This window comes from Dermacentor variabilis, chromosome 2, assembly GCF_050947875.1.
Source record: "Dermacentor variabilis isolate Ectoservices chromosome 2, ASM5094787v1, whole genome shotgun sequence".
In the NCBI taxonomy this organism is placed as follows: domain Eukaryota; kingdom Metazoa; phylum Arthropoda; class Arachnida; order Ixodida; family Ixodidae; genus Dermacentor; species Dermacentor variabilis.
In genome coordinates this window covers 39256036-39328124 of record NC_134569.1, presented here as the reverse complement: position 1 = coordinate 39328124, position 72089 = coordinate 39256036, and the positions used below count along the sequence as shown (strand labels likewise).

Genomic DNA, 72089 nt, shown 5'->3' with positions numbered 1-72089 from the left:
GGATCAGATAATGTCTGCTATGCTATACTTCGAAATATTCAGTCTTGAGTTCAGAATTAGAACTGCCCTGTCCGGTGTCCAGAATGTTCTTTCATATTATGACTCACTTGGTAAGATCAACCACTGCTTTTGTTTTTGTTTTTATTTCTCCTCTACTTGCATTTTAATTCATGCACATCCATCACTTAAACTTCATTTTTACTGACAACATCCCCGAATCGACACTTTCTTCCGCCTCGAGCTTTGTTTAATTGCACGATTTCATCATGTCTAATATCAATTTCCTAAATCCTTCAGTGAAACGCTGTGTGCCATAACTTCGCTGTTGTGACACACAAACGCGTGCAAACGCACACACGCACAAACACGCGCACAAAGTCGCGGGCACAAACACGCGCGCGCGCATACACACGCACACACGCACACACACGAGCGCGCACAGACACACACACAAAGGTGCACACAGACACACACGCGCACGCGCACACACGCACGTACACATACACACACGGCACACACACACGCTACATCTAAACTGCACAGAAATTGATCACGCCTGTGCTGGGCATTACGGGCTAAACTGCATTTTTTTCACTCTATTTTTCATCATAAACTTTCCCAAAGCATCATAGAATTCCTGCGACAGGCAACGGCAGGCATCAAAACTAGGTGAGCGAACGGATAACCTCCTCAACTAACAAATTTTCTCGAACAGTCACTTCCGTCATAACCGTAGAAGGCTTTGACTTTCTCATAGATTTGCCGTGCCACCGGATATATGCCTCATCTTTTTGTTTTATCTTTCACGGCATTTCGTTGCTGCTGGTATGCCGCCAAAACTATTCTTTTGCCAGTATTCCCAACACGATTCAAATCAGCAGCTCATGATTGGGAGTTATGTCTGACGCGATTCTTTGTATACTATTTCGAGCATATACGTGGCGTCTATGTTTTATGATTCAGTCTGCGCATACGCGCTAGGGCGAAATGGGAGCGAACGACCTGCATACAAATCATGCCGCGGTGTGAAGCAAAGACGTGCGTTTTGTTCGCCCTCCTCCCGCAACGACGCGGGTCGATGAGACGCCACCCCAGATTTGTTTGTGCCGCGCATAACTTTATAGCGACGCATTGCATGGGTGGCTACCCACTCCCTTCGAGAACACAATAGGAAAAGAGAGAGCGGGAGGAAAAGGAATGCAGGGAAGTTTGTGGGAAAGGGATGTAAGAGTGAAAGAGCGAGAGAGAAGACAGGAATTTAACAGTATTCGCAAGCGCTAAACATGTAGAGGAATGTTTCGCTTTGGTCTCCACGTAGGAAGAATTTATTTATTGATTGATTGATTGATTGATTGATTGATTGATTGATTGATTGATTGATTGATTGATTGATTGATTTAAGCTTCCAGAAAAAAACCTATATATTACAAGAGATGCCGTGGTAGGAGGACGCAGATTAATTTCGACCGCCTGCCCTGTGGTTCCTTGGCGTGCCCTTAAATATAACAGCAGTGGAGTTTTTGCATTCCCTCCGCATCGGCATGCGGTGACTGAATCCAGGACTCGAAGCCGCGACCTCGTGGTCAACAGTGTAGCGTCATAGCTGCTGAGCAGCGCCCCCCCCCTCCCCTTTACCTCTGGGGTTGGAGTGGAACATACTAAAGCCTCGATTTGCCGTAAAACGTTGGCGCATTTGTTTGAAAGCACAAAAAAGAAAGCGGGATCGAGTTGAAAAAAAAAAGAAAGATAGCGATAGCAGACTGCAAATAAATTAAAGAAGGATGAAAGAAAACGAGGGAAAAGAAGGAAAGAATGAAATTCAGAGCAAAAAGAAATAATAAAAGGGAAAAAGGACAGAAAGAAGCACGTACAAAACGAGAGAAAATAAGCTTTATAAAGAATTAACAGGAGCCAGCCTACACAAGCGCTTCTGTCACATTTCTCTATCGTTGAGAGGTTGAAAGGTGAAGCGGATCAGTTGCGTACGCACGCGCTCACACACGGCCTGCTTGGAGCAAGCGCGCAAGTGGTGTGAGAAAATGTGATTGGTCTGCTCGCGTTTCTTTGGAGACGAAGAAAAGTGACAAGCGCCGGTGCCTTGCACAGTATCGCCAGGTTCTGTTCAATTCTCAAGATGGAAAGCTATCGCCAACTCAACGTTGCTGACCCTGCTAGCGGGATCAGTGCCGGCTTTCTTTTTCTTGATCCAACGCTCACGGGGATCACCTTTAGTGCACCTTTAGTATAGCAACGCTGGGTAGCAATCGCTGCCAGCCTCTCCCAGGTTTACATAACAGTATCGCATTGAAGAAAGTGGCAAACATGGGGCATTTGTATAGAAACTACTTTGCGATAAAACTTGCCCAACTCTTCTGCACTTTGCTCGGTGACAAAGGCACCTCATTCTCTCCCAAGCGAGAGTACGCAAGTACCTTGAGAGCTTTTTTTTTTTTTACAGCGAAACTGTTTATGGCTAGGCTTCGGTGCATTTTTTGTTCTGCGCTTACAAAAAACTATCATCAGCATAAGCATCAGTAATGGCTCATACCCGCCTATGCAAGCAAAAATTGCAATGGCGCATCCCTCTCCTAATGTAGAGGATATATATATATATATATATATATATATATATATATATATATATATATATATATATATATATCATAACAAGCCATCAAAGACACCAAGGACAACACAGGGGAAATTACTTGTATTTACTAAATGAATGTACGAAATAACACAGTAATGGAAATGAAATTGGTAGAGCATCGCACGCGTAATCCGAAGACGTGGGATCGTCCTCCACTTGCGGCAAGTTGTCTTTTCATCCACTTTCATTTTGATTAATTTATCATTCCTTTAATTCATTTAGTAAGTATAGGTAATTTTCCCTGTGTTGTCCATGGTGTCGTTGCTTGTAGGCTTCTTAAGATATGATTAATAAAAATCGGGCCCCTAGGTTAACCTCCTTTCTTCTCGTGTACACACACATATATATATATATATATATATATATATATATATATATATATATATATATATATATATATATATATATATATATATATATATATATATATATATATATATATATATATATATATATATATATATATATATATATATGGTCGTCCACAGTCGCCCACGCAGATGTATATAAAGATATAGATAAATGTGTTTGCACCTTTGTTCAAAATTCTGTGTCACCTCTGTGCCGTGTGTTAAACAGCTTCACTGGTCATCCACCTTCCCATAGTGGATTGGCTTCTTTCTTTCTTATTTTAGAGCAATCTTGTGGAAACTTAAAGCCACAATCAAATCGTCTACGCTCCTCTTTCTCCTCTTTCCCTACCTTCAACATGATTTTCTTTCTTGTCTTTTTTTGTTTTTGTTTTTTTACTTATATCTTTCGGTTGCGGTGAAATGTCGTTGACATCGGTGCGAACTTCGGGGCCATTCTCTTACACGAAGCGGAAAGTGTAGGCCTGACAGATCGGTAAAGTTTAGCGAGAATGCGGCTTGTAGCGCACAAGCAATCGTACATACGAATGATCTTACAGGGCCTTCCTTTTCCTTCTGCATATCCTTTCCCTTCTCGTCGCCTTGTTTCTTTTCTTTCCATCTTCGCATGTACGTTGCTTCAAAACCCCGGAGCAGTCGGCCACGCAGATGTATATAAACGTATAAATAAATGTGTTTGCACCTTTGTTGAAAATTCTGTGTCACCTCTGTGCCGTGTGTTAACAACTTCGCTGGTCATCAACCTTTCCAGAGTAGAATGGCTTCTTTCATTCTTTTTTTTTTTAGAGCAATCTTGTGGAAACACGTTTATTTATATGTTTATATATATATATCTGCGTGGCCGACTGCTCCCGGGTTTTGAAGCAACGTACATGCGGAGATGGAAAGAAAAGTTTGTGGAGCTGTGATCCTCCACAAAGCAATTTTCGCGTGACTGCGGGCGGAGTGGCACGTTATGCGGGGCGCACGAATCTAAGTCGCCGCTAAGGAAATGGGAGGATTACGTTTCTTCTTCACCGCGCCATTGAAACCTCGCATTTGCATTGCTGAACATCCTAGCATACACAAATGAATCAACGATTAGGGCTTCAGATAGGGGGACTGGCAATTGAGAAACTTGTCATTCGCACGCGCCTCCTTGCACAAATGGAAGTCAGGCAGCTCTAGATGAGCTCGGAAGAGTAATGTGGTTCTTGCAGTGGCATCGAAGTAAGCCGATATTGAGCTTAGTTTCTTGTTTTCTTTTTTTTTTTTTTCACTATGAAGCGCAAGCGCGTCTTCAGGGGTTTGAGGGCTCTTGAAGAAACTTTTACTCCGAGATGTTCTTTTCTAAATTGCGGGAGAACAATGACAATGACGAACTTTGTAGTTTCGTAGCACCATGGAAACGAGGTCTACCCGAAACGATGTTAGAATCTCTTTCTCTTCAGTCCTTTATACAGCTTAGGCGTGGTATGAGCTACGCATTTGCAAATGCAAATAAGGGCTATGTGCAAGCGATAAGTCTCGTGGCAACCTTGCTGAAAACAACGGTCACTGAAATTAGTAAACAGAGACATGAAGTACTTCTTTTCGTGTCATGGCTCCACACCGTCAAGTTTGGTCTTGTGCGCTGTGATTTTGAAACAGAAACTGCGGAAAATTGTACGCAGTATTGTTTTGCATGCGAATGCTATGGTAGAAAATCACAAATCTATTCTCTCTGTCCCGACAAATGCCGGTAAATTTGCTTACCGCTTCTTCAAAGTGAACAAACAATAACAATAACAGAAAGCAGATAAGTCGATCTGCAACGTAGGTGGAGACAGGTTTTATAAAATCAACAACTGCCAAGTAAGCTGTTTATTTATTTTGATTTCTTAACAGCAAAATATTAAAAATATTAGCCTGCGCTAACGTTTTTACGCTGGGCATACGCTAGCCTCGTTTGCAGCAGGGAGTCTATATGAAAAGGTGGAAAACACACTCGAATGGCTGATTAAAAAAAACGACGTTTTAAAGGCAGTGTGGCACTTTGTCGCAGTAATCACTGGCGCTAGCGCGATTCAAGTATGCTTGTTCTCATAAATTAGTGACAGAAAGGTTCGGTTTCAAAAGTTTTAAGAAAGAAGGAAAGAAAATAAAGTTTCTTAGCTTCCCGGCAACACATGGGTATTGCGGTGCCATCGGGGTCCGTTAGATGTCTTGGCGCTTCCTAAAACTTCGTTGGAGTCCATGCTGTCGGTCATAGCGCTTGGAAACAACAGCAGCGGCTCATCGAAAGCTAAGAACAGGGTAAGTGGAAGATGCTTTTCTGTGAGGTCCAGAGTAGTCGCGTGAAAGCACATCGTTATAATTCCACCAAAAAGGAATAAGAAATCGGCAATGAACCAGTGGTTCAGTCAAAGAAATGTTACACCCTTTGGGGCTTATCCTGTCTCCAAAGAATAATAATTTATCTTCCGTGCCTTTCTTTTCTTTACTGTTATGTGTGGCCGTTATTTTTAATTCACGAAAGACATACGCCTACCAACGTGATAGCGTTCCTGACAAGAAAGTAGAGAGCGAGTAGAAAGCGCGGAGTGTTAGAGAAAGGAAACGCACGCAAGACAGATGGCCGATAATTGTTTGGGCACAACATAAACGTCAAAGAGCGTAACGGAGTGTTTCTTTTTGTTTAGTGTTGTATAAAGTGTAGCAAACATGTCATACACTGGTCACACGCCGGTCGAATCGAAGGTACGGAGAGAGCGAGGAAAAGCAACACGGCTATAACATTAACTTACTACATCCGCCACCACGCGATCCAGATTATTTATCCCTTTGCGCTTGCTGTCACACCGTTCACTGTGTCCAAAATGCGACGGACATTGTTACGACGAACACATAGATGTATTGTTCCGGCTCCCGGACTAACGGATATAACGGGCACGCTGGGTAGATGGACGAGCGAGAATGCTCGCTGTGCCCGACTTTTCTCGCTAATATTGAGGGACCACGAGAGCCTCGACCACCGCAGCGACGTGCTCGAAATCACCATTGAGATGAGACAGTAATATGAACACTCTGGAAAGCCTTGTCTCTGAGGAACGCGTCTCGACTCACTGTTTCGCTTCCTCGTTTCAGGACAATGGAAGAAACGCCCCGAGGCGCAACGCAAGGGGGCCGGTTTTGCGATATTGGTCGCTGTCGTATCTGCTATACACGCGCCCACCGTCTGCTCAGGGGCGAAAGACGGCCACGGCGACGCCGGACAAGCGTGCGTCCGCTTAACATCGACACATCGCATGCTGTGCGTCTGATAATCAGCAGGAAGTTGGTTTGATTTTCTTTTACTGATGACGACAGGTCGTTGCTGATTCGTCGCGGTCCTCGTTTTTGTTACTCTCGTCGTCATCACCGTCGATGTCGTTTTGAACGCAATATCCACGTAATTTTCTCGCTATTTTCGATGTTGTCATCAAGAGACAAATCGGTGAGACGTTCGTCCTGGCACGTTAGAGTTGAAGTTAAACCAGGAGAGGGTCGAGGATGTGTTCCCGCTAAATTTGGACGCTTCCGGTAGAAGATACGCTGCCAGACTGCGCTACTAATAAGGAAGTAGAATAGCGTTGTGTTGCCCATTCTAGCTCTGCCCGTCCGTCTCTTAAGTAATTATCATCACTAACAGGCTGATCAGGAAGTTACAATCAAAAGAAGGCAATCGGCGGACTATTACACATCAGAAAGCTTATAAAAGGACCGACCCCTCTTTTATCTGTCCACCCTCTGTTCAGGGACCCGCCGAGGTTGCTCAGTGGCTATGGTGTTATAGGCTGCTGAGCATGAGGTCGCGGGATCGAATCCCGGCCACGGCGGCCGCATTTCTATGGGGGCGAAATGCGACAACACCCGTGTACTTAGATTTAGGTGCACGTTAAAGAACCCCAGGTGGTCAAAATTTCCGGAGTCCCCCACTACGGCGTGCCTCATAATCAGAAAGTGGTTTTGGCACGTAAAACCCATTAATTTTTTTTTCAGGGGAGGTGTTCATATCATTATTATCTCAATTTGCATTAGTATCTTTCGGCCATTGAACACGTAACCTATCATTCGGTGTAAGCAAAGGCGAAAGGGACGGCTAGGCGATGCCTCCGTCATCATCCATGCATTATTTTCGAAGCTAAGTGCGTAATGTGTTATCCGGATGGACTTTTTAGAAAATGTTTTTTCCCAGTAAATGACAATGCGAACACTAGGACATGATCACGACAGCAACACTCTGACCGTACAATATTAGTAAATGCGCACTATCCACACGACAAATATTCACGAAAATGTTGTAGTCACACCGCCGTGGTTGCTCAGTGGCTATGGTGTTGGGCTGCTGAGCACGAGGTCGCGGGATCGAATCCCGGCCACGGCGGCCGCATTTCGATGGGGGCGAAAACACCCGTGTGCTTAGATTTAGGTGCACGTTAAAGAACCCCAGGTGGTCAAAATTTCCGGAGTCCTCCACTACGGCGTGCCTCATAATCAGAAAGTGGTTTTGGCACGCAAAATCCCAAATATTATTATTATTAAAGCAACACAAAACACGAACACAGTTCCATATAAACAAATTGCCTCACATACATATAGGACGCTGAATGTACATAAATTGTCCGTGGTATGGCCAAAGTGGACGATGCGTGCTTGAGATAAATCCAATAGGTTCTCGGCTGCTGGTATTCCATATCTGTACGGATGCTGCTTTTACTGCCCAGACATACGTAACAATCTTTTCGGGAACTGTTTTCCTCCTGGAAGAGGCAGGAAACTGCGGCACAGTGTTGCCGCACCCTTGGCGACCTCGCGGAGGCTTCCTCGTCATTTACCACGAGGTTTATTTCTCTCCGGGGAGTATTCACGTATCCAGGAGATAATGCCCGCACAGTTTTTCTTTTCTTAGTACGTTCTTCTTTTCTTTTTCTTCTTTTTTTCTCGTTTTTATCAATCTCCTTCATTTCTTCTAGAACTCCGCTAAGTACACCACATTATTAGCGTTTGTTCATTGCGTAGTTGGAGCTGCATAGTATAAGAGGCGTGAAAAAACAAAAACAAGAGAAAAACATCGTAAGTTGAACAATCTTTGCACAAAGCAGCCTTATTCTTGCGGACGTTTTTACATCGTTCTGAGATGTGCCTCATAAAATTTGAAAAGATAGCAAATGCAGCCATTGCGTACGCCACGTCACAAGGCGACTTACGGCACTCGTGAAGCCAATATAACTCATTTAATCTTTCGGCCGTCACGCAATGCTCACCGTTTATTGTACCTCAGGGGTTCTCTTTCTGTCTTGCGAAGATGAATCATTCTTGCTAGCTTTCTCATTTTTTTTCCTTTCTTTCAGCTCCCGTTTATTACATTTTCTTTTCTTTTCTTTTTTTTTTTTTGCGAAGAAAGAGAGAAAGAGAGCGAGAGGGACGTAGTGGACTAGTCAGTGCAAACTTAGGGGAATTGAGACAATAGCGTAGGCACCTCGCATCTGTTTCCGTGTACACGTTGAAGTGACAGATTCTTCGAAAGCGCCCTAACAAAGTTGGACCTGCTGCGTGATGAGTTGTGTTCTCTCCGTGCAGCTCGCCACTTTTGCTCCCACTGCGTCACGTGAGGTGAGAAATAATTTATTTTAATTAAAAAGAACTGCAGACTTCTCTCTCTCACTCTCTCGCTTCCTGACTCTGCCTTCTTCGTTCCTTTTGTTTTTACATCCCAACCCCAACGCTCCACAGAAGGAACAAAGAACCCTTGAATATGGCTGCTATGATAAAGTTCCCCACCAATGTTCCTTTCATGGCACTGATTATACCTTATCTGAAATTGACTACACCGGCCACGCAGTCTCAGAAATCTCTCTCTCTCTCTCTCTCTCTCTCTCTCTTCAAGGCGAAGTTTTCTTTCCGAACCCTCACGGACTTTTCTGACCGTGGCTGCTGGATCCTGCTAGTTTACACCACACTTTAAAAATTTCAAGGACACTTAAGTATCCCTACGTAGATGCATTTGAAAGCATTGAGACGTGTCTCCGATTAGGCCTCGGTCTCGTTCGCGCATTCGCGTGGACGTCCAAAGGAACCTGGCGCAGCTACTGACTGAGATGTCGAAGTCGAAGGTACGTTCATTAGAGCGCACGACAGAACTTACCGAAATCAGCGCACGACTGGCAGCGCCGCGACGCGCAGCGATATATCTATAAACCGGCCACACGGTTGCCGGTTGCCGGCAACTGCAGCTCATGCAACCATAATCTTTACCTGGAAACGCTTGTGGCGAATGCTATGAGCGAAGACAAGCTTTCTGGATCATTCTTTTACTTACCCCGAACGGCCGGCGCCGCCGCCGCAGCCGCGGATGCGCGGAGGTGTGCGCCATCTGGTGGTGCTTCAAGGAACCCAGTGGTGTACGCGGCGCGCGCCTCCTGTTGGTTATCTGTGACCACGTGACTTCCTCCAGAATCTCCGGCCACGCCGCCGGAATTCTCGCTTCGTGAGCCATATAATGCTCCCGCATTAAAAATTGAACTGCTTGCCCGATAGTGGGATCGAACCTCGGTCACCCATAAAAGCAGCCTGACGCTCTAAGCACGAGGCCACTATCGCACGTGTATTCCTATTGTTAATAATAATATTTGGGGTTTTACGTGCCAAAACCACTTTCTGATTATGAGGCACGCCGTAGTGGAGGACTCCGGAAATTTTGACCACCTGGGGTTCTTTAACGTGCACCTAAATCTAAGCACACGGGTGTTTTCGCATTTCGCCCCCATCGAAATGCGGCCGCCGTGGCCGGGATTCGATCCCGCGATATTCCTATTGTTGCCAACTGGCTTATATACGAGATGATCACCGCGTGCGTCGCATTGCGCATCATGGGTGCGCTAGAGAACACGTGCGCGCATCAGTTTCGATTCACGCTAATGACGCAGGAATCAGAATGGGCACATTTGTAGCATTTCATTAACTGCTCTACGAAAGGATCGCTTAACATAGATTCCAAGGTGTGCGTTTGATCTGCATAATTATTTTGTTTTTCAGTTCTTCAACATTTATCTCGGCTGCTAAGGGACAGTGCTTAGCAGCCGAAATAATTGTTGAGGAACTGAAAAACAAAATAATTATGCCTCGTGTCTTGCCTGCGCCGGCCGCATTCCGACAGGAGGGGATGGCTTAGTCAAACTACGCTGTCTTCCGCGCTCAGGCGCACTTTTCCTTTTCCCAGCTCGATGGGGCGCAGTTTTGCGAAAGCCAAGGCTGACCTCGGCTAATAAGGCACCGAATTATTCAACCTTACCAGGCGTAAAAACATAAGGTTAACATTCTGCGTGAATGTGCGCGTATTGAGTTTGGCATGGGCATTGACCAATCAGAGGCAAAATATAAGCGCTTTTACTAAGACGTTTATCTATTTTTTTTATTTTTTTATTTATTTATTTGTTTGTTTGTTTGTTTATTTGTTTGTTTGTTTTTTTGTTTGTTTGTTTGTTTGTTTGTTTGTTTGTTTGTTTGTTTGTTTGTTTGTTTGTTTGTTTGTTTGTTTGTTTGTTTGTTTGTTTGTTTGTTTGTTTGTTCACGTAGTTGTCAATCTACATATTTAGTACTTCTGTGGAAGAGTTTGAGATAAACCAGTTTGAGCATTTTCTCTTTGGCCAACGGTAAAAACGGCCGTATCGAACGAAATAAGTGCAACGTATACCTTTTACATTGTAGGCACGTGAAGAGTGAAAGTTGACGACATTGAACTACCAATAGTTAGGTACGAAATATTAAGTGATAATGAAATATTTAAGAACGCAAAAGAATATGCGAGGTCACATTTTTAGATCAGGCATCTGAAAGACTAGAAAGACTAAACAGGTCAGTTTTGCCGTGAGTGGAAAATTGTTAGAATCAAGGGCTGACTAAAAAGTGACAGACTATAGTGGCGAAACCATATCGAATTTCTGCTGCAGTTTCTTCGAAGAAACGTCACAAATTCTGCGCTAGCTATTAAGACTTGATAACTACGCTGCAACCCCTGAGTAGCAGCTGAGCCCGGGAACGTGCCGGAACTTTTCCTGTGCAGGGGTAGCTCAAACTACAATGAAAAATTTGACGCCACACTGACGTCTTTGCGGCCTTAGCGTATAATTTAAATATGAAGTTTCGCCCCTATTTACCCCACTAAAATTACCTCTTTTGGGCATAGGAAATCGGAATGGACCATTCCAAGAAGGCTGTGACAATGTTAACGCACTTTCAACCTTTCTTTAGTACAGGGCGTTCTCCACGGCTGCGGTAGGTGGGCATTTCGAAACCCACCGCCGGCGCCCACCGCAAAAAGGGGGAAAAAAAATATGGGTACAGGCGCTCCCGAACTCGGCGCCCGGTAGTGCTCGGGGTGTACCGCCTTTGGATGGGAGGGGGAGGGGGTGCATCCGAGTGCCCTACTTTCGACATGTAACCCAAAGGTTGGTTATGTTCCCTGGCCGCAATGCGGACACGGCTGCATTAATCGATATGATCGCTCTTTAACATTCGTTTTAAAAATGAAGTTGCGCTGCCAAAGTGCCTGCACGTGAACATCTTTGCAAGTTCGCCTCCTTCTCAGCTGAAGCGAAGTTTTTAGTCAGAGACAGCGCTAGAGAAACGGACAAGTGAGCAGACGACACAGGCACCATGTTCTTGTGCCGTTTTCAAATATGGAACCCTAATAAGCAACCCCAAGTGAACGCATTGGCAGCTCCATAGCCTCTATTACAGTGTATGACTGTGTTGTGACGGATTACAACCTGCTTTCCGAGTGCGCGTGAGGCGCGTTGTACGCCTGCCAGAAGTGGCACTTGTTCGCAGACGAAAAAGAAAAAAAAGAAGCCGTTCCATTGAATGTGACGTCGGTCTCTATTGATCTGCTCTATTATAAAATTACGCTCCTGCTGCTTTCTAATGCGCGAAGGAGTCTGAAGGATGAAAATCCTGGCTCTCCATGTAGGCGTCACGTGAGGACGAGTCACCAGCTGCTAATGACTCGCCATAAATGAAATTACAGAGCGCGTGTGCCAAATAAGACCGGAAGAAACGGGCACGTGTTTGACAACAACACTTCGGCGCTGTTCGCGAACAGCAGCTAACTCAATTTACTCCGCGAACGGGCATCTCAGCGCTTCGGAAGCCCTATTAATTGATCGAAGCTCCGCAGCTTCTAGTACTCTTCCTAAATCGCGCGTGCTGACGGTACTGCGTTTTCTCCTGACTTTAGCACGGTGATGTTAAATACTTCCGGGACGTTTTGTTTTGCCAGTGATTCTTAGTAGATCGGAAAGGATATACTAACAGAAATATGTACTACATAATGACGTACCGATGACATATTCCTGGGTATACCAGATGTGTACGGGGTCCTGAAAATTTGGTTGTGCATGTTCAAAAAAAGATTTTCTACTCACCGCTGCACCGTTCTTGCTCAAATTTTGCAGAACGATCGCATTTTGTTGTCGACTTCGTTTAGTATAACACTTCGTGCGATTAGTCGCCCGTTTTTTAAGACAAAAATTAGAAACTGTTATCTCCTATGGGAAAAATGGCGTCTGCTGAAGCCAGCCCTGGCACAGACTTGTGCCACCCCGTGCCGGCAGCAGCAGGAAGGAACTGCTGCTGCGCAAGCGGCCGATTTCAATGTGCCTTTCCGTCTGCGAAGCAGCTCCTTCCTGCTGCCGCCTGCAGGCGGCAACACTAGTCTCGGCCAGGGCCGGCTTTTCAGACGCCATTTTTGCCATAGGCGAGACCAGTTTCTCATTTTTGTCTTTAAAAAAAGGCGACTAATCGTCCCAAGTGTCATACTAAACGAAACCGACCACAAAATTCGATCGTTTTGCAAAATTTGAGCAAGAGCAGTGTAGCGGTAAATGCAAAACCTTTTTTTGAATAGGCGCAGTAATATATTCAGGACCCTGTACAACATAACCATACGAAACAACAGATAATCAAGCCAGATCGAGTTCGTACACACACAGGCAATAAAGTGGACGGTGGGGAGAGGGGCGGTGTAGCCATCGCGGTAACTGAATTGGGAAAGAACCGCATGTGTAATGCGGAATCTGTAGCCTTGAGTCCCGCCTCCGGCAAGTTATCTTTTCGTCCACTTCCGTATCCCCTTTACCTTACTGTTTCAACATTTGCAATTAAATGTAACCACTGGCTTCCCCTTGGTTTCTCTGTCTTTACTGTCTGTTCGCGTGGTTGTGACTAACGAAAAATTGAGCCCTTTGTATCTTCGAACTTCTCGCGCTCGCTCACAACGGGTTATTTGGTGCAGCATTCATGGTACAGTGTAGAGTAGATGTAGATGTAATATATAGAGTGGGTAGAGTAAACTTAATCTCTCATGAGCGCTAACGATGACAAGCTTTTATTGATGACATACTATTTCCCATTGTGTGGGACATAATACATGAGCATTAAAGTTACTTTCGTGCTTCAATGTAAAAGAACGCTGTGTTAAAAAAAAGTAAGTGGAACAAAGGTGCACCTTTTACGGCGAGCTTGATGGCGCGTATATCCGAACTCGTGTCATACTGGAAATTAATTCCAAGTGAATATGCCTTACAAACTCGCCGACTACAATTCGAAAATTGCAATGTGCGCAACAAGGTAATTCATGTAGATGTTAATTGGTAATTTTTAATTAATTGAATAGATCTTGCGATTTGAATAATACAACTCATTTTGAATAGATGTTGCGGCGAATAATCCAACTCAAGGACTAGAATCACGCTATCCGCAACAGGTGATATATTAAAAAACCCGGAAAAATTAAAAATGATCGCCCCGTATGTTAACTGCGTGCAGGCTTTCTTCGTGAGGAAGTTGCCCGTGGAACTTATTGCCGGAGATTAAGATTAACCATCCGTAGTTTGTGGGCTGGTTCTCCGTATCCCGGCACCTCCATGATGGCGAGCATCCGCTGCAGATGCTGGAGCAAATTGATTGATTGAAAACATTATTGTTCCACCGAGCTGGGGTGCCCGCCTCTTAACCTACACGTAGGTAGGGGGGAGGACGAATCAGTCCCCGCGCGTTGAGGACGGTGAGTCTTCACGGCCTCAACGGCCAGGCGGATTGCTCGACGCTGGTCGTCTTCAGCCTCGCTCTGGAGCAAGGCCTCCCAGGCTTCTCTACTGTCAATGTTTTCCTTGGCCCCTGGGGAGCCAGCACACTCCCATATTATATGGTCTAGCGTACCTTTTTGTTTACAAATTTTTCAGAGGGCGTCATTATAGTCCCTCGTCTGTGTTAAGTAGATCCAATGTAGTGATGTATAATTGTTTCCCTGGAGGCGTCGCCAAATGCGAGCGTCCTCCAGAGAGAGAGACCGATGCGGAGGCGGAAAGATTCTTCTTTCGGCTTTGTAGTGATCGACAATATCCCTGTACGTGATCATGCTATCTTTTATCCCTGGAACTGGCTGCTCTAGAGTTGCCCGGTGGTAGAGTGCTCGGGCGAGCTCGTGAGCGGTTTCGTTGCGTGGGACATCTTCCTGGGCCGGTAACCAAATAAAAATTATGTCCCTCTTGGGAGGGTTTTTGAGTAGAATGTGGAGGGCTTCTTCCGAGATTCTCCCTTTGTTAAAATTTCGGATAGCTAATTTGTTATCGCATAATATTACTCCCGCTTTTGTACCCGCACGAGCGAGCGCTACTGCAACCTCCTCGGCTGTACAGGCGTCCCTCGTGCACGTGGAGCACGCTATCCTAACGCACCCGTCGCCATCAACCACCGTCGATACCGCAGCCCCGTCTCTGCCGCAAGCGGCGAACACGTGCGCTACGTTATGCGCCGGTGTGTCTTTAAGTTTATTCACTAGAGCCTTAGCCCTGTGAGCTCTCCTCTCTTTGTTGTAGATAGGATGCATATTTTTAGGTAGGGGGGCGATTCGGAAGCGCTTGCGCACGTCCAACGGACTGTCTTTCTTGTCAGTCGGGGCACCCCTGTCACATTGAAATGCTACCCATTCCATGATTTTTCTCCCTGTTTTAGACTGGCCTAATCTTTCCAACTGAGACACTCGTACTGCCTCAGTGAGTTCAACTAGCGTGTTGTGTACCCCCATTTTGAGGAGGAGGTCTGTCGAGGTCGAGTCTGGGAGCCCTAGGGCTCTCTTAACGCTCTTCCTAATGATCGCATCTATTTTATCGTTTTCTTCTCGTCTAAACACAATATACGGTGTGGCATACGCTATACGGCTCGTAATGAAGGCTTGTATGAGTCTGAGGAGGGTGTTCTCTTTGAGGCCCCTGCCTTTGAGTGAAATTCTCCTAAAGATCCCCGTGACCTGCGCCGCGTATCCTTCTAGCTTTTTGATTGTCGTGAGGTTGCACCCATTTCTCTGGATAGACATGCCCAGAATTCTTATTTCCTCCACCTTGGGAACCTCATTTCCGTTTACGAAAACAGTGATGAGTCTGCTGCTTCCAGCGTGTCTCCTTTGATGTTTTGGCTCAATGATTAACAGCTCCGATTTCTGTGGCGAGCACGCCAAGCCTCTGCTGGCCGCATACTCTTCCACCATATTCGTCGCTATCTGTAGTTTAAGTTCGATGGCTGCGTCACTCCCACTGTTAACCCAGATGTTGATATCATCCGCGTACATGCTATATTTAATCGATTTAATCTTATTGAGTTCCGCTGGGAGACCCCTCATCGCTATGTTGAATAGGAAGGGTGAGAGCACTGACCCTTGCGGGGTTCCCTTGCTCCCAAGTGTGATGGGAGGGGATTTTACATCCAGAAATTTTATATTCGCCTCCCTCTGTGACAGAAAGTCTTTGACGTATGCATATACCCTGTGTCCCACACCTACCTCTTCGAGGCCTACCAAGATAGCCTTATGGCTAACGTTGTCAAATGCCTTGGTGAGGTCGAGACCTAGGATCGCCCTGGTGTCAGTTGAGTCGTATCGGTCTAGGATATCATGCTTAAGTCTGAGCATGACATCTTGTGCACTGAGCTCTGGCCTGAATCCAACCATTTCATGCGGCCAGAGAACATTCTCCTCCATGTACCTGGTCAGTCTCGTTTGAACAACATGCTCCATCAATTTCCCTACACACGAGGTGAGGGAGATTGGTCGCATGTTGTTCAAGCCGGGTACTTTGCCTGGCTTGGGAATAAAGACTACGTCCGCCTGTTTCCATGTTTTTGGGAGTTCTCCTTTCTCCCACACCTGGTTCATGAATTTCGTTAATGCAATCATGGACTCATCGTCTAGATTCCTAAGAGCTGTGTTTGTTATCCCGTCCGGGCCGGGGGCCGATCTCTTTCTCAGGTTATTAATCTCTGCTCTAACCTCTGTCGTGGTGATGGGAGCATCGAGATCTGGATTGGGAGGTCCCTCGTAGTCCCTAAACATCTCGCTCTCTGCTTTTAAAAGATACGTCTCTTGGAGCTCGCTAATGAGCTCGTCATCTGTGCCAACAAAGCCATGCCTCGCTCTTACCTGGTTTGAACTAGCTTGCATTTTTTATTTACTAGGGTCGATTAGATGTCTGAGAAGGCTCCATGTTTTGGAGAGACTCATATTGGCTTCCATCTCATCGCACTTGCTGTACCAATTTCGCTCGTTGAGCTTAATCACATATGTTACTATTTCTTTGTTGAGTCTGGCTAGTTCGCGCCGGATATTCCTGTTCCATCTTTGTGCCTTGAGTCTTTTCTCCAGATTACTCTTTCTGCTCCACATGTTCAGCAGTTTGCTGTCTAGTGCTCGGGGTGTGTCGTCATCCTCTATAGTTGTAGTCGCTTCCCATATATGCGTTTTAAGGAGGTGTGTCCACTCGTCGATATTGTAGATATCGTCCGGCAGTGAGGCCTCCTTTCTTATCTCTCTGAATTTATCCCACTCCGTTAATTGCAGTTGTTTGATGAGACGTGTTATGACGCCTTTTCCTAGCGTGAGCGAAATAATAAAGTGGTCGCGGCCTAGATTTTGTCCTGTGCTTTTCCATGTTACTGTTCCCGCCATATGGCTTATCGTGAGGTTGGGTGCTGTGTGCCTGGTTATACTGTTGCCTGTGCGCGTAGGGACGCATGGGTCAGTATGTAGAGTAAGCCCTAGCGTTTGTATATCTTCCTATATTCGTCTACCTTTGGGGTCCCTGTATGTGTATCCCCATTCCTCGTGAGCCGCGTTGAACTCTCCCATAATGATGAGAGGTCTCCCATCTGCGGCTCTGAGTACTTTGCGGAATAAAGTAATGAATCTAATCTTCTTTTGCTTGGGTGTGCTGTACTCATTTTGCAGGAATATGCTATCTCTATTTTTCTTCCCTGTGATAATCTCAACGAGAACAGCCTCTGCCTCGCTGGGGGAGACATCATGGACAATGGTTGCAATGTTTCGCTTTACGAAGGTGGCGACTCGGCATTTATCCCCCTTGCCGCTGTCAAAGCTTTGGTAACCCGATAGTAACAGCAAAGCACCTTTGGTGACGCTACTGCTGCTTCTTCTTCTTCTTCGGCAGCCGCAGCCGCGTCCGCGTGTTGTTGGGCCTATACTAGACGAGAGCCTCTCCCAGTGATCTCCAATTACCCTCGTCTTGTGCCAGCTGATATCATCTCCTGCATGCAAACTTCCAAATAACTCCTGCTAGTTGTCGCCCACTACACTCCCCGTCTCTTGGCACGTACCATTCTGAAACACAAATAGATTACCATTTATCTTCCCTACACATTACATGTCCCGGCCTACTCCATTTACTCTTCTTAATATAAACCGGTGTGTCGGCTACCCCCGTTTGCTTTCTAATCAACACCGCTGTCTTCCGGTCTCGCCTGTCATCTTTTGTTTCCATTGCTCGTTGCACGCTCCTAACTTCTCCTTGAAGTTTCTGTGTTTCATAACCTCCAAGTTTCTGCCCCATAAATTAATATGCGTAGAATGAACTGATCGCAAACTCTTCAAAGACAGCGCGCTTCACTGGGTCTTCGAATGCTGGGCCCCAGGGCCGGGTTTCAGAAGGGGTAAGGGCGACTTTAGCTCGAAGTCTCAGGAGAGAGGCTTCCTCCATTCGATCAGATTACGGGCAAGGCAGCAGGCACATGAGGTGATTAGAGCCCGTTTGTCCGGTCGGAGAAGAGATTTTGGGCCACGAATATAGAGCGGCGTCGGAGGGTAGGGAAGGAGAGGTGTTGTCAGGTGGCGAATGAGAGTGAGTGATCTTGTCGGCAACATTATCATTGTTCGTGTCCCTCCTGCCCACAGTGGACTTCGATGGCCAAATGGAATGACATGTAAAGTATACAAACCTCTTCCCATATACGCATTCCTCTTTTTGTTAACTTGTTTCAACTGCTTCACAGCTTGTGACTTAATCACACGACAAGCTTATTTGAATAATTATAATTTCAGAGCGAAGGAAGGAAGGAAGAAGTGGAGAAGGAAAGGCAGGGAGGTGAACCAGTTTAGCTCAACCGGTATGGTGCCCTACATATGGGAGCGGGATGGGAGGGGGGGGAGTGAAAGATGGGGATGAGAGAGAGATAGAGAGAGCACATAGCACAGCACACACATCATCAATTACAGTTCGTCATTCTTGCGTGGTACGTCACATCACTGTCACAGCCACTTGTCCAAGCCCGTCTCTTTCAAAAACCGAAGTAGTCCCTTCGTCGCCTTCAGCTGCGATGTCTTCTGTCGGCGATATGTGAAAATCGTTTCAACTGATAATGGTCTATTGCGCTATGATAATGGTCTATTGCGCTATATGATAATGATCTAAGATGCGCTAGAACGGACGCCAGGGACTGTCTCTGAACAATATATGCAGAACAGTCGCACAGAATGTGTACTAGCGTCTGCTCGCAAAGAGAGGCATTGCAGAGAGCGTTGTCGGCCATTTCAATGTGAAATGAGTAATATTTCGTGAATGCCACCCCTAGCCATAAGCGATAAAGCAGAGTGGCCTCTCTTCGGCGGAGTACAGTTGGCATACAGAGATGCATCAAAGAGGGCAGGTGGCATTAATTGCTCCGGTTGGTCTGGCTGCTTGGTGTGCACCATAGAGAGAGCGTGATCTCTTGTGCAAGCACTCGAAGTCTGCTGGCTGCGTTGGATCGTGAAAGAGGTATGGCCTCTTCCTGTGTGTCTGCGAGAGCTGCGCGAGCGAAAATACTTTAAATATGTGCCACAAACTGGCATGCTCATACCTTGTGCATTGAAAAGCATTTCGATAAAATTCTTGCAATGGCAGCAACCTTACCTATTCAGCATACGGGTGTCACCCGCCGGAACCAGTGGCATTGTGTAACACACTCGAGCGAAATCAAAATGAATGCAACATGAGTCAAAGCGAATAGCAGTTTCACGCAAATACGTTTCTCGTGGTACCACGCAGCTTCGCGTGGAATTCATGTCGGATGAACAAAGTCACGTTGCTTGCCAATGCTTGTCACCCCCCCCCCCCCCCTTGCCACCTCCTTCCCTCCGAGTTGTGCACCATGGAAATTTTTCGAACCTTAAAATGAACACGTTGCGAGGTATATTACCAGCCGTCACTGAAGCACGCTTCACGCTTCCGCGTTGGCATTTCACAAAGTGAAGCAGAGCAACCGATAACAATATGTGACACAGAAGAGGCTCATATATGTTTCTCTTCCTCTTTTTTCTTTTTTTTGCCAAGCTTTTAGCTTAGCTCTTGTTCTGATACCGCAGTTTAAAAGGAAGGTTTGGCTCCGGGCCAACTCCACTTTCTCCATTCAACACGTAAAGCCGATAAATGATATTATAAAGCAACCCCGGGACCGATTTGAATGAAAAGATTCATAATATTTTAAGCAGGAAGTTGGCAAATCCGTAACTTTGTACCAAAAATAGATATCGCAGTACTGCAAACTGCATAAGTTAGAGCACCCAAAATAGAAAAAAAAATTGATATATCAATCTACAGCTTATATGAAACTGTCACTATGGTTGCAATGGTTTTAAAGAAGTCCTGCTCACAAATTAGTGCCTTTGTTTTAGAGCGGTGTAAATCCATCAATTTTGTGTGCCTTAGGTGTTTTAATAAGTGTGGTTTACAGAATTGATAGAATAGAGTTACAGAGTTTAAAGCTTACTGCTTGAGTATATTTTTATGTTGCAATATTTCAACAAATTTTATGAAGAGAATGACAATCTAAACAAAGAAACTGCTTGCTGCAGTCACCAGAATTTTTTTACATTCTTTTAAATCTAACAAACTTCATTAAAGTCTGTGCTATGGTTGCCGAGAAAAACAACTTCTTCGTTACGAGGTATTTAGATGGAAGCCCCCTAGCTGAAGGTTCCTCTTAAGAAGCTTATCTAGACTGTAGACATGAAGGTGCAGTGAAAAGAAAGAAAGAAAGAAAGAAAGAAAGAAAGAAAGAAAGAAAGAAAGAAAGAAAGAAAGAAAGAAAGAAAGAAAGGAAGAAAAACAATTTTTTTCTTTGCCTGAGCTCACTGTACTGAGTAATGCTTATTTTTCTCTTTACAGGGGTGCTAGCGCAAGCTTCAATACACCCTAAAATCAGTTACCAGCAGAGGCCCCAGGAAGATCAAACGACTGAGTCATGAAAGCCGGCTTTCCGTCAAGAGCATTGTATGAAGCTGCTGTGGATTCCTATTGCTCCCTCTCTGGTTATCATCGCATTCACGTACGACTTGCAGGCCACGACTAAAAAGGAAGGTCTCAGTTGCTGATAGTGTCGCAAGAGGACCAAGCAGCAAGAAAGTGAAGCTACCAGCGAGTACGAGCGAGCCAAGGAACTCAAAATCTGTTCTTCGGCAGCGCAGCCCCTCGTCATTATTGTGGCCCATCTCGATGGTGATGGGGCGAGACCGACACCCATGCTTGACAACAGCGCCGACGTTACCCCGGTGTCGTCCGAACTCGATGCGCTCTCCGGCTACGACAACGAGACGGCGTCGGAAGCGCCGGTCACCGCCGAAGATCTATTCGGCCCACTTTACGCCAAGACGCTGCGGATCGCGCTGCTCAGCGTCATGCTCGCTCTGTCGCTCCTGGGCAACTCGATCGTGTGTCACAGGCTCCTGACGTCACGGCGACACCGCATGTTCAAGGCACAAGTGCTCTTCCTGAACCTAGCCTTCGCCGACCTTCTCGTCACTATGGTGACCATGAGCTCGCAGTTGGTGTGGGAGGTCGTGGGCCGCGTCTGGGTCGCTGGAGACGCCGCCTGCCGCTTGTTCAAGGTGCTGCAGACGTTTGCGCTGGTCTCCTCCACCTACATGCTGGTCGGCATCGCGGTGGACCGTCACTGCGCCATCTGCAAGCCGCTGGCGCCGGCCCCCAAGCCTCGCTCGTTGGTCGCAGCCTGCTGGCTTCTGTCGCTCGTTCCGTCTCTGCCCAACATGTTCATGTTCCGGCTTGTCGTAATCCGGGACGAGTGCTACTGTGCCTCAGTGTTCTACATCTACCAGGAATCCGTGGTCTCGCGCCAGGCCTACATGGCGTTCGTCTTCACGCTTGTGTTCATATTGCCGCTGGTGGCCCTTGTGACACTGTACTCGTGCATCCTGTATAGGATGTGGAAGATGGGCAGCACCGCCACATCCCGGCAGCCAGGGGACGCTGTTTCGTCGTCCGGTGACCGTGCCGAAAGCGCGAGGACTACTCTGCCCAAGGCGCGCCTGCGAACTCTCAAGATGGCGATAATTATATTTGTGGCGTTTGTCGTGACGAACCTTCCGTACATGGTGCAGGAAATGTTGCTGGCCTTCGCGCAGAACGTCTCGCTCGGGCCCCACGTGGTCGCCGTGTTTGGCGTCGTCTCAGCCTCGAACAGCGCCGTCAACCCGTACGTCTTTCTGGCCTTCAACGGCGGCGCCGCGGTTTTCGGGTGTGACGCCCACGTGCGCGTCCTGTGGCGCCGCCTGGCGTGCTCTTCGGGCTCGAGGCGTACCACTGCCACTTTTCGCACCGCTTGGTCGACTTTGCAGACTCGCAACAGGAGGCGCTCGCCAACGGTGAAAATGTTTCCTTCTCCCGACAACTTCGACTGCGGCGAAGCGCAGAAGAAAGACCCAGAAAAAGACAGACTGCCATCACTGGGAGACTGCCTCTAGCTACATGTTCGTAGTATTTATGCCATTTCATTTCTTGGACGAGTTGCAGGCATAGCAGGCTGTTATGGCGCCTCTTGTTGCAAGCTTGCCTGCTTATAGACACATCGTCAAGTGTATCTCTTATTGTGGGATTCAGAGCACCAGCGGGCTAACATGCACATTGATTGCATAATGAGATGCTAATAGCAGGTATTGTGAGCGACATTCAACCTTACTCCACAATCTTGCTAGTTATCGCCTTGGCTGTGAATTTGCAAGCACAAAGATGAAAGGTGAAGCTTTAAAAGATATGTACCTGGCTGACAAGAAATGTGTGAACGAAATGTAATAAGGTTCTGCAAATTTTTCCTTTACAGTTCCAAATAATTAGCGGCTTCGCGTTTCATTCAAATTTTGATCTGTAACATCTATGGATATAATATTGTTTAGAGCTTATGCTAATGGCACAACGAGATATCTGAATTGCTTCTGTGATTTCTCTATAGCTAAGTCACAAGAACACAACGTCGCTGACAAAATCTCGAGATATAATGTCGAAAGACACAAATATCAGGTGTCTTGGTAAGTTCTGGGATCCACAGCAAACTTTTCAGTGCTATATTTTGCCTGTAGCAAGTCAATAAGATGAAGGGGCGTCAGTAGAATCCACGTAACGACACCAAAGTCGGTGGCTCAGAGCATCAAACGTAAACCAGATTCATCTGTTTGTCAGATGATAGTATGCAGTTTTTATCCTACACCAATGCAAAGATCACCAAACTCAAAGCTCCGTATCTGGACGTTAAAATTACACTTAATTAAATTATGGAGTTTTACGCGGCAAGCCCATGATGTGAATACGAGGCACGCCATAGTCAGGAACTCCGGAATAATTTGGACCAGCTGGGGTTCTTTCACGTGCACTTGTATCTAAGTACACGGGTGCTAATGCATTTCACTCCCATTGGGATGTGGCCGCCACGGCCTGGATTTGAACCCTGTGGCCTCGTGGTGTCCGGGAGTGGCTGCCTACTCACCGCCTTGTTTTTCTGAGCAACAGTGCCCGATGGTGGCAGTGTTTGTAGCCAATGTAGTAAGGTATCAATTTAGGTTAGTTGGAATGTATGCATACGTTAAATCAGCGCCGAGAACGGCGGGAACACGATAAGAGGGACTACGCACGTCCCGTGTCTTTCTTTTCATGTTAACGTCATTTCTTTTTTTTTTTTTTTAGCGCAGTTGAACTGTTCACGGCAACGTTTCACCACGCTTAAACACAAATCTACAAAGGCTGTTGGCGCAGCTTTCTTTTCATTTCAGTACGACTACATCAAAGTTTTGAAGAGACATAGAATACTCGGCGTTTCAGAATGCACCAGCCATATCCCGCGACATTTTACAAAGGAAATGCCCTTTTGCGAGATAGGAGAGGTTGTCGTCGTTATGTACGAATTAGTGTTTTGAGGTGTCAAGGAAGATCGTACAATTAATTACCTTTGCCGGCGTGTTTTTATTGGCGTGTTTTCGTGTTCTTTCTAGATGTTCTGGTTAACTGTCTTCTTCACTTCCATGCTATCAATGGCAGCGATTGGGCGTTATGCAGATTACTATATATACTGCTCATTATTTTAGTACGGGCAGTGGAATCTGTTGTTGATGTATTTTACGAATAAAGAAAGTTTTGTAGGTCTCGTTATAACTTAGTGTCCCTGTGTAACTGCTAAGTCATTGGTCCGCGTTGTTGTTGATGTTCTTACGACATGTTCCACGTAACAACTTATCACTAAAAAAATTAATTCTGGAGTTTTGCGTGCCGAAACTACAATCTGATCGTAAAGCACCCCGCATTGAGGCACTCCGGATTAATTTTTTCTCTCTGAGGTTCTTTAACGTGCACCTAAACCCAAGCACACGAGCAATTTTGCATTTTGCCCCCATCGAAATGCGGCTGCCACGGCCGGGATCTAATCTGCGACCTCATGTCTAGCAGCGCAACGCCATAGCCACTACACTACCGTGGCGGGTAAACGCATCTTAGATCTCCCATTGATGGCGACATGTCTGAGAACTTATATCGAGTCCGTGCTGGTTAGAGTGAAAACAGAGCGAAATGAACAGTCAATGCAAAAAAAGAAGAAGAGAATAAATCCTACTCAGCGTGATTTGAATTGCACGTGCGCAGCACTTGACGACTATCAAAGCGCTGCAGAGCTGTGTGTTGAAGAAAAGCCGAAAGCATAGCATCGCTTATGCGCATTCTTTCGCTATACAGCTGTGAAATTTCTCCAACCGACCTGTCAGAAAAAATAATTCATTATTGGCGGCTAAATTTACTGGCCTTCCTAAATTGTCACGCACGCCAAATGTTACCGTCGCTTCTTCTGCGCTTATTCGTCCTTCTGCCTTATGTGAGGCGAAATATGAATCGATAAATCATTCGTACCTGCTGTGTCCAGCTCAAAGATAAACTATGACGGCCGCCAAAGACTAGCTAAGGTGGGATGATGGCGATTATTATTATTATTATTATTATTATTATTATTATTATTATTATTATTATTATTATTATTATTATTATTATTATTATTATTATTATTATTACTTAAGGAGAGTGGAATTTACCAACTCAGGGGAATTGAGACATATTGATCAACTTAGATTTTAAACACGCGCACACACACAAAAAAAAAATAAGAGAAATTGATTTCGTAGGCTGGTTCACCAAGAAACATTTTCGTCTCACTCATTCTGCTCGTACCAATCTGTCTGCTCCTAAATTCTTTTGTTATCATTCTCTAAAAGTTGCACACATTATTTTTTATGGATACCTCAACCATGTTTTAAATGTACATTGCTAACACTGCGCCATTCTTGGTTAAAGCCTCAATAGGTACGCGCAACAGATTCTAAGATCATCATCGTTACCGCCATCACCAGCATTTACACACAACAGCCGCACAGTTCCATAAATTTCAAATGGTTCAGTTGCGACTCATCTATGATTACGTATACAAACTGACGAAACGTTGTGCAATCTGACAGTAGCTCACCGGTTATAGCGTTGCGGCGAGCTTAAGTAAACAGGCGTTGCCGGCCACTTTAAAATTAAATTATGGAGGTTTATGTGCCAAAACAACTTTCTGATTATGAGGCACGCCGTAGTGGAGGTCTCCGGAAATTTCGACCACCTGGGGTTCTTTAACGTGCACCTAAATCTAAGTACACGGCTGTTTTCGCATTTCACCCCTATCGAAATGCGGCCGCCGTGGCCGGGATTCAATCCCGCGACCTCGTGCTCAGCAGCCCAACATCATAGCCACTGAGCAACCACGGCGGGTTGCCGGCCACTTTGACAAAGTTACAATATTTCACAAGGCAGTGTTGGCTAACATTTTTTTTTTGAACACTTAAAGTTTCACGTAGTATCAGTTAGCACTGTAGGGGAGAAAGAAAGCAAAATCTTATTTTTCGTTCTCCCAGAGCTGTCGTCATGAAGCTTCCAGCAGATTTAAAAATTGTAATTCTGCGTCTACTATAAGCGCCACATGCACTGACATCATTTAATAAATGCTTTGTAAATAATTAAAGAAGAAGTTTGGCACAAAATTAAAAAAAGAGAAATCAAAGTCCGGAGTTTTTCGTGGCAGAACCGCAATCTCATTATGAGAGACACCGTAATCTGAGACTCCGCAATAATTGTGACCACATTGGGTTTTTGAACGCGCCTTTCAATCTAAGCAAACGAGAGCTTTTTTTTTTCACCCCGGTCAAGGTGAGGCTGCTGCGGACGGGATCGGACCTGCAACCTAAAATTTAGCAACGCAACGCCATAGAGACTAAGCTACCGCTGCGGGTATGGCACAATATCAACCCGAAAAATACGCACTTGGATCTTGTGAAGACTTCAAGCTCGAGCACCGAAAACTTGGTCGCTACTCATAACTGATTCGCTACGTTCACTTCGTCACTTTTTTTTTTCGTTCCGCGTCAGTCGAAAGGACAGGACTGTCATTTTTTGTACAGTACACATAAAAACAATTCGCCAGTAATTATGCTTGTATTCACAGACAGGAATTAACAACCCTGGTCAGAACATCGCATTAAAAGTCAACCATAGACAAATGCGCCTTTATTAGCTGCTGTGCGCGAGGAAAGCTTAGAATGCTATGGCGAATTCAGCGTGGTCACGTTCTTCTAATGACCTCGCTCAGCTTTGAGAACTGCGCGGGCAGTTAAGGAAAAACAAGCCTCTCACGTCATTTGGAAATGAGAAGAGAAACTTCATGGCAAGATCATACTTACTATAAGTATAATGTTTTCTTTCTAAAGTGCAGAATGCCAGTTGGAACTTGGGCATCTCAGACATTTCCAGGGCTTAGGGACGAAAGAAAAATTACTTTAGAAGTACACAGAGAGAATAAAGAAATAAGGACACCGAGGGCTTTTTTTTTTTCGTATTATGACCCTTGGAAGGCAGCGTATAGTTTCTGTCTTGTCGTTTTTTTCTGTCTGCTCCTAAGTGATTCTTTTTATTAGTGCCTTGCAGTGAAATAATAACGAATGTAACAAGCGCCGACTATCATATAACTACGCCGACGTCGGCCCTCCACAACTTCGTAAAGCAGCCGCCGCCCTGAAAAAGAGAAAGTTTCTTATGAACAGAAAAAATTACATTTCATAATTAGTGCTATTAAAAGGCGCTCTCCAGTGCAAGTTCAACGACTTCGGTGGTGCTTCCGCCCCGGCAGCATTATTAATTTGCAATGCGTTATGCTCGCATCTTGGTCACATATTAATGACCATCGAGTGGAAAACATTTAACCAAAGGGACTATAATGCTTTCGCATTCCCACACGTGAGCTGTCTTAAGTGTATCTGCCGATGTTTTTTCATACAAAACTAAAGAGAAAATGTCGTCGCAAGTGACACACGACTGAGAATGTCGATAACCAGCAGGCGCTCTCGGGCATGACTAGGTGTAGGCACGAGGGCAGCGCTCACGGCTGCCCTCGGCACGCCGCGAAATTTTCGAGGCGATGCGGTGGTATTTACGTCATATCCGCTAATCCCCAGGCGCGCGTCGTCTGCTTCAGTTATATTTAAAAGCAGCAAATAAGAAATTTGGAAAACTGCTAGCCCTTCAACACTGGCAAGATTGCTGCAATAGTGCGTACTTCTTTCTCATAACATATTTCGCCACAGCATACTTTGGTCGCAGCTGGGCTTTTAAAGAATGTCTGTCTGTGTCTGTGTCGAATCGGGCAGTGAGAGAGAAAGGTTAAGTGAAAGGCTAACCGGACTGAGCCCGATGCTCTACTTGGCATTGGGGGAAGAGGACTGAAAGATGGTACGACAGAGCGAAATTCGCAGTATGCACAAAGACACACGCAATGAAGCAATATAGTCGTTCAGTTCATCAAAAGTGGTCATATATATAGGCTGCTACACCTCGAAAATCCCAGCAAGAATTTTGTGCCTTTGCGCACCGGAGGCGCAAGAAGCCGCGCTCCCAGGACCTTCTCTTCAGTACAAGGCCATTCAGTACAATTGCCATAAAAGTGCCCCAAAGGTAAGCCCCTCACCTTCGTACGACACGTAGTCACGCAGGACCTTGTTTTAAAGCTTCTTCCAGGCCACAAGTGTTGCGATTGGCACTGTCCGACACATATTACGGCTATGAATCAACAGCCCTTCGTAAAAGAAGCTCCTTCATTAGAGCAAGGACAAGAACGAAGAAATGGGGTGCGTAGCGAAGTAGCGAGTTGGCACTGAAACAACTGCATCGCGGCACAGCAGCCTAGGCAGGCTCGCTTTGTAGTTGCGCGCACACGCACCCGTTCGCCAGAGGAATGCACCGACCGCCGTCCCAACCGCAGAAGGGGTCCCGCACGCAAGACGCGCAGTTCTGGTGACTGCCTCTGCATGATTCCAGGGGGTACTGGAGAACTGCTACGTCCTTGAGCAGGTACACGCTCTTGTGCTGCAAGTGGTTCAGTTGCCCTGAGCGCAGTTAAATCGCCATTGCGCAGCCGCATAACACTCGTTCGTATTCGCCGCATAACCCTAAGTGGTTGCACAGCCCATTTACAAACTACATGTTCTCGTATAAGGTCGAATAACCTTAAGATTTGTGCAGCCGATTGCAAGACCTCTCCATGGGTGCCAGAAGAATGATACGGAGGGTGTCCTTTTTTTTTAGACTATACATATTTTTTTTTTATTAAAAGGCTATGATCGTAGCGAACGTGCCGTTTTTGCAGAGAAGTTGCTAGGCGAAGTGAACATACTTTCTTGCTAATAACGTATCACGAAGCTAATTAAAAAAAGTTAGTTGCTTATTATCAGAACCTAGAGAGCAGTTGTTTATATGGCAAATTTGGAGGCAGTCACATTTTATTGGAACGCTCTACTTTAAAGGTCTTGAAAATCGTACCTAATTCTATATATTCATAATCAACTTACAAAGTTTATGCGAGACGCTGTCAAAACCGAGCACGCCGGGAGAGCAGAAAAGGCTGCCCCGCCATCATATCCGATGGAAACGGCATTATGAAACATCGTTCCAGCGCACAATTGAACACGGGCGAAAAGAGAAGGAAGAGAATTGTGCGCTGGAACGATGTTTCATAATGCCAATCACAACCAACTAGCCCAGCTGTCAATACTTCGAAGAAGGAAAAGCACCGCGGAGACAACGCGACGAAGACTGAAACTGAACGTCGCGTCCAGTTGCGGCAAATAGTGATACGACCCGTTTCGCCTGGCAAGTACCTGCCGCCGACATGCCGTCATTCAAGTTACGCCGCACACATCGTCACGGGACGCTTTCGTCTGACGTCGCAGCAAGGCGCACTCGGTTTCATGCGCCTAGAATGTTTCTCTATGGGCCTAAAGTAATTGCATAGGCTCCCTTTAGCAATAGGCTCTTTAAAGGGAGCCTATACAGTAGCTGTACACGGACCCTATAACGTAAAGCTATTACAATCTGTTTTTTACTCCAATCTCCTGACGTAAAACTTAGGTAACCACCAACGCAAGCATCGGGCGGTGAACCGCAGCCTTTGTTGAACCGACCAATCAAACGTTCTCCTCGTTTGTAGGAGGTCACTTTGCTTTCAAAATGAATAGCAGTGTTTGTCGTGATTATTTTCGTTTTTTTTTTGTCAAATTGGCTGACAAGAAGCGAGGAAACGAATATTTTTTTCATTTCCAATAAAAGTGAAAGTAAAGTTTGCGTGAAGTCCGTCCTGGTAAAATAATGCCTATTTGCATTATTTTATGTGTGCATGTAATGTAGTTCCCAACTAGACGTCGGATCAACTCAGAAGCTTGAAAAATGGGAAACAACTGCTTTCAGTTATCTGGTGCACCACGACACCAACGCTAATAAAACAAATTCAGGTATAGTGCTGTGTTCGTTGAAGGAAGCAAGTCTAATGCTACAGTACCACACGTTCCTCTTTTTTTGTACATGAATGCAACCATGGCGAGACTGGCTATATAACAGATTTCTTAGCCTAAATTAAGGCAAAGAATTCATAAGCTCCATGAAGCTAGGCACATTCTTATTGAATGACAGGAACTGAACGCACTGAATGTGTAACTGAGTCACTGCGTCATGTGGGCGTAGCATATTCAATCCCACTGACATGTGGAAAAAAATATATGTCGGACAGACTGGCAGATGATCCGATGAGGAGGGTGGCACCGGCTTGTGCGATTTGTCCGCTTCCCTTTGCTTAGCTTGTGGTTGGGGGGTCCAAATTGAAGAGGGCATGCGACGGAAGGTTAAAAATGTCGCTAAAACAAATGCTCAGTGAGAAGAGCTGGAAGAGTGATGTCGTGCACGTGCCGGAAGCGCTCGATAACGTTATACTTACACGCAAAAAAATCTTTATTATAAGCAAATAAATCCACGTTCCCGGGCAGCTCAGAGCAGCGAGTGTACGAGTGATTGGTAGGCAGAAATGTTTTAATATTTTCGGAACCGAGCAGCCTCGGGCTACTCATCCAATCAGGCATATTAATACATCATTAGTGCGTACATGCCACTTTGACGTGGTGAATTCTCGCAGTTTTGTGACGTCGCGTGACAGATCGGTTAGGTGGGCTCCGCTTGAAAATTTTTAACTAATCCCGGAAGGCTAATGCCAAAAAGGAAAGGGCTTAATTAAATTAATTAGAATGCGCTATATGGCCCATTATTATTAGCAGTAATGTGTTCGTTATTAGCAGCAAAGTGTGTCCGTCCCAGCAAAGAACTCCTCTGTGAAAAAGCCACTTTCTCCATACTCCATACTCGTAGACTGCTTATGATACAAGACGACGACAACGACGAAGACGATGGCAACGACGACGACGACAACAACAACAACAACAACAACAACAACAACAACAACAACAACAACAACAACAACAACAACAACAACAACAACAACAAAAGTTGTACATGCACCCGATACATCTTGCACGCGCAAACGGGCAAGGGGAAAAGGAAAACATATCTCTACCGGACTGTTCGATCAAAACTTGAAAAAAAAAGGAAAAAGCGGAACGCTTGAACACGTAATTTATTGCAAAGCTTACAAATAGTACAAAAATTAGTGCACTATCTTTTACGCAACGCCTAGTAACTAAATTTACGTAATAACATTACGTACGCGTAACCGACAACGTGTCCCTCATTGTCACCGAATAATACCTTCGTATAAGTAGGCTTCCCTCCGGACACTATAGGAAACACAGCGTCAAATAGGCATATAGGGCTTTGGGCATTCGCTATCTAAGGGAACTTTTCGCAAAGGCTGTATTTAATCGGCACGCAATTAACATCGCAGGCAGATTTCCATAGCACTTCTCCATTTTGAATGAATTTGATGTTGGTCTAGCTAGGCCGGACAATGCGTGCTAAATATTCCACCGCTCGTAAAATGCGCTGATACTGCTTCGGAGCACATGCATGCATAAATTATTGCAAAGAGCCCCGATTAATGCCCACGCTTTCAACTTTGCCTGAACGTTGTTGATAACTTGCCTCTTATTTTCACCAGATATAAAAAAAGGTGCCATCTTTTTGATCATAAAGAACACTGGTGAAACTAACAACGAACATTGCATGACAGGATGAGAAGAAAAGAAAAACTACAGTGCAGTAATTATTTAAAACACTTGCAAAAAAAAACACAAATGTGAAAGTTTCGCCGCAGATCTTAACATTTATTCTATTTGCGCTGAATTTGAATTGGTTGTCTCGTGCAATTCTTTTATGACTCTGGAAAGCACTGCGGTTAACGGCAGTATGACACTCTGGAACGCTTGAATTAGTAGTTTTCTACACACGTGGTAATTACCAAGCAGAGATTAAACACTTATCGTTTGTCACTCACAGTGTACTTCCTACTGCGACGTAATATAACCAACGTGCCTCGCGTGGTTCACCGAGAAGATTGACGAAAAGAGCTACACGCCTCGCACATGACGCATGGAAATTGGTAGAAGACCAGTGTTCAGTAATTAGTTTCAAAATACACAATTAACCTTAACATTTCAAACTTTTGCTTAGCGTCAGCCATAGAAAGTGCCCTTATTTCCTCTAAGTATGAAATTTCTGCCGTTTTTGATCTCGCCAGAGGAGCGAGGAAACTTCGTAAACGATTCATAACGCCTCTAAGCGTTTCGTAAACGACTCTAAACGGGTCGAAAATGAGGGTTTAGCAATCTTTATTTAGCCCCGAACACACACCCTTCAAAAGTTGCATGCATATCACCCGTACCATTTTCCGCATTTCTTAAAGATATAAACTTCGTGAATGATCAAATTTTTACCGAAAATTATGAAAACAGGTGTGTAACCTTTTTGAGCGCTCCTGGTCCCGCTAACAGCTTTGCTGCAAAATTCAGGTGACCTCCTTCAGAACATCACTTCGTAATTGACAAAACAATTCATATCATCGAATCAATGAAGATAGTCCTGCGTGAAGTGTGTGATCGTTCTAACGACTAAGCTAAGAAGGCGTCTAGAAATTAAATGGCAGTGCGAGGCCACTGACCTGTATCTGAAAATGCAGTCGCAAGGAAATAATGTAACGGGCTTGCTGGGCTCGTAAGGCATTGGTCATTTATCGGGGGCAGCGCCAACGCTTCGGTAATCACCATATTCACCTTCCATGGAGTAATGTACGACTCCCCTGCAGCATACACCAGTGTCACTTTTCTTTTCTTCTAATGAAAGTAGCCCCGCTAGTTTGCATTAAGCAAAACACTTTTGGTTAACTGACTAAGGGTGCCCACGCGCACGCAAAAAGAAGTCGTATGTGATCGAACGCTCTACATAAATTTATGCTCTGAAGCTAGAAAAGAAAGGCTATTTAAATTACAACATCGCCGACACGTAACTACAAACTTTGGTGAAAGCCTTCTGAACGAGCTACGTGAAAAATATTCGGTTTATAAACTAACAGAAACATCACTTCTTGGTAGGGTGTTAGATACATCTATGTTGCTGATGTTGCAGTGGTCGCATTCTTTAAACCACACTGTTGCTTTCTTGATTTCTCCATATGCGAGGGCCATAACGACTGCGAGGCATATAGTTGACGAGCAACAAAAAACAGGTTTCAGTGTTCTCATATTTAGAGTGCGCTAGCTAGCTGGGCGAGTCGGTACATTTTCCGGGCTCGGTGTGATCACGTACCTTCAAGGAAACCAGCACTTTCCGTATTGGCTGTCTTCTCGTGGTCGCGTTAAAGGTGTCCACAAGTTGGGCTGGGGCAGGGGTCCGGCCCTCGGATGCATTTTCTCCGGCAATCTTCAGCAGTAAGCCGTCAGCTGTAAACCGGCAATGCTAGTAATGTTATTGTATAAACCGCGCACTCATCACTCTCTTGTTTCTTATTTGTTAGTTCGCCCTTGGCAACACGTGTGCGTTTGCAGAGCGTACACAAAGCGACCCCCATTAACACTAAGAAAAACAAAGTGAAAATTGCACGAACGAGTCTCGCGAGGATAATTCACCCCGGAATCCTCGGAAGAAGCGGCGATCGCGCTTGCCCTCGCACACACTGATGCCCGGTACGTCCTCACCGACTCAAAAACCGCGCTCCTAAATTTTGCACGAGGACGAGTCCATGAAACCGCGTTCTCAGCTCGCCCTCCACAAACCCGCCCCGCCATGTGGAACTGATCTGGGTGCCTGCGCACTCTGGGAACCCTGGCAACGAAGCCGCCGATAACCACGCCCGAGGTCTCATCAACCGGGCGGCGGCGGAATCGGAGTCGAGCTCTGCCCGGTAGCGCATGCACTCGCTCAGCGAGCTGACCCAGGCATATCGCGCCCAAGGCCGGCTACAACGTTACTACAAATGAATGAATTGCAGACGCGGACATCATTTGGTAAAACAAAGAAATCAATTTATTCCCTCATTAAGCTAATTACTTTATTTAGTAAAAACTTTACAGCATATATGTTTATATCGGAAAGTTGAAGGGAATTGCCATAAAAGTTTAGTTAGGTGTTTCTAGATTTCAACATGGCCATATAGCCCGAAACAAATGGCGTCAAATTATTTGTTTAATTTATCTGATCACGCGTCACGAAGCTCTGCTCTTCGTGTGCAACCCTTGCGTGACATAGAAGTGTGACGTAGAATGAATATGTTGCCGCACTTCCCTCCACGACGAGCTGGTTCCGATAGTCGCGTTGCGCAACTCTCGATTGGACGCATACGCACCTCAGCAACACGTGGGGGGCAGATCACTTCATCGCGCGGCATGGCGAAGCCTTATTTGAGGCTGCCCTACTGCCAGAACCACGACTTAATTATGAGGTCCACCGTAGCAGGGGACATAGCATTAGTTGTGACTATACTTGGGGTTGTTTAACTGCCAGGATCGAATCCGCGACCTCGAGAGCTCAGAAGTGCAACCGCCATGTAGCCACTGGACTACCGCGGTGGGCACGTTGAAAACAATCACTGGAATCCAGCAGCTACCCCTAAGTATAGCTGCTGCTGCTCGCGCAGTCCGCAGCCGGCTGCTCGAACACGCTAGACAATTTTGATTCACGCCATACGTTGATGACACTGTGAAAAAGAAAGAAGTTACAGAAGCCTTACCCGTGGCCACATAGCAGATGACCCAGGAGCCCCATGAGGTATCCAGTACGAAGGCGGCCAAGGAGCGGAGCTTGAGTCCGGCGCGCTCAAAGAACGGTCGTCTGTGACGCTGCCTCGGCGTGTCGGTAAGGAGCGGGTGCTCGGCCACGAATCGAACGGTGTCGTCGGACAGCTTCCGAGAGTCGGACGGGCAGCCACCCGCGTCGGCTGTTCCCGGGTATGTGGCAACGGGCGGAGTTATGGGCTTGCTCACCGAATACTTGTCGGGCACCTTCAGCTCGAAGAAAGTGGTGCCTTCGAAGGACTTCTCGATGTCTCGCATGCGGAAAGCGCACACGGCGGATTCCGGGTAGCCGCGACTAGGAAGACGGAGGGACGGCAACAATCGGGTTAAATGGCTGACCTTCGCAAAACGTGCTGTATACGTGTCACCCTTCGTGCGGCTGCAGTTCAGTGGACACTATAGGGAAACGCCGAGTCGTATTCTTTCAAAACTATCAGAGGAGAAAATGATGGCCATACTTTATTTCTTTCTTAATTTCGCACCGAAAGGTCAGCGCCCCTGCATCGGTGTAACCTTATGGATTTCAAAGTGTTTTCTCGTATTTGGGCCAATATGCTGCGCATATCATATTCTCAAAACTTGGAATGCCCAGTCTTTGGATCTTTTAGATTACAGTGAACTCCATCGTCGATTAGGCGCGAGCGAACTCTGTCAAAATCTATGACGTGATGGAGAGCTGGTACGAGAACTTAAGGCGGCGATGCCACCTGTTTTTGTTTTCTGCGGATTTTGTGGCTTCTCAAATCGCCTCCTATAGCGGTACTGTCTTTCTTTCTTTTTGTCTGTGCGTGTGCGTCTTCGTGTGCGCATGTACGTTTGCGTGTGTGTGTGTGTGTGTGTGTGTGTTTATTTGTGTATGTTTAGGTTGTAGATCGATAATTCCTTTGTACAAATCAGTTCATTTTCCCTTTAGTTTCCTTCAAGTAAACGTTCATAGTCAGGTGCCCCATAATGCCCTTATACTCCACCTCACAAGCCGTTTGCAGCAGCGTGGAAGCTGCAAGACTCCTTAGCCAATAGGAAGGCCGAACGCTCCCTCAAGATTTGTTCATCCGCGCCACGTCGTCTGCTCAGCGGCTGCTGATTTCGCGGTACACGACCTGCATGCGCAAAGGTTCCAACACTCCACGTACCGCTGTAGCATATCAAGTACCAAGCAAAAACAAAACTCTCTGATACCGCGATTAATCAGGCATTTGCGCCCGGAACTATATCCTGCCGCGCAAGAATACTGCCTGTGTACGCTTCGTACCTTCGGCAGTTGTGCAAACGACTTGAGAGCTGCAGCATAAACCGCCTGTTTGCATTTAACACTCGATGGAACAAGTTGTAGGTTCAGCAGCACGACGAATATTGCCCATTTTTGCGCATTTTGCAAATAGCAAAGCGCAGGTCGACGCGCATGCTACGTGTTTTGTTAAGTTATATACTCACGTGAGTGTGACGAAGACGCCAAACAGCACACCTCCTTCCAAGTCTGGAACCCAGAAGGAATCAACTGCGAAAATCCACCAAAACGAACGAATGCATAATCCATGACGTTTTTTGATAGTGTTTTCGCCCCGTAGCGACGAGCACAGTAGATAGTTGTTTAAATGGTGTTCTTAAGGCCAAGCAAGTAAAATTCAACAATTACACAATAATAAAGAAAAGACAACGGCTGAATTTGCGCGTACATCATAACTTATCTACGCTGAAAAGCACTCACCACTGCGCTTTATTATTGCTTTTTTTCCCTGCAGACTTCAGAACACCGAAAAAGGAAATACAGTCAAATAACGGGGCTCCCCGAGCGAGCTTTTAGGGTCCAAAATAAATGATAGATTTGCCGATAGTTTTACGACAGAATGAGACATTCATATAGTAAAGCTATAACCGTGATATAAAAATACGCTGCTCGCTTACAATTGAACGATCATGCAAGTTACTGTTAAAAAAATGTAGGTATACAACAGTTCAATAAAATAATAGAGCAAATAAAAGGATGTCCTTTTTTGACAGCCTTTTCCCTCAGCTAGAAAACAGAAAAGGCAATAACAATTGCCTCATTGCTCTAACTTCGAAATTTTAAAGTATTTCCACAAAAGCATTCTCCCTGTCTATACACTTACTTTTTGCGACAACCGCGAGTACTGACTGCTGTATAAACAGACATGGCGAATGGTCGCCGGGTTTAGAGTCGTTGGAAATAGCTCAGAAATTGTTTTGCAGCTTTCAAAATCCATCCAAGCTGGGAAACATCTCAAACGCTGTCGTGGCATGCGTCTTTCAGCGCTCGGTAAGTCGATTTCAAATTTCATTCTTTTTATCCATCCGCATTGTGCAGTCTAATATTGGTTTTAAAAAAATTGCGATCAACGTGATCCTTTTCCTGAGGCGGCCAGACGTATACTATCAGTACACATTGACACGTGACAAGTTGGAATCCACAGAAACGCGTTACGTTGTTACGACGCTAGCCTGTATTTGTAGCAGACTAAGGTACGTGTATTTGGGCCTACGCTCTGCTTAGAGACTAGTGGAGGTGTGCGAATAATGGAACCTTTCGAATAACAAATCGAATAGTCACTATTCGTAGCTCCAACTATTTTTCGAATACGTTTCAAATAATTTAAAACATCAACTGCGCCCAAATAAACGCGAAATTGTAGATAAATTACGGTAACTTTTTACCCCCGCCGGCAAAGCATAGGCATAAAACATGGCAATTGCGTATTGGAGCAGGCTACTCGTCGCTGAAGTAGCCGTAGTTTATAGTTTGTAAAGCAATCATTCGCCCTCTCTGAAGAGCTGTGTTCATGCGAAGAAACTACTTGTTTGCTCCTAATGTTCCATTTGTGCTTTTAATAAACAACACTTCATAACGTACTATGTAATGTATTAAACTTGAACACTTTAAGAATACTGACATGTGGACACCGTTTCATATTAATTCTGATAACGGGTATTCATTATTCGAAAACCGTTCGAAAAGTATTCGTTATTCGATTTGCTTCTGGCGCTGTTCGATGCGTATTCGATTCGGTCTCAGAAATACCTATTCGCACACCCCTAGAAACTAGCCACGGAGATATTGCTCATCGCAAGCCCGTGTAACTGCGCGTAAAAGGCGTTCTGATAACTTATTTCCTGTTTGCGGGCCAGTTTATACTGATAGCACGGAATCTCATGCGGCAGTCGTCATTTGGCCGTCGAGAAAAAAAAGCCTTAATAATCCAAATAAAAAAAAAAGCATTGCTTGCAACTGCCAAGATGAAAGAAGCTGGATAACTTACGGACAACGTACAGCCCCTTTCCTCCCCCCCCCCCCAGCCGCCCCAACACAATAATAAAATACCCTACTTCTGAATATGCCATAATTAAGGGTGGGCGAATATTCTAATTTTCGAATACGAACAGAATATTGCGCACTATTTGTATCGGTATTCGAAAAGGAACCTATTCGGTACTTTCGAATATCCGAAACTTTTGCGCCGCAGTGGCTGCGGCTGTGGACAAGTCCTGATCCTTGCGTTGCTCCGTCCAGTTGGCAAACCTAATCTGCACGGTCCGCTGGGCAGCCCTGTTAGGCTGTAGCTGTATCCAAGGCACGCGCACGCCTTCGAGCTACGTCACGGAACTCCAGCTACAGCGTTCGCCATCTATTGGACAAGAAGCTCTACCAAAAGGCCATCGCTTGCCGTTGCTCGTCAATTTGGGCAGCAGTGGTTGCGGCTGTGTTGAAGTACGGATCCTTGTGTTGCTCCGTCCAGGTTCGTTGCTCTTTTTGTGCACTCGATTCTGTATTGCGTTTTTGCCCTCAACCAATGATACCTCTGTATTGTGTTTACTTTTGATTTGCTGAACTTGAGCATGCCGACCTGAACTAGCAAAGGAATTCCAGGCTGTTCGTGAGGAGGTTGCAGAACTGAGAACTAGCTTAGTGATGTTCAATGACATCTGTGAATGTGTGATAAATTAAAATGAGGCACTGACTAAAGGAAACAAGGTCTTGAGAGATGAAAATAAGAAACTTAGTAAACAAATGTGTGATCTCGAACAATATTCGAAACTCAATAATGTTGAGCTGAAAGGCATCCCCGTATCAAAAGGCGAAGTCTGCCTGGCAGTCGTCCAAACTATTGGTGAGAAGGTTGATTGCCCAATCGCTAATGTAGATATAAACACTACACAGCAGGTGCCCCCGAAAAATGGAAGCCAAATTATTGCGCGATTCTGCTCGCGAAACAAGAAGGCCGAATTCACTAAAAAGGCAAGAAAGGCGCGGCTCTCTACCGATGACATACGGTTTGCCCAGAGCACAGGCCCCAAACTATGTGTATGCGAGTAATCATCTCACGCCAGAGCGAAAACGCCTATTTGCGCAGGCACTTGCGCTTAAAAGAGCACACCAGTGGAAGAACCTCTGGACCGATGATTGCACAATCAAACCCCGCATGACCGATGACAGCGGCGCGTTTCGAATTGCGTGTGCAGAAGACATTTGTATCTTCCGATAAATAAGCTGTTGTTTCTCATTTTAAGCCGACCTTAAATCACCATGGCTATCTACACGTGCCAACAAACGATAGATTTGTCACACAGAAAGTCATCAGCATTATCGCTTCTGCACCTAAACATACGCAGTCTTGGGAAACTTGATCATTCATTCTCTATCATATGTTTGTCTGAAACGTGGTTATTTGGCAACGACGACAACTTGTATGGATTACCAGGTTATCATTCTGAATATTGTAATCGCGAATCGTGCCGTGTAGATGGCAGTGCCATAATTGTAAACTCGTCCTCGACATACGCGTGTAGCCTTGATATTAGATTTCAAAATATCCCCTATGAATCTGGTTGGCTTGAATTTAATCATAGTGTTATACCAATTGACAGTCGTAACATCATCGCAGCTTCCATTTATCGGTCACCTTCATCTTCGTATCCAGAATTCTGCAGTCAGTTAAGCAACATTCTTAATAACTTGGTAATAAAAAAATAATGAATGAATGTTTGATATTTAATGGCTCAAGGGCCAAGTATGGCAAAAGAGCGCCATGCCCATGGTAATGAGTTCGCAGTGTAGTTATGAGTGCTATGAAGTCGGTGGCTCGTGGCTGCAAAGGGGCCTTAAAAATAGTCGCCATAAAGTGAGAAGAATCGGTATAGTAAGATTATGGCGATGAGAGGTAATATAAAATAAGAACATTGTTATATCTGGTGATATTAATATTAGCATCATCAATCCTGACAGTGCATCATGTTTAGAGTATACGTACTGTTTATACAGCTTTGGCTTTTCTTCGCATATTTCAGCTCCAACTACGAATGATTTACTGGGCTCCAGTACGCTAATAGATCATATTATTTCCAACATTTCATCTGGTCACATTGCAGGAGTGGCAGCTCATTGCGTTAAAGAACATAATCCCATTTTTTACACCTTAGGCTTTAAAGATATACAGAGTAATAATACATTGCCAAAGCGACGATTTGACTCCGTCAATGTTGTGCAGTTAATTCGTGCATTCGACGACTGCAGATGATTTTCTCCAGGTCGTCACATCATTGAAGACTACAAACGCTGGCTTAGACCACACTGATACTCGTAAAGTAAAACTCATTTCGCATGAAATATCGTCAGTTTTGGCACTAATCAATAACAAACTGTTTTGTGCAGGGGTATTTGCAAGCTGTCTTAAAGCTGGTAGAATAGTTCCTGTTTTCAAGAAAGGTAATCAGACTTCAGTAGGGAATTACAGGCCAATTTGTATCCTTCATTTCTTTTGATAAAGTCATTGAAAAGCTTTTCTACACTCGAGTAATGCGCTATTTAAAGAAATTTAACCTTTTAGTTCCTCAGGAATTCGGATTTCGCCAAGGATATTCAACCGAACTGGTACTTTAACGTTAACTTTAACTTTAACTGAAGAGATCAAGCAAGCTATTGTCAAAGGTCTAATTGTGGGTTCTGTATTCCTCGATCTGACGAAGGTATTCGTCACTAAACTTTTTTAGAGACTACTTGACTAAGCGGCCTCATATCGTACAGGTTAATGGCCATCTCTTTTCTCCTAAGCAAATTCACATAGGAGTCCCACAGGAATCAATTCTAGGCCCACTTTTAGTTTCGATGTTTATTAATAACCTACCCACTGTTATTGCTATGACAAAGTGCATACTTTACGCTGATGACACGACCATCGTTACATCCAGTAAATCAATTGCCACACTCCATCCTAACCTTAACACCCACCTCAACAAAATTACTTTATGGTGCCAAAATAATCATCTGTACATTAATCTAACTAAAACCACATTTATGGTGCTCCATTCCCAACGAAATTCAATCGACGTTCCGCCTTCTGTTCACATTGGTGATTACGTCATACAAGTTTCGAACGAAGCGCGGTTCCTCGGTGTCATCTTAGATACTGAACTAAAATTTCATGGACACGCCCGATCACTTGTGGAAAAGATTGTCTTTGGCATCCACATTATTGTCAAGACAAGAACTTATTTTCCACCTTACATCGTACGATCTTTGTATTTTGCTTATATTCATAGCCATCTTTCGTATTGTGTATCGTCATGGGCCGATACGTATTCTACGCATATTGTGAAGGTCTGCAGTGACTTCAAAACCAAGGGATGAGACTAATGACTTTCAGCCCATTTGATTTGTCCTGCAGGTCAATGTTTCCTAAACTTAACATTCTCTCGTTATTCCGTCAGAAACTATCCATAATTGCATATAGGCTCATCACACGCGACAGGTTCATTGAATGTATTGATCCTGAACACATTACTAACAACAACAGTACCCAGTTTTGACTGCGCAATAATCTTATTTTACCTGACATAAGGGCGAATTATTGCAAGTAGACATCTATCTTCTCTGGTATAGCAATATGGACTTCATTACCTTTCAAAAGAAAATCATCACACACCGTTCATACATTTCCCGCGCGCACCAAGAAACATTTCATTAATGAATTAACCGACTCATCTTAATTTCTTAATTAACTATCAATACGCATGCCGTCTTGCTGTGTAACATTTGTTTTTGCATATGTAATTAATATTATTGATGATTAAACGAGTTTGGTATCTCATGCCCGGTTGATTATTGTTGTTAATAATCGGTGCTATTCTCCTTTTTCACCCTTTCGAGTATTCTTTATGTTGTTTTTTCAATAATTATCATTGCCATTAACTTATCTATCCAATTTTCTGTTATAGATAATAAACTTGCCTAATTATTATTCTCATTGTTCACATGACCGTACTTCTTTGCTGGTTTTGTATAATTACCTTACTTATGCAATCATAGGAGGTCCCCCTGGTAGTTTTTTCAAAACTCTGGGACCTCCTGCTGTAATACCATTACCGTGTAACTCCTACATGACTGTTGCAATAAACTTGACTTGGCTAACCAGATATTTCGCAACCGCAGACGAGTAAAGTCCCCTTACTGTTATCCGTCTTTTAAGCAAGTATCGCAAATTTGCAGAAGTGAGACAACGACAAACGCTTTCGAAGCAATCCAGAACCAAAATTGGAAATGCAAGTTGGTGGTGGAAGCCTACATGACAACCTGTACGCGTTTCTTGTGGCCTCTCATTTAGTGTCTGGCACTCTAGTCATGTAGCAGTTTTACCTTTTACGATACAACTGGAGATGTTTTCCTTGCAACGGGTCCTTTTACATCTGCTAAGGGCGCACAAGTCCTATAGGATTCTTTTTTAAAGAACTTTGTTTTCCGTAACCATTTATTTAGCGTTCTTTTATTATTATTATTATTTTGAAAGATAATCGTAAGCAGCCATTCATTCTGGGATAGTTTATTTACGACCAGGCTCTAAAGATATTAAGAGCCTATTTGTGCAGTTTGCTAAACGATAGTTGATTATGCTCTGTTTAAAACCGTTATTCTTTCCCACGATATTCATTTTCAGAGAAAATTGCCTTTTTACACGAGTCAGTACGTGTGTGGTGCTTGCGTTAGCGAAATAAATATTCTTGCTGTAAATATATCCATCTGCGTATGGCTCTTTGATACTCCATCCAATAATCAATACCTATTGTCCGTATTAAAGAAAATGGACATTTGCCCAGTTCTAGTAAAAATGACTTATTCAGCACGCACTCCCATGGACTCCTTGTCGTTCCTAGGAAATCTAGCTTGTTCACTACTCACGTATCTCATCGTAAGTGAAATCTCCTTTCTTCGTTTGTTGGAGCGCGGACTTGTCCGCGCAGCGGAGACGAATTTTCAAGAAGGAGGTCCACCGCTGAGACAGTGTGCGGCTTCCTGGGTTGCCACCTAGGTCATTCTGTTCGTCCCGGGAAGAACGGTGGTTCGGAGAAGAAGATAATTGTCACAAAAAGAAAAAGAAAAGAGACATTGTACATAACTGTCAGAGTCAGCGATAGCTTTCCTATGCCCAGCACACTTTCGTCTTCATGCCGACCCGTCATTCGCGGGAAACCTTTTGTGTACAATGTAATTAGGCGAGCCTTTATTCTGTACAGAATCGGCGACAACATTGCAAAAAAAAAAGTTTCAACACAGTAGGCGCGTCACGACGGCCGGTTAACTGCGACGATACGGCGAAATCCCGCTTCAACGCACTTATTTCTCTGGTGACTCGCACCGTGCGCTATATACCGATGAGGGTCCTTACACACGTGATCTCAATGAGCTCTTACCGCTACGACCCGTGACCACCAATCAGGTGCCCCTCAATCGCCTTCCCCGCATCTGCGCTTCTTTTCTCCGCTACACTGTTCTTCGACTCCTTATTCTTCTTACCTTCTCTTTTCGCGCACCCCAGTTATCGTGTGAGAACGCCGTCCCGCACAACTTTCGAAAGTACGCGACGAAGACAAAAAAGCCCATCGGGCTTCAATAACGAGAAAAGTGTTCCCAAACATTTCTAAAAATTTTATTGTAACGTATCAGAGCAGCAACTTCAGAAACACCGCACTGAATTAGTCCAGATTTACTAAACCCACTTGCAATAATTAATTGTGCGCTCAAATGTAAGTGTGCCAACGTTATTGCAATCTGCGCCACTCGGGAAGCGTCCGGCGGCCGATGTCGAACTGGCGACTTCGTGCTTAGCAGCAAAACGACGCGTCCAGTGAGCCAACATGCTGGCTAGTCCTGAAGTAAGAATCAATGGATCAAGCATAAAAAAAGCGAATGAATCAGAACTCGAAAGAGGCAAATTTTATCAATAAAACGAGAAACAAGCAGAGTTTTTGCCGGATTTCAGGCCAGTAAAATATCGCGATAGCACGTTACCCATTAAAACAATGAAAAAGCTAGCTCTATCGCAAGCTGCTCCGTTTTTCGGTACTACAGCGTAGCTTTATTTGTTTTTCATGTTTTTTTTTACTCAAGTGTAATTGTGGGCCCGCAGTCGATACAGAAATTACCATACGAGCACGAAGAGCTGGCAAACAGAGATTCGCGAATGCGCACTAAAATTACTGAACTAAATTTTATTGCGAAAACAATTATATGGACACTCCAAATGAATTTTTGCCATCGTCGTCGGCATGAGGTTCCGTATATGTTTAGGTATATGTACGCTATGTGGCATGACATGCTGCATTACATGCGATATATACTGCCACACCTTTCTATTACTAAAGTTACTCATAGCAGGTCTTATCATAAGCCAGCAAACAAGGACATCCAGGACAACATAAGGGGAATTACTTGTACTTACTAATTGAATTAAAGAAATGATAAATTAATGGCAGTGAAAGTGGATGAACAAACAGCTTGCCGCAGGTGGGGAATGATCCCACGTCTTCGCATTCTACGTGCGATGCTCTAACCAATTGAGCTACCGTGGCGCCGTTTCCCCATGCACTATCTTGGGTATTCTAACCCAATGTTCTAACATGTTTCTATCGCATTCATTGTTTCGCCCTTATAGCGAAGCTGTGGTACTTTTGTACTACATTTGGGTTTAACCGATAATTCTGTTTGTACTGTCCGCTTTTCTTTTCGCTCCATCATCAGACCCTTGTCCCGCAGTTTCTTTGAGGGAAACTCGAGTGGCCGTTTCAGCGGTTGTGTCGGGATTATTATACGAGGCCACCAGATAATTTAACTTCACATCTCCATTTCGCCAGTCACATTCGCTCTCTCATAACTCTACAAAAGGTCGGCTCACATGCGCAGCCTTGCCTCACCTGCCCAACATCTTTGCCGCGTTAAATACATTTTGGTCAGGATTAAACCACTGACATAAAGGAGAAAGAAAGTTACGAATAAGTGCCGCAAATACTCGTGTTAATAAAAGGACATACCCTCTCCACGTTACCAACTGAAAGTTGTTGAAATGCGGGCGGCCTTCAGAACCATCGTTTTTAAAAGTGCTGCCCATTGAGTTATGTTTGGTTGTTGCGCTAATCTTTAACACATGGCCGCAGTGGCAATGTCCAAAATTCTTGCGTACCAAAACATAGGTAATACACTTCCACCGTCGTCACAACTATACGTATTTCTCTAACAATCAATCTGTAGCTACTACTGGTACGTACCTATAAGTACCTAGGCGTTCATTTTACCCATGATGTAGCCTGTATTTATCACAATAAACAAATTATAAACACCACCAACCATCTTCTTGGGTACATACGCTGTAGATTATGAATGCGCCATACATATATCTATCCTTCTACAAAATTGTTAGCTTATGAAACCTTAATTTGCCATAAATTAGAGTATACTTCCGTCATTTTTGATGCACAAGTCAACCTAGTCAAAACCATCGAGTACATTCGTACCTGAGCCACTCGCTTTGTTCTGTGTGATTACTCCTAAAAAAGTAACATTTCAGTATTAGACCACATCCTCAGTTTAACATTCTGCCCCCCCCCCTCCCACCGAAAATATATGGGCTTTATAATTTTTTACAAATTTTACCATTAATTCTCCCCGAACTTGCAATTCACGAGACCACATTACCGGACCTCACGTAATAGCCACCCATATGCTACATGCCCGCTTCACGCCCGTACAGCGGTATTTTAGCACTCCTTTTTGCTGACGGCCAAAGACTGGAATCATTCACTCACCGATGTTGTGCTTGTTATTGATACATTTCGTTTCAGGAAAGCCATCGAAGGTGCCCATTTCCCAAAGTACCCATAATGACCCACCAGTCGCCATATTATGCTCACTGCCTCATGTAATGCCCCAACCGAGGGACGTTTCAAGTATTGATAAATGAGAATAGGTAAAACAATGAACTCCGAAACGCGTTTCGTGTGCCTCCATCCTTTCATGGTACCGGACCAAGAGGTTCGTTTGCTCACCTTGCATACGCGACCCACAGTGGAGACAACCCGTTGACCGCACACCTTGGTCTCGAGGGCAGCCTCGCGGAACACGAAATAGGCGTACCTGCCCCACGCGATGGCGCCCACCGAGTGCGGGTCTGCGATCAACAGAGCGTCGGGTTGGGGGTGACACCCTATGAAGTGCGGATGCTCGAGTGCATGCCGTGTGCAGGAGTGCTGCGCCTATGGATCAAAGGGCAAGCATGGGCTCGTCGTGAAATCGTGACGATATGGAAATGAACGGGCTGGGTCGACCACTCAAGTCATAGGGAAATGAAAATGTGCAGTAAGTGGCAAGCGCGGTAAAATTTTATCGGCTCGCACTGGCAGCGATCCAAAGAACCGATTCACTGAACTTCGTGAATGCACACAATATATATATATATATATATATATATATATATATATATATATATATATATATATATATATTGCGGACCTAATCTTCCTCATCTGTATTTAGCTATATTCATCATCACTATCGCTTCGCTTCGCCGTTTTCGACGCGCAGTTCGTGTTTTACATATTTACATAACGCGTCGGCTCAACCCTTGTTTCACAAGTAGATGAGGTGCCGGATACCTATGCTGATGTCAGCTACACTGTAGTCCAATTTTTTCTGCCGCAGCGGCACTGAATGTGGTAGATCTAAGATATCAGATGCAATGCTCAATATTACGCATTTCATCACTTGAGGGCATGGCACTGTCGACAGCGCGGCAAAGCGCTAAAACGTCCTGAATGCGCGATGTGATGCTGGACCCGCCGTGGTGGTGTAGTGGCTACGGCGTTTCGCTCCTAAGCCCGAGGGTGCGGTATCGAATCCCGGCCGCGGCGGCAGCATTTCGATGGGGGTGAAATTCATAAACGCCCGTGTACCATGCATTGGTCATACGTTGAAAAACCCCTCAACGAAGAGGTCCAAATTAATCCGAAGACCCTCACTATGGCGTGCCTCATAATCAAATTGGGGTTCTGGCACGTAAAACCTCAAAATTTATTTTAATTTTAACGTAATGCTGGACCTTCGTAGAAAGCTTGGGCTGAATTAGCAACACCTTTTGTTCGTAGGTGATGTTCTTCGTTGGCCGGACGCGTTTGGTTATATTTCCGACGTCACGGTTTGCTGCAATCTACTCTCGCGAAGAGAAGAATTTTTTTTTTATGTAAAACACAACTTTCTGCTTTATTAGGCCTGTATGCTGTACCATAGCCGATGTTATATGTGGAGGCTTATGTCGTGATTTGTTGATTTATTACGCAGAACACAGTTGTGCAATGACTAGCAATACTTCGACGGTCGAAAGATCGTGCTGTAGTATAAGCCGGAGCATCCAACACCCCATACCCAGTTGGCCAAGAATGGGGTAGACCAAATAAGAGTAATTTCATAATATCAAATAACTTCGGATACAATTCGCTATTTGATTAGAATTACGTGTGCATTAGAGGTACTTTAGAGCCGGTGTGGTCAGGATATTTTGTTTGATTATGCCGATTAGAGGCGCGCTAACGCGCACTATAATTTGTCGGTCAACATGCAGTGCTATGTACATATAAGGTTGTTTTCTGGTGTTTGGCTCAAGTGGGGCTATCAGGCGAGAAACCGACCTTGAAGTGATGGCCCATGCCAAACGACAGGTAATGTGCAGTTATAGATTCGCCTTACAGGGATACTAAAGGGGAAGAAAATACAACTCGAGCTGCGTTAGTAAACTATTCTTCTACAATACCAATATAGCCACTCGTACCGTGAGAAGAGGCATGGTACGCCAGAAAAGGCACAAAAAAAGAAACAAGGCTGATGGAGACTCCGCCTACAACTTCCCTCAACAGCCAGCCGTGATCGCATAAACCTTTTACTGCGCCAGAATGGCCGAAATGCGTGAAAAAAGCTTCAAAATCCATAATGTACGACTGACGTATCGATGATTGGGTTTCAGTGCGAAATAAAAAAGAAAGAATAGAGCTTTTATATTCATTTTCTCTTTCAATAATCAAGCTGTTACTAGGAAATTAAGGGAAATAGGGTTTTCAAGGAATACTTTATTCATTCAAACTGTTTCACCCTTTTTCTTGTCTCTTTAATATTAACGTTTAGCGCTGAGCAATTTCACGATTACGCGTCTTGATGTAGCAGCATGGCTGACGACTGAGCGGATCCACATAGGGAGTGCCAAAACGTCACGGGGTTCCGCTTCCTCATGACCACCTGCTGCATCACGACGTCTTGACACAACACGTCGTGGCATACAAAACCAAAACCATAGGTCCGAATTCTCGAAGGTGTACTTAGATATAGGTGCACATTGAAGAACCCCGGGTGGTCCACATTTCCGGAGTCCCCCACTACGACGTGCCTCATAATCGGATTGTGGTTTCGGCGCGTAAAACCCCATAATTTATTTTAATTCTCCAAGTTTCTCGTTTGTAAATGCTCTTGGTCATCGGCTGGCTGCCAACGCTTATAAGAAAGTCCAGAATTAGGATTTCCTGCAGCTTGCTCTTACGAACAATGGTAACGTAACAGAGAGAGAGAGAGAGTAACGTAAGGAAGTTCTTGTGTATACGGATGCTGAAACTGTATTCACAAAAAAAAGAAAAAATCCCGCACGCTACTACTGTTCCTAAGAGGAAGTTCGAACCAATCCCGCTGCTGGACTTATGGCGTTTTTCACTGGTCGATCTGGAGCGGCCGCCGAAATCCTCGAGCGAGCGCTCGGGTTTCCCAAATCCGAATCGGCCAGTGGAGCGCAAAAACGCTCCGCGGGGGATCACACAGGAAGTCTGCATACACGTTGCACAAACCGGTTCCGGAAACCATGCCCGACTTCCGCTCTGTGCGTTTCCACGGCAACCAAACTCACCGTCCCCCGTGTGTAATTTGAGCGCGGCAGTCGCATAGTCCGTCATTTCCATGTCGCGCCCGCAAGTATTGTGCATGGACAACGTGCATAGAAGGCTTCGTACAGCACCTGCGTCACATCGTAATCGCTGTCGTCCGAGCACTCATCGCTAAACGCGAGCACTGCAGCAGCACCGAACGCAGCCATTTTGCGAAGCAGTCTTGTGCGTACCAACCGGGTACCGATTTCGCTTGAAGACGGAAGTGACGCGAACTATTTCCGCCCGAATCCGCGCCTCGGCGGCGGAGCAAGTGATAGCGATCCGGCGCGGAGCGAGTTGATCCGAAACGACCAGTGGAACGCGCGAACCCGCTCCAGATCGACCAGTGAAATTCGGATTCGTTGCCGCGGAGCAATAAATCCTGCTCCGAATCGACCAGTGAAAAACGCCATTAATATTAGCGAAAGTGGCCAGCCAACGGTCATCAACAATTACAAGCAAAAAACTTGGTGAATTACACCTGTGGTGCATAGAAAAGTTACCGCAAATTGTTAGGGGGCTCCGAGGCTTGTGCGTATTTTTTCTAGTGTCTCGAGGTACAGCCCCTTCACCGAAAGCAAAAGAAATTATGTAGATCCAACGCACCTGTTCGAACCTATGTGAAGACGCTTTTGGGAAGCGCTTAATGGAGTGTTATAAATTTGTCCATTTCGTTCCTGCGCATTTGGCATGAGGAAAACTGGCACACAGCGCACGTAACTGCTCTCACGCACACATACTACGCGATATGACAAATTTGATATTGGCGTGTATTCATTTGTTTTTTCCTATTTAGTTTAAATGTGCGGGTCATCATTACCACAACCAATCATCAATCCCCTGCTGGAAGTATGTGTATCAAAGAGCTCGTTGGTAGCCTGATACCCTTTCTGGTTATGTGCACATACCCCCGTTCTCTCTCTCTCTTCCTTAGGGTGAGGTTGAATCTACTCGTTCAGTACCCGACCAACAAATCGCAGACCGGCCCACTGACCCAGGTTAGACTGTGGGATGGTAGGCAAAGAAAGCTCGCTTTAAAGTTTCACATAAGTACTTTTTTCGTAGCCCAGGTCATTAATTAAATTATGGGGTTTTACGAGCCAAGACCACTTTCTCATTATGAGGCACGCCGTAGTGGAGGACTCCGGAAATTTTGACCACCTCGGTTTCTTTAACGTGCACCTAAATCTAAGCACACGGGTGTTTTCGCGTTTCGCCCCCATCGAAATGCGGCCGCCGTGGCCGCGATTGGATCCCGCCACCTCGTGCTCAGCAGCCCAACACCATAGCCACTGAGTAACCACGGCGGGTGGCCAGGCCGTCGCTCACCAATAAGGACGGCGGTGCTGGTGGTGTCGGTCAGCAGGTGGGGGTAGCCCGTCCCATCTGATTTCTCCTTTGCAATGGGCGCACGGTAGAGGGCGTGCTTGTTGCCAGACAGCGGCCATATGCTCACTACGCTCGAAGCGCCAGGTTCGGGAGCGTTGTCTGCGGCCAAGAAATCGGAAAAGTGGCTCATCACTACTGAGTAGAATACTTTTGCACCCTTGAGGGTGCTCGGTTTGTTCCGTGGCTTACAACCACACCCTAAATTAAGGGGTAGGTTTGAGTCGTTACGAAGGGAGGAAGAGGAGTTTTTCTATTTGGCGGATTTTTGTGGCAGGTGAACATAACAATAAAATAGGCAACACGAAAACTACATGGACTAAACTTTCGTAGCTCTTACTGTCAAATCATCCTCTCAGTTGTATGTCTGCGCACCAGGTGGACAGGATTATTACACAATTTTCTACTGCGGCTTGTCTCATTTCAGGCGTAGTTCGAGCTAGCAGTCGCATATAGCAAAACTGTATATTTCTTTCCGCAGCTTAAGAGTAACGGTGCTGCAGCCATGGGACGAACTACACACAACGATAATTTGCACCATTAAGGGTGTTTTCTTCTGTCTTTAACTGCCCCGCTTACATCTTTCACTCTTCAAAAACACTGCCCCCTTTGGGGCTTGTCTTGTGCCACAACGATAATCGCACCTGCCCTACTTGCGTTTCCTTATCTGAAAGCTCTGCGCTCGCTAATTTATTGGCAAGAATGCTATGTCACGGTGATAACGCGCATGTCGTTCGTGATCTGGGAATACCGGACGAGCCGTATGGAAGAAAGGAAAGGCAGGCAAGGTAGATGATGATCGTCGTTGTGAGGCAAGATAAGCCCCAAAGGGTGCACATCTTTTAAGAGTGTTTGGAATGGGTATCTGCTGAACTAATACACCTGTATGAAAGCGGGACTCTTTCGGAATTGAATCCTTTCCCCCGATAAGTGTTCTGCCGGAATGCACATTACGTTTTCTTTCTCACAGTGATATTTGTTATGCTATCACTACCCTAGTCTTTTGAATGTCCACCGAAGTATTCCAAAGTGCTTTCCAAGGCGTTTATAACAACAAATGATGTGAATAAAAAAAAAGCCGCGCAGCACCCCCGCTCGGCTTTGAACTGCGGAACTACAGATGGCCAGCCTGAAGTGTTACTTCTCGGTCACTCCACGTTTCTTCTTTCTTCATTGCCGCTATAGAAAAAGACTGTACAGAGTACATTCGTTAAAACCAGGCAGCCTATATTTGACTGATACGTCAGAAATAAATTTTAGAGCGCAGCTCTTAGTTTCCCGTTCCAGCGGCGAGCGTCGGCGGTGCAACCGAGCGAACGAGCACAGCGAAAGATGAAAGAGCGAACGCGGAGCAGGAGATGAAAAACGCGAGCCGCGAGCGGCGGAGACCAGTGATAGCGGCCCCTTCAGCGATGTGCGCGCGGGAAACTGGTGTGATGCCGACCCGCCCGACCGCTCGTTTCGTACTATCGTCCACTCGCGACAACTCTCGCTCGCACATGTTTTGGTTTACATGGTTAGGTATCATTCGCGCTTGTTTCGATTGTCATGGTTTGCGATTTTTGTAACCAGATTGTATGCGCGACGCGAATTGTTTCGTACTTCCTGGAAGCCACACGGGCACCAGCGATTACAGTGGAACCTTCGACGAGTCATGTCGAAGGCGACCTAAACAGCTGCCCTCCAAATTCGCATTAGTGAATATTGTAACCGCCGGTGAATTTTTGTCGCTACAACCAAGTCATCAAGGCCTGTAAGTGATGTAGGCGGTTCAGGCAGCGCCCGATACCAGTCAAAAGCGTGGCAGTTTGGGCGAGTTGGTATGTCATAACTGTTTAAGGCTATTAGCGCAGCTCAGGACGAGCAAAAAAGGAAAGAGGTAGGGGTAATCAAAGGGAGCGGAAAACAGGGTGAGCGCTAACTTCCAACTGAGGTTTATTTCGTGACACAAGACTACTTATACATTCGCAAACCATGTGACATCAACAAAGAAAACCAAGCAAGAAAACCGATAGCAACCAAGTGGCAACACATTCATACAGCCTGTGGCTGCAGTCGGAGATACGCCAATTCATTTCTTGATAATGATAATGAGGGTGAGCTTACACATGCATGGCCCAGACCAATGATAGCCTTTGCTTCGATGATTTTTCTTGTGAGCTGATTACGACTGCAACCAAGAATGACGCATTCCTCTAAGACAGGTTCGCAACCACAATGAATATGAATGAAAAACGGAGTATGCATTGGTTCCTGCATTGCCCCGCTCCTCAGTGATTTATTTTTAGCTCGCCTAGACGTCGCCATGTCAGTCAACCTTTATCAGACTAACATTTTTAAAATATTTCGTTACGTGGACGATTTTTTGTTTTGTAGGCAGTGTTCACCGGCTGACCTTGAGACTGAGGTTGCCTCGGTTATGCCAATAATCCAAGAATGCCTTGCGCCCCTCGACGTTACCTACGAACTCCCACAGGATCATAAGATCCGGTTTTTGGATTTGCGCTTATCTTGTTCTGATATTCATACGTGTTGGTACTATGAACCTCGTGCTAACAAACCACTTCTTCCGTTCCATTCCACCCATTCTAAGTTGGTGAAGTGAGGCATTGCTAACCTTTGCCTTAATAATGCTCTGAAAAAGTCGTGCCACCATAGTGTTTCGTCTAGCTTTGCCTCTCAGTGCGAACGGCTTTCGCAGGCTGGTTATCCCGTGTCCCTACAAGTGTCAATAGCAGAACGAATTCTAAGACAGTGTAGAAAAGACAACCAGCACGCAGATAATCCTGTAACTACTCGGGGTAGGACTAGCGTCATCCCTTATATTCACACCGTCTCACATAATCTTAAGAAAATCGCCCAGCGAGCGAATGTTCGTGTAGTATTTTCTGCCCCCAATAAGCTCATGAGGATTTGCAAACTCACTAATCCGAATAAGGTAGCTCCTCTTTCCTGCGACAAGAACCACAAAAATAAGTTTGTTAATTGCGCACATTGTGTTGTTTATTCTTTTCCACTCAAGTGCGGAAAACGTTACGTAGGTCAAACTGGCCGATGCCTGAATGACAGGCTGCGCGAGCATGGTTACAATGCCAGGAATTGTATTACAGCTGGGGGGTTTCTCGCGCAGCACTGCAAAACGTGTGGTTGCGAACCTGTCTTAGAGGAATGCGTCATTCTTGGTTGCAGTCGTAATCAGCTCACAAGAAAAATCATCGAAGCAAAGGCTATCATTGGTCTGGGCCATGCATGTGTAAGCTCACCCTCATTATCATTATCAAGAAATGAATTGGCGTATCTCCGACTGCAGCCACAGGCTGTATGAATGTGTTGCCACTTGGTTGCTATCGGTTTTCTTGCTTGGTTTTCTTTGTTGATGTCACATGGTTTGCGAATGTATAAGTAGTCTTGTGTCACGAAATAAACCTCAGTTGGAAGTTAGCGCTCACCCTGTTTTCCGCTCCCTTTGATTACCCCTACCTCTTTCCTTTTTTGCTCGTCCTGAGCTGCGCTAATCGCCTTAAACTCGATACCAGTGCCTGTACTGCGCAAAATTTTTTCACGTGCAGAGCATCTATCGTCGTCAGGACGTTTAACCTGCATGCGCGTTTTCCACAAGCTGTGGAGCCAAAGGAGCATAATTTATTCAAAAGGGACTTCGGGTCTATCCACTTGTAGAAGTATAATTACGGATAGAGTTGTGGTTCATTTTTAGAGGAGTGCAGACACCAAATTCTCGGGTGACAATTTTTTTACCATCATTACAAAGCATCGAGGGGTACATAATAACCTAACATAACATAACGTAGCATAACATAATATAATAACATAACGAGCGCAGGACTGTGTCCGCACTAATGAAATATCGCGAAATGTTTGAGCGCACAGGTGCTCGTTTCAATATTCCCGCCAGAAGGGGCGAATAAGCTTTGAATGGCGCTAATGTTGAGTACCGGACGTTGCGGAGGTCACGTGAACCACCAAAGCATGGACGACAGCAAACTCGTGCTTCGTCTGCACTTGCGTCCGCGTTCGTCGACGCCGGAGCATGGTAGATGACGCGCACTTGAGTCTCCCGGCCGTGTTTCACCAAACGCACGTGTAGCCGCTCTGAAAGTGCGTCGCCACCAACGTCTTTAAGGTCACGCTATTTTTCTATCAACAATGACGTTTTCGTGATGGCTGTCGCAAACTATGGTCACGCGAGGTAACTCGAATTCACGAGTGCGGCAAGCACATTTGTCCGCACGTGAGAAAAATGATCAAAATGTACAGTGCAAATAAAAAATGTAAAAAAGAATTGCAGAAAAGGAAAAATATAGGGACGACATGATTGCCCTATCTGCATCATAAAGAACTAGGTAGATCCTATACGTGCTGCGGAAATCAATGCTATGCGAAGCATTTTGCATGTATCTGGCTATCCATAAATGTTTGTGGTTCTTCGAAAAGTTTCCAGATAGACCTATGTGTTTGCGTAAAGCAAGCAGTAGTGCATGTCGCGAGCGTGTGTGTAGCGATCGAATAACGACGACAGTATGACGACGACGGCGGTATGTGAGTTTTTCTTTGTTTGTTTCATTCCACCAAGAAATGTTACAATTTCGTTACGACCGGAGCCGATCGAGAAGGCGGTGCTGTATAACAGACTGTCTGTCTCAAAGCATTAGCTGCCACGAGGCGTGAATTGGAGAAACTGACACCTCCAGCCGATGACGCAAGGCAAACAGAGGGGTATGAGTCTGTGGCCGATTGGATACTATTACTCGCACAAGCGCTCTATAGCCCCTGGTATGTGACATCACGGACGCGTCATTCGTCTCGCAGAGAGCTAGTTGTCGTCGGCACGAAAGAAACACGCGTGCGATCGTGGCACAACGTTGAGAGCATCGGGATCCACTATCCTCCCACTTTCAGGACACTCAGATCCCACTCTTAGAACATATGAATTTTCTTTCTTCATGAAGCGAGGTGAGACCGGAACCTAGCTTACGTAAAGTGCCTTTTATCAGCCAAAGTATGCTTCTCATTATTAGCACTGTGCATGATCATCACTATTGTCAGCCTTTTCTTATGTCGACAGCCAGGACGAAGGCTACTCCCAGCGATCTCCAATTACCCCTGTCTTTGGAGGCGTGAAGTAGAGGTAAAACACCATGCTTCTAATCGGAAGGCCCCAGGCTCGGATCCTCGTCCAGGCCACCCCATTTTTGAGGCCTGTAGTGGCATCTGATACTGGCAATAAAGAAAAGAAAGAATTTCGAGAGCTAGTGGGGCTTAGTAGTCCAGGTGCAACCAAATTGCGAAGGCCCACTAAGCTTCAATAAAGACATTCCCCCTCACCAGAACAGAAATTGTCCTCCCTGGTGCAATATTTGGCCGCTAACTCCCTCGCGGCTCTTACAAGAGCACTCTATATTGTGAAGTTATTCCAAGTCGTCCACTGCTCTATAGTCTTGTTGATGAGAATTAATTTCTGTACGTGGATCTCCCGAAGCGTCCTGCTGGTAGAGGGGCTGGTTTTTGAATAAACGGTAGAATGCCACGTACCAAGCCAGAGCGACGAAGTTTCCTGGGAGACGAAGTAGGAGCAGCGTCCTTCCGCCTTTCCAGTCTCGTTGCTTTGAAAGATAGCCTTCTGCTGAACCACCGGAACCAGCGTCAAATCTTTGGCCTGCGCGTAACAATGTAAAGGTGATCATGTCACACAAGAGAAAACTTGTCAAATGAGGGCCCACCTTGTCTTCATCTGTTGTGCCTACGCTTCTTAACTTCTCTTCTTTTTTTCATCTTTCTCCTTTCTCTTCTTTGCTAGCAACTGTGCAATGGAAACGGCTCACTCATGCCATCTGAACGGCGGCTGGCATACACATCACCGACAGTGTCAGGACAGCAATGATAAGCCAACTTACATTCGGCTAACGCTGCGCCAATTACGACCATGCGCTTTGGATAATGTTGAGCTGCATACCAGCGAGCAAAGACGTCAATAGACATCATGTTCAAAAGATGTAGCTGAGTGGCTGCACAGCGCAGCGTGCGACAAGGGCGTTCATATATCTAGTTGTGAAAGCCCGATCTCGGAGAGTTTTTATGTGCTCAGCAAATCTTTCTCCTACACTTCTCCACATATAACTTTTGTAAACTTAGTGCGAAGACGTTGTGAAGGCTTCTCGCATATCTGTAGACGTTGTATACCTCATTATGGCTGCCCCCAGGCGTCTATGAAACGTTCTGTGTTCGATGTGTTAGTTGCGAGAGTGCTGCTTGTTGTCATTGTTTTGATTTAGATGTCTTATTTTTCTTTGTCCTTTTCTTTTTTTTGCTCACACTCAAACGACCTTGTATAGTAGTGTTCATATTGCTACGGGGCAGAATTAGTGAGTACACCTACGCTTCCCTAATTCTACCTCACACCTCCACCAAAATGCTACGGGGCAGAATTAGTGACGCGTCGGTGTATTTACAAGTATATACAAGTTGCAGCAACACTGCATGCGCAAGATGGCTGCCCAAACCAGCCACCCTCTTTTCTCGACAAATCGTTGTCTTTGTTCATAGCCCCACTATGCCCCACTGCTCCGTAACAATATCATTGAAAAGTCTAGTGCTGCCACTTAAGTCTGTACACCGTACAGATTTGAGCCGCTGCCACATTCGATAGCCGAGACAGCATCAGGCGTATTTGCTTCTTTCTTTTTATCAGAGGAGAAAAACTTCGACTGAGAATAGAGGGGTCGGAAGAAAGACAACCAATAAACTGCGATTAAATAAAGAAGAGATAGCACCCAATCACACACCATGACTTGCCAATCCGTGGGCGCCCTGGCGTTGGTCCCGCAAATGTAGAGCGTGCGTCCGTCACCTATCGGCTGCACCACGCGGATGTGGTTGCGACAGTCAACCTCCTTGCCCAGCTGCACAGCGCAATCGCACAACGTTGCAAAGTTTGTCTGCTCATCATTACTACCCATCATTCTTATCCATCATGTCCACTCGTCATCCCTGCTCATCATGCCTGCTCATCATTTCTACTCATCATCTTACTCATCGTTCCTACTCATCCTTCCTACTCGCCATCTTGCACGCAAAATGAACCAAAGTTTTGAAAGAGAGCCGCACGTCACGTTCGCAGAAGCCAAGCTCGTCACGGCATAAACGATCATGGTCTACGTGCACTACCCCGCTGTCTACCCGCTTTATCAGGCGCAATCGCGGGTCACTTTATTACAAACTTGCACGTGTGAGCTATGGTAGTTGTTCAATTTCTTCTGAACGAATAGGAACATCCCTTTGTGTGTGCTTAGACATCGCGTAGCACTGGATCATTAGTTTGGTCGTCATCTGTCGAAGCACATGCCAACCAGCAAGCCTAAACAATTTCCAAATAAGACAAGAAAGCTGTTTGTAATGTATGTATGTACAAAAAATAAAAACAATAATTTCGGCAGCAGTGGTCCGGACGTTAGTGATGAAAGAATGCGCGAAATTGCGGTGACGCAGTGGCATCGCCAATGCCAAGTTTGTTTATCTCTGCGTTGTATATCTGTGCGTTGTATATCTGTGCCTTGTATATCTGTGCCTTGTATATCTGTGCAACCTGCGCTGCATGGTTGCATTTCGAACCACGTATCAATATTTGACGAATGGGGGCGCAAGCGGCGTATGAAAAACAGCTGCGACACACTGGCACCATAAAGACAGCCATATGCAGTGACATTAGTTAAGTGCCCTTGTCGCACCTCGACCTATGAGGAACAGTGCCTGTATTAAGAGGAAGTGCACGTCGTGCATTAGAAATTTTTCAAAATGCAGCATAAGAGCTAGCTCGCTCACTACTATTTGCAGAACAGCTTCTCCTGTTCTGTACCTTTTATTTTCTCTGGATACCAATGCAAAAACAAGGGCGATTCGCGGTGATACCCGCAACTCAGGCACTCCTTTTCATATGGATCTCCACCGTGCAACCTGCCCAAAGCCATTACAACTCGCGCTGCTCTTTGCCGTCGTCTTCATCATCTGTCCGCCTTGTCCAATTACGTCGCCAGTAAAAGGACACTGAAGAGAAACAGTCAATTAGTTTACAGTGATAAATATTTATTCCAGAACTCTATTTCCATTAATTTCTTTTTCACTCGTTGATTACTAAGAGAAAATAAAAACCATTCCTTTCTTTTTTTCTTCTTCTTTTGCTCCTAGGCCTGGGTTTTCTGTGGGAAGGGGGATTGTGCGAGGGTAATTTACTAATATAGCTCCACCATTTTTTTTTCTCTCTTTGGTGTCCATTTAATATTTGCAATATTCCACAAGGCGCCAATACATGCATTGTTCACTCACCAGGTGCCCTCCGATGGTCTCGCATGCTTTTACGCGGTCCTCAGGAGGAGGCAGTTTGAGTTCCTGCAGTACGGCGTTAGCCAATAGAAGTTCGCTGTTACTCCTTCCGTTCTATTTGTGGACACCGCGGCAAAGGTTTCAAGTACCACTATACAAGTTACCCAAAGTATGCTACAGGTGGTGGGGAGCCTTTTAACGAGCCGTACGTTAGTGGCAGAAGGCGCTGGAAAGACTTTCTAGTAGACCAGATAACTCTATATTTTACCCGTAGCACAGCTTAACCACGCTTTGAGCCACTTCCTAAGCTCAAAAATTACTGCGGGAGTCTGGTCGACCCTCAAGGTGAAAAACAACCTTCGTTAAATCGTTGCCTGGATTTTAAAGTTTATGCAGATGTCACGCACTCGGGGTATCGATGAAAGCAAAGCTTTCTAACGATATCTCATTTTTTAATTATTTTTATATTGACTATATTTAACGGCGATGTTGACGGCATACGACAGTCATGACGTGATGTTAAATGTTACCTTGTGTGTACCACCTTTGTTTGTCTACGTAGTATACAGAGCCGACAACGAGGCGCGTTCGCTCGGGACTGGCTAGTCATATTACTCCTGTTTCAACGCCACAACAAATTGCGCCGGTTTCATGTACACACCAGGCAATGCTATACGAAGGCTGAAGACACTTTTTCTCACTGCTGACATTCGCGACCAAAAAAGCAAACAAATAGTGCGTCGCATATGAAAGAAAGATATCGTCATACGTCATGTAATTCGATGTACCTACGCCGCAAAATATCACTATATAATAATACACGGAAGGCTTCGTAGTTGTCACGGGCGCAAGCGGCCACGGCACACCGCTTGTGCCCGCGACCAAAACGTAGCACGCCGAATACAGGAAGCACCAGAGGACACAAAATAATACGTGATTTGACTGGACATTGCGTCCAGAAGCTGCGGTTGTAATAAGCGAAGTAAGTATGCAATATATGATGCCCCTATACCTAATTCTATCTAAATGTAGTAGAAAGCGTCGTTGCAGATCAAGAACAATTGCACGGTGAAACGCGCGGAGCGAGTGTTATAAGGGCGGATTACATGAGAAGCTTCTGAAGACTGCCTGCTAGGTATGAAACGGAGTATACGCGATCAGTTAAACTGCTACTCTCAGATTAAAAGCAGCGCGGTTGTGATACCAAGTAGCCTGTTCCGCGAGGCATTGGCTTAGCGCCGGTCGCCTGACTTACAAGGGGACCAACAACAATGAACACACACACACGCACACACGCACGCACACACGCACACACGCACGCACACACGCACGCACACACGCACACACACACGCACGCACGCACACACGCACACACACGCACACACACGCACACACACGCACACACACGCACACACACGCACACACACGCACACACACAGGCACACACGCACACACAGGCACACACACAGGCACACACGCACACGCACACATAGAGAGAGAGAGAGAGAGAGAGAGAGAGAGAGAACACTTGCTTCGAACTACAGGCATAGGAACAAGTTTTCTTTTTTACTGTTTTTATACGAGTACAAACTTGTAAAATCGACGAGACCAGATGTTTTTGACATCAGGTGCTGCCATCTGGTGAGGACTGCGGGGGACGGGAGAAAATCGCTCCATTGATGTGTGCGTTCGCACATTGTTGTCTTTTTAGACGTGTTCTCGCCGCATCCGCTGAGCGGGATGTACAATGGTTGTTCGCGAAAGCAACACTGTTCTGTAGTTGGCTGCGCCAACCTTTGTGAAACATTACGTGCGCGCGTGCCTCGATTGTCAGCGACGCAAACCACCATATATGAAACCAGCTGGGCGACTACAACCAGTCCAAGTGCCCACGACCCGATTTGCCCAAATCGGTATGGACCTTATCGGGCCATTCCGGACTTCCAATACTGGCAATATGTGGGTAATAGTGGCCACCGATAACCTGACAGGCTATGCAGAAACCAAGGCCCTTCCCATTGGCACCGCAATCGAAGCAGCGCGATTCTTTATTGAAAACGTGGTTCTTAGGCACGGTGCACCAGTGGTGATAATACCGGACAGAGGGACTGCTTTTACGGCTACACTTCTAAAGACAGTGCTTAGCCTCAGCGGCACGGCTCACCGAAAGACCACAGCCTATCACCCGCAAACGAACGGCCTAAGAGAACGCTTGAACAAGAGTATCGCCGACATGCTGAGTATGTACGTAGACATGGAGCACAAAAATTGGGATGACATTTTACCGTACATCACATTCCCTTACTACACTGCTCAACAGGAAACAACACGAATGACACCATTTAGCCTTCTTCATGGCCGTGAAGTGACAACGATGTTCGATGCGATGTTACCACATGGCTGCGGTGACATAGGCACGAACGTTGAAGCTTTCGCTCAACGTGCTGAAGAAGCGAGACAACTCGACCGCGTCAGAATCGCCCGACAACAGGACTACGACGCTCGACGCTACAATCTACGGCGCCCCTACATCACATATCAACCAGGCGACAAAGTGTGGGTTGGGAGTCCCATCCGTCGGCGAAGGCTTTCAGAAGAGCTACTCAGGCGGTACTTCGGTCCGTACAAGGTTTTACGGCGCCTCGGCGACCTGAACTACGAGGTTATCCCTGACAGTCCTGCTTCCTCCGGGTCGACGCAGCGTCCACCAGAAGTTGTGCACATTGTGCGCATGAAGCCCCATTGTTCGGAATGAAGTGCCCACACCTCGTCTGACACATCTTCCTGCCGCTAAGTGAGCATCGGGACGATGCTCTCCCTGGAGGGAGGCAAGTGCCACATTCAGTATGCGGCACTTAGAGGAAGACGAAGATCTCGCGCACTGTGGAAGAGAAGAAGAAGAGGTCCCTGCACGATCGTTTTTCAGTTGGCTTCAATTAAAGTGTCCTGCCCTTCTTTTATTAGTCCCTGCTGCTTGTGAATCGGGACAATATCGATCGTGGTTTGCTAAAATCACACGGCGATCGAGATGACAAAGCAGGGTAAAAAATTCAGCGCAAAGTATGGCCGTAGCGCGTGGCACAAACGCGACACTCGTCTTTAAAGAAGAAGCATAGCGCACTAGACGTCGTCTTTTCATACAGAGCCTCAAGCCCTAACAAAACGTGCGTAATTATGGGGGCCTCGCAAAAAAAAAGCTTGGCCAGCTGCACGACGTTGCAACTGCAGTAAAGCATACGAAGCCGAAGCTCCGTTTAATCACAGATGCCGCAGGGTGCTCTCGCTAAATTGTGTACGCGGTATATTTCTGTCCCAAGATAACTCCTCGCATTAAAGAAAACACTTACCGGCATCCAGAGACGGCTGCAGCGCTTTCAGTACCAGGCGCCGCAGGCGACTGATAACCGCAAACACGTAGTCGCGCGCTGCCGCCCGCGCCATTTCAGCAGTATCATCATCATCATCATCATCATCGTCGTCGTCGTCGTCGTCGTCGTCGTCGTTGTTGTTGTTGTTGTTGTTGTTGTTGTTGTTGTTGTTGTTGTTGTTGTTGTTGTTGTTGTTGTTGTTGTTGTTGTTGTTGTTGTTGTTGTCCACATCACACTAACATGGCCGGGATGCCGAAAATTCTGTATATACCATGCGCTTGGCTTCTTCGGCGACTGAGACTACTAACGACTTTAAAACAGTAATCATATTTAATACCTAATTACTCTGTCTAGACAAATATTGTACCTAGACTACGTGATCGTGTTCTCACCTTCATTTGCATCTCCTGCAAATATATGCAGAAATACAGCCCAGCGCTCACTTCACCTACAATACGCGTCTGGCGTGCACATTAGATAATGAAGCATTGCTGCAGACTCACCTGGGAGAAGTTGCTGCTTATGTCGTCAAGCCGCATCTTGTACAATGCATTCCTGAAAACGACAAAGCAGCAAGACTGAACTTCTTAGCTCGGATAATTCTCAAATCTCTGGTTTATTTTTTAATTATTGCATCAATGCTGCCTTTTGGAACTGCTAGTAGAAACGATTAATGTAGCATATTGATACGTATATTGTTGACTAGACTTTAGTGAGTGAATAAGAGAGCGAAACCGAAAATAACGATGTATAAATTAGGGCTGTATGCCTGTTTGGAGAATTCAGTGATGGGAAGCGAGCTAAGTGTAGGTCACAATGGAAGTTTTGCTTGCGAAGCTACACAGTGAGTCGACTGTCTCTCTAACCTTGTCCCGGTAGAAAAATTTTTGGATAGCGTTGTTACACCTTCTGAGTTGAAACTTCGGAAGACGCGGAATCGTCTATTACATAAGAAATCGTAATATCCAGGAAGCTAAAATTATGAAAATTCACACATCATGTTATGAACGATTTATTTTGGATAAATTATTACGATAGCTAAATTGAATTCGATCAGAAGTCATCGTGCTTGCTTGGCAGAAATCGTTAGATTAGCACCGCTTTCTAGATATCTAACACAAAAGCGTGCTGCGAACTTTGTTGGTGTTCGATTTAAGTTTACCAGAAGCCAGCGTTCAGCAGTTCTCGATTATCTTGGCTGCAACGCCGACGCACTTTTTGCAGAACTTGGAAGTGGCGCTTGTTTTTAAATTTTCTACAAGGCAAGCACTGCTTAACTACTGTACGGCTTCATTTCCAAAGTGAGAACACGTGTCCTAAAGTGAGTCACTTGAAGTTAATTCGTGAGCGTTCATTAACGACTGGACTTAGTGATTAGCCGCGCGAGAAACGTTCTCCTCTTCTGATAAGCCATCTGAAAAGGCAAGATTGTGCTATATGCTCAACGAGATTTTTTAAACATTTCTTCGAACTAGAAAGAAAGAAAGAAAGAATGAAAGAAGGAAAGAAAGAAGGAAAGGAAGAAAGAAAGAAGGAAAGAAAGAAAGAAGGAAAGAATGAAAGAAAGAAGGAAAGAAAGAAAGAAAGAAAGAAAGAAAGACAGAAAGAAAGACAGAAAGACAGAAAGAAAGACAGAAAGAAAGAAAGAAAGAAAGAAAGAAAGAAAGAAAGAAAGAAAGAAAGAAAGAAAGAAAGAAAGAAAGAAAGAAAGAAAGAAAGAAAGAAAGAAAGAAAGAAAGAAAGAAAGAAAGAAAGAAAGAAAGAAAGTGAAATGAAAATACGGTATGCGACTAAGCAACCTCCATGAGGTGACGTGTCAAGACTAGACTGTGAAACATCGGCACCAAATGCAAAGGTGTTTTTCTACTATAGAATAGCTCGGTATTATAGACATGGCTACTTGTGAAATATTAGAGATGTTACGCTTCACTCTTAGAACGAACGTTACGACGTACATGGCTCCGACGAAGAGATGCCCACGAGCTTCGTCCATGTAAGCAACACGGTAGTAGCGTGTGCCCCGGGTGAACATCTTGACCGTTGGCTTCGCTGCACCACGTAAAAAAAACGAGTCACCACGTTCACGCGAACAAGTGCAGGGAAGTTTGAAGCTCGTTAAAATGGCCGTTTCAATATCTAACATCGTCTTGGGCTTTATAACCTCAAGCTAGTCCAATCTGCCGACATCACATTTACGCAATCGCCGACGCCAGGATTGGGCAGTGACCCGCAGCGTTGTTTAAACCATCCAATAGCGTTGCCTACATTGACACCTTTTTCTTACCTGATTGGCTGAAAATACGAGAGAAGCACTCAGAAGTGGAGAGGGTTTCGGTGGGACTGAGCTAACGCAATTAAAGTAGATAACCTGATGAAAAGGGTCATGTGGGCGTCTGCGATTGGCCTTCCTTAGCTTGCTGTGGATGGTCGAAAATCGCGGCGGCGTGCAACGGAAGGTTAAAAATGCCGCTAAAACGGATGCGGAGCGAGCAATATTTGGGAGAGCAATATCGTAAACGTGTCGGAAGGGCTCGACAACGTTACATTATCATGCAAGGATGATTGTTATATGCAAATAAATGCATGCTCCACGTCAGCTCCAAGTAGCTAGTACTAGAATGATCGGTGGGCAGCGATCATTTATTCCTTTCGGAACGGGCAGTCTTCGACAACTCCGAAGAAAAGCTTGTTTTTCCGGCATATTAATGTATCTTTAATGCATACAGGTCATATTGACGTGTTGAGTTATCGCGCTTTTGTCACGCCTCATGGCAGACCGATGAAGTAGGCGCAGCCCGAAAACAACTTGACCAATCGCGGAAGGCTAATAGTGAGAAATGCTTAGAATCGGAAATATTGCGATAGAAATTATATGCACACTCCAGGCGCATTTCTATCGTCGGCGTCGACGTCAGCGTCGCCGTGGGGTTCCGTATGAAGTCCAAGGGTGATAAAATCGTCACCGCGCCATATGCAGTATGTGCGAGTGAAAGCACGCGACGTGAGCCGGCGCTCGCGGCTATTTCTTGCGCACGCAACGGATGAAAGCAGGGAGGAAGCGCGCCGCCTTCCGTAGCGCGCAAGGCTTCGGGGAGAGGCGGGTGCGAGTTTTACTGTGGGCGCGGCCGGCTGGGCTGATGTATCTCGAAATCAATCTGCGCCGGGTACAAAGTCCGCGCAGCGCTGTGTTCTCACGGCGTACTTCGCGTTTATGCAAGCGTCTTAAAAAAAATTAAATTATGGGGTTTTATGTGCCAAAACCACTTCCTGATTATGAGGCACGCCGTAGTGGAGGACTCCGGAAATTTCGACCACCTGGGGTTCTTTAACGTGCACCTAAATCTAAGTACACGGGTGTTTTCGCCCCCATCGAAATGCGGCCGCCGTGGCGGATTCGATCCCGCGACCTCGTGCTCAGCAGCCCAACACCATAGCCACTGAGCAACCACGGCGGGTGCAAGCGTCCTCACGAAGGTCAATTCATTCGCTGCTGCTGCGGCGCTTCCTCACTGCAGCGTTTTGACATCGAGTTTCCGCGGTCATATAATGGGATGTGTTCGTGTTGGCTTGTGCGCGCGAGACAATATGCTTGTTAACTTAGTTAGTATGCCTATGTTTACAAGTTTATACTGCCGATAAATCTACTATCCTTAGTTCGTATAGCTCTCCACTAATTTGCTATCACAATCAATGCTTCGCCTTTCGGTTGGAACGGCAATTTTTTTTTGTCTAATGGTGCATAAGCAGCGCGTACATATCATCAGATGAGAAGTTTTCACTGTTCTCGCGACGTCGCGTGACAGACAGGCGAAGTAAGGATGGCCCGAAAGTTGCTGTTGTTCAAAATTAAGCTTTATGATTTTCTTAAAATCAGCCACTCGGAGGCGCGCGATGATCACCTGTGCAGATAAGTTATGTGGCCAGAGGGACACAAAGTGAGATGATAATATTAACTAAGATTGAGTAATTAGCGTTTTGTTTACTGGCAGTAAGTGGATATGTTTGTATAGAAAAGTTAGAGGCAGTCGTTGTTTCTACACAGTGTCAGTTGGAAGAATTCTTCCAGAGTCTGTGCTCCGAGATATCCTACTCCGAATTTTAATTGTCGTTCGCATGCTCACGCATGCAAAAGAGTGAGGACCGGTGCAAAGCTCGTCCCCGGGTTGACGCGGCTGTTGCATGCGGCGTTGAGCCTGTCAACAGGGCGGAGGCATAGACAAAGATTATACAAGGTGGAAATAGTGGTCTGAAAATTTGAAGTTTTATTCACGGCTGACGCCGAAAAAGTTCACCACCGGCTTGGACACATGTCTGCAGGCGACAATGGACATTATTAACGCGATAGTATCAAGGGCCTCACGTCGCAAGAAATCCGCCGCCGGCGTCCGGCCTCCAGCGTCGACGGTCTTTTCGTAAAAGAAAAATCCGGACTGCGCATATTATATCCGGCAATAAAATTGTTCTATTACTAAAGTTGCTCAAACTTTGTATGACGTTCTTTACAAAGTTATTCCTCAGAATTTTGTAAATGGCAGCCCACAAACAAATTTCACAAAACAAAACACTGACAGCGCACGCCTTTTATGATTCATCTACATCAGACTGAAATGTCAAAAGTGCAAAACAATAACCGTTCAGCCTATGCAAGAGCCCGCGTTTCTACCAGAAACCTCGCCTTCGCGCATAAATTTGGCCGCCAACGTTTCCCGGTAAACATTACGGTCAGACAAGCTGCAGTTGCCCGAAGCGTTAGGAGGAGTCAGGGATCTTTGAATGCTATTGCATTCCACTCTTAAAGGCGCAGTTTAAGCGTCCTTCATATTTATGATAAATCTTCTCAGACTGAAATATTCAAAGTGTGCAAACAATAACATAGGATCAATCAGCCCACGCAAGAGGCCGCGTTTCTACAAGAAATTTTGTCCTTGTGCATAGCGTTCGCCGCCAGCGTTTCCCGGTAAACATTGTTGTTACATAAGCTGCACTTGCTTGAAAGAGTGAGAAGCGTAGCCAGAGATATTTGAATACTATCGCGTTCCACTCTTAAAGGCTAAGCTTAGGCGTCCCTCAAATTTTTAGACACTTGGTGAAAGGTTGACGTAGTTATCTGTGCAATGTGCTGGGTAATGGTTGCATTTAGTTCATGCAGAGTGTGAACATTGTTCTCGTCTACAACCGTCCGAAGAATACACCCCACAGACTTGATAAGATGAACTACAGATCTTACGCTATCATATCGCAGGCGAACGTGCGATGTAGTTCACAATTATGACCATATTTTCCTTTACTCTGTCGCTGCGCAGTTACTTTTCAGATCTCCAGTACTATAGCGTATCTCACCGCGGCCGCGAGGAGCCGTCGCGTCGGTGGGGCGCCCTCGGATCGGACCAGTGGGCGGCCTTTTGATTGGACCACTCGGCTGCCTCCCACTCCTGGCGACCGTGGCACCGGCGTCGGTACGAGCCTCACCGCCGCGATTGATCATAAGCAATGTCATCACAGTGCCCAAAACAGCGGCAAGCAGAATGAGCACAAGCATTAGAAGCAGCACGTAGGCCCGATGGCTGGCCGCATCGTCAGGGGACCAGAACGCAAATGAATTCTGCTGCCTGTTACCGCTGGAAGAGTACGCATTGGGCGGCAGATCAGGGGGTGGCTCCGCGCTACGCTTGAGCATTGGGTTCTTGTGTTGCCACACAGGAAGCATGACGCGTCTCCTTAGTTCCCTTCTTGTTCCCAAGAGAGTTCGACGGCCGCCTGGGGAACAGCGCAAGTTGGTCGTTTGGTGTCACCTGCTTGCTTGCTCCTTATTCTATGGCGCTTACCCACTACGAATGTTTGGGCAAGATGCCAGCGGTTATTGGCATGAGGCAGGTGGGAGGGGGAGATTTAAAGAAGGTAAGCCAGTGGGAGGTTTAAAATCTGCAAACAATGGATGAATCAAACAATCTTAGAGAGACATTGTTTTTGTGCGAAACGTCTTTCATTTATGTCAACATAAGGGGTCACTTGCTAAAACCGCACGCAACGAGTGTGCATGTAGCACAAATATCGCGTATGTGTTTGCGACTGTACTACCAAGCGCTTCACCTTGACATCATTGTCTATAGGAAAGCAGCCATTACTCGATCGTGCATATGTCGTGTGCGCAGATGTCGCCATTGTCGCGCCACACATCACGCAATCGGAGCTAAATTATTCCAATATGAGCCAGGAGTGCGCGTGTTTGATCCAAAGCGAACGTTCTGAGTTGCCGTGAAGCAGGTTTATAAAAAAATTGCTGGAGCGGAATCTCGAGCAACTTCTTACCAGGAGACGTGAAGCCAGAGCTTGGCCCTCCTTCACCTCTGAAATAGGGTATGGTCGGGTGGCGTTCGCTTAAAAATTAAGTTTTAATATGTTCTGTAATGTAAATGCTAGGCTAATTAAAATATAAAAACTGATCTTTCGCAAAGAAGGTATTACTTTTAGCTGAATATTGATGACGTGAACTCCAATAATATTTGTCAAGGACATTCAGGCTTCTTCGTAAAGCCAGTAGCACAAAAATACACGCCGACCAGTATCTATACGGTAAAATTAGCCATATTAAACTCTTTGGGGTGTTAAGAAAATGCTTCTTTTCCTCCACTATGAGATAATGTTTGGTCGTGCCCCTCGTAAGATGGCGGTGGTCAAACTCCGTTTTAGGGACATCATTGCTTTTCTGGGAATATTTTTTTAGAACATATTTGGTTGCTGCTGCCTGCACCACTTAACTGTGTCACGCGTCCATAAGTGAGCAGGTCATATTGTTACGCCAAATTAATGTTACGTGTAGCTTAAGCCCAATGCTACATAAACTCTATTTACAGGGACGCTAACGGAAGGCCAAAATGGCGATGCTATATCAAGTGGGCCCACGTAGTCTTCCTCCTCCTCAGTGCAGCCACACTGTGGCGGCTGTTCCGTAGCAATATGACCACCAACACTGGGTGCACGGGTAGACAGCGTGAATTATTCTCGCCTAAAAAACATTCTCTGCTCATATTCAATATGAATGTCCCAGGAACCGTATGACGTGATGTGAATGCCGAGATATTTATAACAGTCAGCTCGGGGTAAAGGAATATTGTTAAGGAAGTAAGTAGGCGTACTTTGAGTAGAAGACTTTAATTGTATTGGACTTAATTCACCATTTCACTAAAGCGTAACTCTTTCAAATAGATTCCAGAATGTACGATCCATCAGCCTAATCTTTCTTCGAGGGCATCACATGTGCTGAAATGAAGGCTGGAGCTAATACGCACCGCGTCGACAGCGGCCTGCCAAATGCGTCTCCGGTATAGCCTACCTGTGCCTCAACTACTGCGTGGTGCTCTTGGAACCTGTCGTTAAACCAAAGTGAAGAAATGCCTTTGAAGTTAAAATAGGCTATTTCTGAAATAGTTTATTGAAGAAAAGTACTTTAAGGCTTTTAGCAGAAGCGGTGTTATTGGTGATCAAAGACGCCCTTCGCGGTGCTTCCGCTCCTTGTTCATGCCTTGCACTGCGAAGGCTACGGCGGAGCGGGGTATGCTCGATCGAAACGGTCCGCTTACTGAACGTCACCGCGGCACGCAATTCAAGTTTGCTTTTGAATGTTAACGTAGACGCTACTACTACAGATTTTTGGCGCCTGCAACGCGCTAAACGTAAGCGAAATGCAGTTATATCCTCAACGAGCAGCAGTGCAGTCAGCCAGTGGACTCGTCGCGGCCCACCGCGGCAGCCCCGGTATCTACGCTACGTAGCAGACGACAGCTGCATGCAACTGTAGTGCGCATGCGCAGCGTTTGCTTCGTGTACGACAGAGCTTGAGTGGGTGCTCGCGCTCATATGCTCCGTCATGACCGAATGGTAGTAGCCACATCGAACTTGCGCATTTTGAAAAGCTATCATCATTCTGCCAGGACGTCTACCCAGAAGCGCTTAGGAGTGAGCGCGCATTGAAAAGCGTGCTTGTGGTCTGACCTTCAGTTTCGCATTGTTCGAGGCTAGTTGAGCCTCCAAAACTAGTCGAAATTAGCTAGACTAGACGGCTACGTCACCGATAAGCAGGGTGAGCCAAGTTTGATATCTACGCGGGTGGCCGCGACCGAGCGTGATTAGACGATGGTCGGCTCCTTCCGGAAGTACGTAATTATCCTAATACGAAAGCAGACTTTCGCTTACTTCAGCCTATTTATTAAACTTTGTCAATAAGTACGCACAATAACAGTAGGAAGAAGCGCAGTGATCCAAGCGCCCTTCTTCATTGATGTCAGCTATTGGCCAATAGGAGCCACGCATGAGAATCTGCTATATTACAAAATAAAGCATCCAGAAAAGAGTGAGGAGCAGGCTTCTGTCTAAAAGAGAGCGTTTCAGAGAAAAGTGACTTCGTGATCCGCTTGCGAGTTCTACACGCCGCGCACAAGTGCAAAACTTGACTCAGATGTTCACAGCTGCGTATGCTATCCCCGGACTATGTATTTTCATCACGCCAGAGGGGTGGTTCAGAACCCATTTCACGTGCATCCAATGCATGAGCGCTTTTATGTTCCAGCCCCATGAAAATGCGGTCGCCGCGACAGAGATTTCATCCCGAAACCTCGCGCTTCTAACAGCGCAACGCCGAAGCCACTAAGCAACCACGGCGTACAGCACAACTTTATTTGTCGAACGCATGCAACAACTTCATCATCAAAGTGGACATGCATTCTGAAAGTTAAATGTGCCCGCCATTTCACCAGTGCACCGAGGTGAGCAAAATTGAGTGGCACTGACTTCCTTCGACGTCCACTACTTCGTAATTCCACGTCGAACGATAGTGGATTCGATTAGTCATCATCGAACAATCACATTTGTCGAAGAAAAGCAGTTCGTAGCTTTGTCATTAGTCGAGCAGTGGCGCTTCATTTTCAGCCGATACTTCGCCCGTGGACAATGGCCAAGGCTCGTGTCCGCTTAAGCAACAAAATGATGCACAAATGAAAGGCGTCTGAAAGCGTCCCGGTTGCGCTAGAAGACTAATATTACCTTACATATAAACAAAAACAAAGTCCTTATTGGGCACACGCATCAGCCTTCAGCAATTTCGCCTCGTTGTGCCTGTCGACCTGAAAAGATGTGAAGAAATTTTCGTTTATCATTTGGGCAGCTTCTCACCAACATAAAATAACATCATTCACGCAGGGCATTACAACGCCTGTCCTCGTCTTTTTTCTGTGATTTGTGTTCCTTTAGGCGCTGCTCGTAATAAACTGAACGCGAGTTCGCTTTAATATTGCCTTGCATTTCTATTGTTAATTAGTATGTCTTGAACATTGAAAGCGTTTCTCACGCAATCTGATTAAGATTTTCATTGCTGATTCCGCGACAAGATTAAAGAATTGCCGCATTCGAGCGGCGTCTAGTGATAAACAAACCACGAGGACAATGCGGTGAAAGACGGTCACCGTCAAAGCGCGAACATTGTATAGGCGTTATAGTATCTAACGTGGGTTATATGCCAAAGGAAACGCTATGATATTCCGCTGCAGCATAGTCAGATGATCCGGTAACAAAAAATAAAATGCTTACTTTTTTGATTATTCACTTTCCTTGAAAGCTCGACGCTATGCCTGAATTCGATGTGCTTGGATGTTCAACTCCGGCAGAAACTGGTATTAATGATGCCTCGTAGTAATTTATTCTACCATTCAGGCGCACAATTTGAACATCCAGAAATACGGGCCTGAACAAAAGCGTAATATGGTGAAATTAATTCTGTGGTTTTACACACCAAAGCGATGACTTGATTATGAGGCACGCCGTATTGGGGGACTCCTAATTAATTGTGACCACCACGGTATCTTCAAGGTACCCTCAATGGACACGGGCATTTTTGCATTTCGCCCTCATCGAAATGTGGCCGCAAGGCTGGGATTTGATCCCGCGACCTTGTGCTTAGCAGTGCAACACCATAGCCGCTAAGCCACTGCGGCGGATGTACTTCATTGTTCTTCTAACAATTGCGTATAATTGTCACGTGGTAGTGACTGGGAGGAACACAGTAACAAAACTGTAAATGGCGAAACTAAATCTTTATTGGGCGAACGTGTGCCCTCAAAAGCAAGTTACACTCAAAGCACAACGATAGCGGTGAACACAGTCGGCGATCGTCGGAAATCTGATCAGCCGGTCAAGCGCGTCGGCTTTTATGCATTAGTCGTCGAATGTTCCAGAGTAATCGCTGGGACCCAGCTGTCTTCCACAAAGTTCTACACCATTCGCGTCGCTCATACATGCAATCAGATTACATAATGTTCGGTGACAGACAGCGAATGGAACCATCGATAACGTTCCAGAAACTTCCGATGCATGCAGGCGCGTCCAACGCTGTGTGATAACATTTGTTAGGTAGTGAAACCTGGCCGCCAGATAAAGATAAACAAGTAAACGTGTCAATATCATTGATCACGCATTTTAAGACCGACAACCGCCTTTGTAAAACATTTCTTCTTCCTCCA

The 72089-nt window shown here is 45.6% G+C and overlaps 2 protein-coding genes and 1 non-coding gene across 3 annotated transcripts; 1 reads left to right on the top strand and 2 right to left on the bottom strand.

Moving 5' to 3' along the window:
- The first annotated feature begins 20751 nt into the window (after positions 1–20751).
- LOC142570823 (vasopressin V1a receptor-like) lies at positions 20752–23759 on the top strand. Its single transcript, XM_075679140.1, has one exon. It carries the CDS (start codon positions 20861–20863, stop codon positions 22097–22099), a length of 1239 nt encoding a protein of 412 aa, XP_075535255.1. The 5' UTR covers positions 20752–20860; the 3' UTR covers positions 22100–23759.
- A 10288-nt stretch (positions 23760–34047) lies between these two features.
- Positions 34048–50009, bottom strand: LOC142570302 (semaphorin-6D-like). The gene is made up of 6 exons (XM_075678695.1): positions 49820–50009; positions 45581–45702; positions 42441–42576; positions 35690–35753; positions 34192–34550; positions 34048–34109 (listed from the first exon to the last, which is right to left on the bottom strand). The coding sequence occupies exons 1-6, from the start codon at positions 50007–50009 to the stop codon at positions 34048–34050; spliced, it is 933 nt and encodes a 310-aa protein (XP_075534810.1).
- Positions 44038–44110, bottom strand: TRNAL-UAG (transfer RNA leucine (anticodon UAG)). The gene has a single exon. It is a non-coding gene; the product is annotated as a tRNA-Leu (tRNA).
- Positions 50010–72089: the final 22080 nt, after the last annotated feature.

What these genes read in the sequence shown, in the direction of transcription:
- LOC142570823 (XM_075679140.1), top strand. Translation starts at nt 20,861, where the DNA reads ATGCTTGACAACAGCGCCGACGTTACCCCGGTGTCGTCCGAACTCGAT.
- LOC142570302 (XM_075678695.1), bottom strand. Translation starts at nt 50,009, where the DNA reads ATGAGCCACTTTTCCGATTTCTTGGCCGCAGACAACGCTCCCGAACCT. An exon ending in CAGCACCGCCGTCCTTATTG is followed by an intron (nt 45,703 to 49,819) that starts GTGAGCGACGGC and finishes TGTTGATCGCAG; the next exon opens with ACCCGCACTCGGTGGGCGCC. An exon ending in GGCGTCTTCGTCACACTCAC is followed by an intron (nt 34,551 to 35,689) that starts GTGAGTATATAA and finishes CCGTCTTCCTAG; the next exon opens with TCGCGGCTACCCGGAATCCG.